We start from the raw sequence: 72,089 nt of genomic DNA on the forward strand, positions 1-72,089 counted from the left end.
TGTAGTGTCGAATGAGACTTTTTGTTCAAAACGGAGCGTTTTGTCAAACGCTAGAAGCTAGAAGTTCTCAAACGCTCCGTGCCGAACACGCCCATAAGCTGATGATAGTAAAATAAGAAACCACCAAATTTCTAATAAGTCTAAAAGTCAAGTTTAGGGATTCAAAACCACAAGATTCGTGTTGCCTCTAATGTACATTATCCTTTATTGTTTGATCATAGTAAAATAATAAACCAAATTTCTAATAACTCTAAAAGTCAAGTTTAGGGATTCAAAACCACAAGATTTGTGTTGCTTCTGATGTACATTTTTGTTTCTTGATTCAATGTGTGAGAAGGTTGCAATTTCAGTTAATTTAGGTTGAACTTTAAGAGTCGTTTAATTACAATAAAAAGATCTAGGACGGGTTTTCAAAAAAGTATGGCACAAGCACAAATATAATGAATATTGTATTATTTTCCTAAAGATAAAATAAAATAGTTATATATTACAATACCATAAGAGTATATCATATGTTTCCGGATAACCATTTCTAATAATCACTTAACAAAATGATCCCTATATCTAGGAACAATAATACATCACAGATCCGTGATAATACTTCTTCTAAAATAAAACCAAACTGACAACCGATTGCAATAACATCGTCATTTTTGAGTTTAATAAAGAATATATTTATGATAAAGACCCTCGCTAGCTCTTCTTCTTCTTATTTATTTATTTATTTATTTTTGTGGCTGCAAACGTTTTAACTTAAAATTCATGAAGTGATCGGTTATTGACATGAACCCACGAAGCATTCAAGCTATTTTTCAATAATAAAAAACTATAGCACAACCATTACAAACATTTTAAAGAAAAAAACAAATATTATAAATACACAATTTGAAAACCACAGCTACCATGACTAAAACAACTATAAGTAAGACAACATTTGTAAATTATTATTTTTCCTACTTCAAACTATTTTTTCTTCTTCGTTAACTCCAATTGCATATCCTTTGTCGTTAGGAAGTAAAACGGATGACAAACAAAACTATAAACACACAAAGACAAAATATTTATGTGGTTCGGTCAAGGTGACTTACGTCCACGAGCAGAAGGAGAGTATTCTTTATTTTAAAGTTCTCAAACAGAAATTACAAGTACAATTCACCAGAAATTTGCCTAATACTCTAGAATTCAAGATACAAGACACACCAAATGACTCTCTATGCATCCCTATTTATACTTGAGGTATTAGACCTAAAACCTAATCACAATCACAATCCACCATGCAACATCTTTTGGAACATTCATCCTTGCATGAGCACCAACAACACACATGATGAAGCATCATGATCCATAATGGTATATCATGATGCAAGAGTGGCATATCAGGATCACCATGACATATCAACCATCTTGGTGGCATATCAAGCAATAATCCTTGAGCATCGTCAAATTCCAAGCTTCATTGAACAATCTTGAACATCATAGGGACTTCATAGCATACATATCATCAAGGGATACATTGGCATATCAAGGAACCAAGTGGCGCATCCTTGCATCAAGATGGTACATCTTGATCAAGGGATGACATATCCTTTCCAAGGTTGGCATATATAGACATCCAATCCACAATGGTGTATCCACCTCATGAATGGCATATCCCATCACTTGGTAGTATATCATGTCACTTGATGGCATATCATGTCACTTGGTGGCATATCCTGTCACTTGATGGCATATCATGTCACTTGGTGGCATCTCAAGTCACTTTGTGGCATATCAAGTTACTTCGTGGCATATCAAGTTACTTCATGGCATATCAAGATCTAATACTGTCGCACCTTGACTTCTAAGTGGTGCATCTAAGCATATGATGCTCCATTCCACTTCCAAGTGCTCCAAAAGGAGTAGAAGATCCGTTCCTTTGTCACTTGATCCATTCCTTTGTTAGGAGATCCATCCATTTCATACGACATAGCTTATTTAACAGATTAGACTGAGGTTTCAGACAGCTCATAGTCGGCAAAACAGTTATGCCGACAGACTCCGATCAGAGTTGGATTTCCAGGTCGGCGATATGCAGATTCTAATCCAAAACTCTTAAGCTCTTAAGCTTTAAGTGCATATCAAAATATGAACTTAAAAAGAGTAAAAGAAACTAGTAATCTTCAAGTTTTTAACAAAAACTAGAGAGAATGCATACATATATGCATGTTATAGTTTTGTCTAGCAAAAGAAGAAAGAGATCCTAACCTTTACTTAAAGCTAGTTCTTTACACACAAGTCCTTAATACTTTAAGCACATCATGTTCCTAAAGTCTAATGTTGCCCATGCCTGCAAGTTGTAACACCCATAACCAGAAAGGACAAGAAAGAAAAGGAAAACCCTAAGTCAAAAGGGGGTCAACTCATCGAGTCCAAGGAATGACTCGGTGAGTCGAAGCGGACTCCGTGTCGCAGATTAAGTGACCGACTCGGCGAGTCGGCGAGTGGAATCGAAAGAGTCTGGTCTGGGTTGGGAAAACCCTGATTTCAGGACTTGGTACCCTATTTAAGCATCTTATTCTCTTCCCTAGGGTTCATTACAACCTATCTCGTCCAGAACCCCAAAACCCTAGACACCCAACTTCATTTTTTGAGCTTTTGGTGAAGATTGAGGTCCATTGGAGTGGATTTTGAACGCTTGGAAGAAAGGAGCAAGGAAGGAAATGTAGATCCAACCTTCATATCGTTTTGGCAACTGTTAAAAGGTAAAAAGTCTGGACCTTAAGCTTTCAATTGATAGATCCCCTTTCTAGTTTGCTTTTGGTCACATTTGGATCATTTCCAAGGTTAATCCGAGTATTAAACCCTTGAGGATGGATTTGGACAACAGATATGGACACTCTTGAGCTTTAAGAGCTCACAATTGCTGGCTTTATCTAGCTAAGATCCTATTTCATGACCTAGGATTTCTTTGAAGCTTGGATTAAGTGTTTTAGCCCCATAACACCTTGCATGCACATAAAGTTAGCAACTTTACGTGCAATGATAGCATAAGGAGTCCAGATCTATGAGTTGGAGGTGTTGGGATGGACTGTAATCGACAAAATAAAGATGTCACAAGATGGAATTGGCGAGTCAGTTCATGGACTCGACGAGTCGGGCCACAAACCCAAGCCCTTCTATTTATGAGTCAGATCCGTGAGTGGGGTTAGAGAAGGGCTCATCCAGTCTGTGTCCATATGGGCATGAAGATCATGGTACTCGATGAGTTCAAGGAGGAACTCAGCGAGTCCAAGGCAATCTCCTTAGCTTATGAAGATGGACTCAAGGAGTTGTTCTACAACTCGACGAGTCGGTTGAAGATGGTCCCGAATGTTAGTTGAAGGAAAACCCGTCGAGTTGTTTCTAGACTCGACGAGTAGAGTCGAGGTTGTTTTGGGATTTGAGGAGCATGGACTCGACGGGTAGGTAGAACAACTCGGTGAGTTGAGTCAACTGGAAGTTGTCTTTGACCGTTGACTTGGACCTTGAGAAGGACCTTGACCAGAGTTGACTTAGTTGGCTTCTCAAGGATAGTTAGGCTAAGTGTTGTTATTGGAATTAGTAGCTCGGGAAGCTAGAGTAATGATATGGGCATATTTAGTTATAAAATTCATGCATTATCTTAATACTTTATGTTGATTTTGTCTCATTTAATGAACAAAAGGTGCTTAATTAGATTAAATATTTCATTTTCAGCAACAAATACATGCTCGAAAGGAAAATGAAGCGGAACTAGCGATTGGACGCTTGGATCATGGATTTTGAAGAAAGAAGGACGTTGCTGGACAGTTTGACCCCTCGTCAGTGTTTTAGCCATATCTCATGAACCGTAACTCCGATTGATGAGATTAAAAATGTTCTGAAAACTAGACACAATTTCGGATGACTTTCGTGTTTTGAGAAAATGCTGATTCCAAACGTACTCGGCGAGTAGGGTCGATTACTAGCCGAGTTGGTCTGAAGTTTCGCGATTCTGGACGCGCAGACTTGCCGTACACGGGTTTTAAGTGACGTACTCGCCGAGTAGGTCACTGGACTCGCCGAGTAGCCCCTGTTTTGTGAAAATCTATATAAAGGGACTTTCAGATCGATACCCTAGGAGAGAGATGAACCCTTGGAGGCCAATTGTCGACTAAAGGTGCTGTTGGAGCATGGGAAGCAAGGGAATCAACCCTACATTCAATTTTAAGGAGAATCAAGTCAAAATCAAGTTTACTCTTACCTAATCTCTTGTTTGAACTATGTTTTTACCAATTGATTTCGTTTTTGTGCTTGTTTCTGCTGTAATCATGAGCTAAAAACTCATAACTTTTGTTTAGGTAGATGAATTTGTGAACATGGATTGATTATTTGATTAGGATTAATTTTAATTGGTGATTATGTTTTATTAAGCTTTTTAAAGAACCTTATGTGTTAACAATAACTATTCTTCTGTTAATAAATTAGTAATTAAGTTGTATCAACATCTCTTAGTTATTAATTTCATATGATTTATTGTGACCACATAGTTGTATGTCTAGGAATAACGAATGTGAAACTAGAATTAACTAGAAGATAGGTAAGTTAATGTGTGAGATTGTTTGATGAACATCAGCAAGAGGTTAATTGAAGGGCCAATTTAATTAACCATTACAAGTCTTATTTAACCCGAATCAATAACTAGGAAATTCGTTAATTTACACAACTGGCCACTGCTTGAGTTAATTTGTTTCCTAAGGATTAGTAATAGCAAACGTGAAACTAATCATCTTAGTCGGTAGCCAATGAAGAATTAATCCGATACATTGAAATCATCCATGGGAACAAATGAGTCGAACCTAAATAGAAGTCCTCTTTATTATTGAATTTGGTTGATTTTTATTTGCTTAGCTCTTAGTTTCTTAGTTTAAGTTTTAGTTAATTGTTTAAGTTTCTAGTCTTGCAAAACTAGAGAAAACCCCCTTTCTATTTTTTTATTTAGATAATATTAGCATTTATTTTAATTGTTTACCGTTCCCTGTGTTCGATACCCTACTTGCTTGAACTATATTACTAATCGATAGGTACACTGCCTTTCATGTGTTTATTTTGTGTCTAAGTTAGTAGGATTAAAACTAGTTCGTTTCACACACATCAAGTAACAACAGTTCGGGAGTTGTCGGATAGCAACCAGAGGGTTATCAGCAGAGTTCAGCAGAGTTCAGCAGTGCAGGTGAGTCTCCTCACTGTGTGCATGGGTCTACGGACACAATGCCGACCCATTATGTTCATGTTCATGTTTATGCTTATGTATAGAAGGAAGACCCGAGGGTTAGCCCTAGGCACTTATTGATATATGTTCCGGGTACGACCTGATGCCGAGCGAGGCTCGAGGAATGTTAGGATGCTAGAGGTCTTTGTGATTCTTGCATGTGTCGGTATGATAGGATCCGGACCGAGGGTCCAATGTCGGGGTAAGCCGAAGTACGTTAGATAATAGTATGCTTCCGGGCCGGGGGTCCGATGTCGGGGTATTCCCGAGGAAGATTCTTATGTAGTGCGTTAGACTATACTTGTTGTCTTCGGATACTTGTATGTGCCTGGTAAGGAGGTGAGTGTGGGGGAGGTCCCGTATCTCATCACTAGATGAGTATGGATAGGGTTCCATATCTCGATATTAGCAGAGAAGGGGCAAGGCCCGTGATGGGAAGGATGTGAGTGTGGGTGAGGGCCCGTATCTCACTACTAGTAGGAGTGAGGATGGGGCTCCACTACTTCAGTAGCAGACCAGGGGAGGGGCCCAAGTTAGTCGAGGCCTGAGAGCAGGGTATGGTTAGGGAATGTTTATGTATGTTTCAATATGTTATTTAATCGTATGAATGTGTATGACGGGCGAGGCCTAGAGTTAGTCGGGACCTAAAGGAAACAAATCTGTATACCGGGCGAGGATCGATACCAGGTGGGGCCTGATATTAGGCGGGGCCTGATGACGGACAGGGTCTGATGGCGGGCAAGGCCCAATGCAGCTGGCGGGGGCCCAGTTTGTGATTATGTGCTCACAGTTGTATATGGAATGTTTGGATCAGTAGATATGTATGGTATGTGGTAGGTTGGGGAACTCACTAAGCTTCGTGCTTATGGTTTTCAGTTTTGGTTTCAGGTATTTCCGATAGCGGAATGAAGAGCTTGGGATGATCGCATGACACACACCAAGAAGTTTAGCCTGCGATGTTTACTCTGATAAAATGAATAAGTGTTTTGGAAAAGATACTCTGATTTGTCATATAACCCCTTTTGTATGTTTGAATGATGCAATGGAATAGTAATGTTTTTAAATGAAATTCTTGGTCTTGATTTTTGGGATGTTACAAACGGGCTCGGGGTTGATACAGACTTGATGCAACTGATCTGGGCTCGGAGTCATTACAGACTCGGGCATGATACGGACCTCGAGGTTGTTACGGACCCGATACAACTACATGTTATATATGTTCTATGTGGTATTTTGAGGAAACTCACTAAGCTTCATGCTTATAGTTGTTGATTTATTGTGTTTCAGGTACTTCAGATGATCGCGATAAGGTGAATGTTTGATTGTACACATCCACATCTAGTTTCTGCGATTCTGCTTGATTTGATACTTTGATATTTTTGGGATAATTGTATTTGATACTCATGTTTTTCTAGACTTGATTTTTGGGAAACAATATTTATTCTTAATTAAAATGAAAAAATTATTTAAAAACAAAAATGGGACGTTACACTATTAGACATTGGAAACACTTGGAGAGCGGTTAGAACACATGTCTGTCCACCACCTACTTTTAATCAAATTGTTACATACATTTTAATAACCAAATACACTGATATAAGATATAAGTTGTGCCTTAATCAAATTGTTCTAAACACTATGGCATGTTGAAATCTATTCTAGTGTTACTGTGCTAGTTCCATAGTGATCATATTTGAAGAAGAAAATTCATATTCATTGAAGACTTTCTATAATTGTTCTTATGAGTCTCATGTAGTTCTTAGATGCTTATTCGATATGTAACTATAGAGACATTAATTCCTGCAAGATGGTTGCTTGCATTGTCATGTATCAATAAGAATCAATTAAGAGTTATTCACTCCAATGACTGTAATATAAATACATTATACATATTTTAATGTTGTTTGTTTATTTTCTTTAGAAGTTACTTAGATATAGTCGCTATCTTCGTATTCATAATCAACTTTTTCCAAAGAACATTGTTTTAGAAACAAATATAAACGAAACATTTTACATAATGATATTATCTTAAGAGTGTAATAACTAAATTGTGTTCCATGGATATACTATCTCACTTATTGGGAAATGTATCGTTCCGAATTTGTGAGTTTTGTTACACGATTATGATGGTTCTTTTTAGGGGTGTAATTGATCCGAGTCGAACCGAGCTTGAGCTTGGCCAGACTCAGCTCGAGCTTGTTTAAGTTATGAGGGGATCGAGCTCGATCTAGGCTTAATTCGAGCTTTATTGTATGAAGCTCGGCTCGTGCTTGTGAAGGATTAATTATACATGCTTAGCTTGGGCTCGAGATTGACTCGTTTTTTGTCTGATGAGCCTAAATAAGCTTAAGCTCGGTTCAAACTCGTTTACTAATACCATAAATCCCTAATTAAATATTTTTTTATTATCTAAAAATAATAATAATGTACATGCTTGTTTAGGCCCGCAAGCTCATTGATTGAAGCTTGGTTGTGACTCGTTTTATTTGATCTCGAGTCGAACTTCTAACGAGTTGGTTCCAAATAGCTCGACTCACTTACATCCTAGTTCTCTTGTACTAAGAATAAAAAAACCAAAAATAAAAGGAGGAATTTCATATATATCCTTCTTAAACATCGAAATATCGTATTTGCCCAACCTAATTTCAAAATATCATATTTAACCTTCATAAGATTTTAAAATATAAAATTTGCCCAAATCTTTAAATTTAATATTTTTAAAAGTTTTATAATCATTTTAAATTCTTATCTTTTTTAAGTGACCATTATACCATTTTATAAATATAACTAAGAACATATATCTATATCCTTTGTAAACTTCCAAGTTTCAACATATCATATTTACCGAGTTCTAAATTTATATATATTTTTTTCTAAAATTTGTCATTAAACAAAAACTAATGTATGAGTTTTACACCATCGATTGTGAATAAATATTGTTTTAAATGCTCTTCGTGCTTTCGATTTCAATATATAGTTTTTTTTATTTAGTTGAGAAGATTGAATATGATGCTTGCTTTTATGGATGCTAGAATTGGGACAATAATGTAAATCTAAAGGTTTTTGTATTCGTTTCTCACAACGGTAGACCCTATACTTCTTAGGCCGGATGGAGCGGGCGCGGGGAAAGGCAACAGGACTCTTCCCGCCCGGCGGAACACCGCACCGTCTGCGCGGGAAAGCATAGTGCGGGAAACGGAGAGGGGAGCCTCTTTTGTTCTCTCTCTCTCTCTCTCTCTCTCTTGTTGCGATTGGTTGAAGATTTTTTTTTTGAAAAAAAACCGTTAATCAACGGTAAAAAAGTAATTTTTTTTGCTGTAACGGCTCTTTTGTGTTTTTTTTTTTCTTAAATCATTTTTCCACTCCTATAAATACATACATGTAACATCAAACATCATACTACCCTCTATTCTCTCTACTTTATATCAACAACAAAAAAAAATGAATCCCGACAATCAAATCCCAACTTCCGATCGAAGGAAAAAAAGTCATGGTTCGAGTATAAACATCCATCCTCGCAACATTTTTGCTATCGATTCATCCCCGCAAGGAGTTTACCGCCTCCAACTCGATGCTCCCATTCAATCCTCACTACAATTTCAATACCAAAATGCTGGCCAATATTACCCGATGCAAGTTTCAAATGTTCTATCGCAAATGTTTTCAAACTTTGTTGTATTTCCGGATCAACAATCGCCAAATCAATCTCAACCCCAAACTCAAACTGAAACTTAAACCCAAACCCAACAACAACACCAACTTTTTGATGAATCGGATGACGCGGAAGAAGAAGATATGGTTCCCGAAACTCAATCAACACCACCACCACAAAGACGTAAAGAAAAAAAACAAGCGCGCGAGGGTGTCGCACAACTGGGAAGACAAAAGCCGGCAACATGAGTTCCACATGAAGAGCTAGTGTTGGTCAAAGCTTGGATTGATATTTCTGAAGATTCGATTAAGGGAAACGCACAACCGGGAGAACATTTTTGGTTTCGCATTTTAGAACGATTTTGAGAGGAGGTAGGAAAATGTGACAACTACCGTACGAAACATCAACTTAATTCGAATTTTCGAGAAATAGCAAAGGGGGTTTCAAAAATTAACGGGTTGTACAACAACCTAAAAACTCAACAAAAAAACGGTCAAGGCGGAAAAGAAATACTTCAAGAAGCGTTGCAGTTTTACCTTGAGGAAGTCGGAAAACCATTCAAGTGACACGATTGTTGGAAATTATTGGTTCGAAGTCGTAAGTGGAAAAAATACGAGCATGATTTTATTTTTGGAGTCCAACAATCAAAGTCAACTAAAACGGGCTCTAGTGGTTACACAACCTCCTCCGATGCTCAGGTCGGTCTAGATTTAAATCAGGACGACGAACTTAAGCTAGAAGAAATTGTCCGCATAATGGGTAGGGACAACGCGAAGAGAAAAGGAAAAGGGGGCTTCTTCAAGTGCATCTGATTTCAGCGTGGATATTGACGAAATGCAGAAGATAACATCGTCGTTTGATCAATATAATCTAAATTTCTTCGAACGTTTGATTTTCGAAAAAGAAAAAGAAGAAACAAGGAAAAATGAGCGGGCGGAGAGACAAGAAATGGAAGACATGAAGTTTTTGATGGAAAACGTCGATCATCTCTTGGGACTGGCTCGAGCTCGTGATGAAGAAGAGGGAAAAATTCTGAAAAAATATTTTCCGTTGGTCGTTGTTGGTTTGTTTGATTTTTAGTTTGTGTGTTGTGTGCGTGTGTTTTTTTAGTTTTCTACTTCTTTTAAATTTTAGGTTTAATGTAAGTTTTATTTCAATTAATGGAATGCTTTTTATTTTCAATTAAATTCTATGTTTAGTATTAATTTAAAAATTATAATGCATAACAAAAATATTAATTTTATTTAACTAAAAAAAAAAGTGAGGGAAGGGCTTCCCACCAATTTCTTGGGTTTTAGGTGAGGGAAAGAAAAGTGAGAGAAAATGAGGGTATGATCTTCAAAAAGTAAGGAAAGATTCCTCTCACTCCTTCCGGTCTTAGGTTTCATGGAAGCTTCTGTGATTGGCTCGCAGTCAAATTTCATTTCAAAATTAAACTTAGAACTTAAAAGCTTTAAAGAAGATTTTTTATTAGATTAATGTTATAAATGTATACTAACAACATAAAGCGTAGTAAAATTACGAATCGGATGTTGGTTGAAGATAATAAAATTATAATTAGTATAAGCATTATATAATGAATATTAATAAACTATTTGACTTTTGAACAATCTAAATATATCTATAAGCCACATGTTAACTTCTACAAATCCCTAAATGTAGTATGTGGCGTGATTGTAATATAGAAGACAATTCCAACAATATAAGATTAGGAACAATATTGGTATTTTAACTTTTTCTTTAAACATAGTCATTTTAAAATTTTAAAATTCATTATAAAATTTTAAAAATATATTAAAAATAAAGATTTGAGAAAATATGATATTTTGAAAGTTTATCAAGAATAAATATGATATTTCGAAATTAAACTGGATAAATGCGATGTTTTGATGTTTAAAAAATACATATACAAAATCTCCCTAATAAAAAAACAAAGTCCAAAAGAAAAAGTAATAAACTAAACGACAATAAGTCTTCGCATTTTATTGCATCTATAACTTTAATAAACACTTGAATTCAAGTTAAAAAAACAATTCTGCTATGTGTTCCCAACCCATTCCACTGGAGAGAAATTTCATTAAAAAATAGCATGTTTTTAGTAAAATAAAATAAAAAACATAACAAAACAAAACAGGTACAAAAAAAAAAAAACGAAATATTGAAACATCTTAAATGATTGGTCTACACTGTGATCCAAAATATTATTATCTTATAATAATTTCATTAATTTTAACATTTTATTAAATGACGTATCCCATCTTATTAAATGACGTATCCGATGGTTAAATGGTTAACGTCTTTCCTTATTTTGTTTTTAATTTAATTCCTTTATTTTCATTTTAGCAGAATGTTCTATAAAACTCTCTCGTTCAATTAGCCTATGTTTAAAACAAAAATCATATCAAGAAAATAGTTTTTTATTATATGTATGACAAACTATATTTTTGAACCTCAACTTTTTAACTAAGCAGACATCTCTTTGTCAATTTCTAATACTCCTAGACAAACATCTTCTTGTAACGATCAAACAAATAGTAATTTGCTTTTCCACAACTACTGATAAGTCTTTAAAACCAACATTTATGTATAATATATATTTTGTGACTATAAATAGGGATGACACTCCACTTTTATGAACAATTCAATACAAGTCCAGATTTTACTCTTTTCTTTGCGCCTAAGAAATCAAGTGTTTATTTTAAGAATTATCATGTGAAAATATGCATGGATTTTCACACAAAGATAACAAATAATTTTCAAGTAAAGTGTAACACGATCTTAGGACTATAAATATATTAAACATTACAAATTTGATTGGATTCAACTCAAAAATATTTACACATACATACATACATACATAATATCTAAAAACTCAACTCGTGCACTCAAAAACTGAATAAAATATAACTCACACGAGCTCAATAAAACTTGACTCGTATAGACTCTTTATCCAAGTGGTGTTTTAGATTTCTCTTTTCCTTTTTTGTTCTTTTGCGAAAACATAAAAACAAAAATTCTTTTTAAATCAAAGTCTATGCTTCTATGACTCGATATACACCATGGGAGAGAACTCTTCATCTCTCAAGATCTTCTGTTGTCTCGCGATAAAAGCCTCCACCGTTCGCCGGAAATCTTCGCAGCTCAATTCATCCTCCAAATAACTCTTCTCCCTCTCCGCCGCCCTATCCAAGTTCTTCGATCTGCTCATCTCCGTCGCCGACCGCCTCAGTTCCCGGTGAGTTTGATTCCCTTTGCATTCTACTCTTATCGGATTCTCCGATCGGCATCTCGAAATCTTCCTTCTGTTACTCGGAATAATGACAGCAGCCGCAGAAGTAGTAGTAGGAGTAGGAGAAGAAGGAGGAGGAGGAGGAACAGTTACAGTAGTACTATTTACTACGTTTATCTCGCAGCTGTTAACGTATTCGTAGCATAAATCCTCAATTTTGTCGCCATCGTTGTTTTCAGAGGCTCGAGATTTCAAAAACAGAATCAGTATTATCACGTTTCCGATTAAGAACACGAGTTTAGGGCTAAATGCCGAGAAAGTGATTCCTCTGAAATAATCTTCAAAAACTTTAACGGAAAAGGAAAACGGTAGTTGAGACGAAATCATGACGAGAAAAACAATCATCTCCATGAATCGGAACAGAGTCGTGATTGTGTGAAGCCTCTTGTACTTCAAAATGGCGTTGGTCTTTTCCAGTTTGATATCGAAAGATTTCATCTTCGATACTTGTTTTGAGTCCATGGATAGGATTCAGTGGTCGATTGTAGATTCGTTAATGGAGTTTTTAGTCGATGAAAGGCTTTGGTCGAGTAGTTGTTAGGGTAACAAGGAGAGTGATGGCCATTTTTGGTGGTGTTGTTTTCTTCTTGGGTTGGAATGGAAAGGTTTTGAGAATGGAGTGTGTATTTATAAACTTCAAAAGAATTTGAATTATTTGCATTTCTTTTCTACTTTTACTTTCCATTATTATTCTATTTTATATTTTTTGTATTTTTCAACAAACATTAATAACTCCATTCCAACGTATTTGTGATACTTTTGATCCATTATAACTGATTAAAATGTAATATCAACATAAAATAAAACTATCTAAAAAAAGAGATTTTAATATTATTTAGAACATAATTAAAGAGGATAATGTTCATGTTTTGGTAATGATTGCACAAGTCCATGGCATATCACTTAACATTGGACCTTTTACTTAATGATAATTACATAAAAGTTAACAAAGAAAAAAGGAGCTTATCTATCTTTTTTGAGTTATAAATTTATAATGTAATTTTTTGGTTTAGAAAATATGAATACGCCTACTTGTATTATTCTAATACCTCTATAAAGTTACTTAACAAGACCAATATAAAAGATCTTATAAATGATAGTCAAATATGCCAACTGTATTGAATATGCACGATGGATGCAAGAACTTATTCAAAGTAACAAACTAATTAAAAACAAACGTTATATATTTATTCTTATATATTGTAAAATATAATTTAGATTAACTGTTTACAAAAAATAATCCGACAATCTATAAAAATACAAAACTTTCTGCTTTAGTTGGATCAACTCAACAATAATGTAATCGTCGTATTTCTTGGTCCTCATGACACTTAAAAACTAAAGTAAACATCGTATCTTTTATAAATACATCAAAAGTACCGTAATTTAAAAAGGTTTAAGAAAACTATTTGATTATTTAAAAATATAATAGTAAATCCAAATAAATTAAAAAAAAATATATATATATAACAGACAAGTTGAGGGGATGAAGTGGATATAAGTACGTGGCAATAAAATGGTCACATTTGAAGAAACATAAATGGGCCATCATAGTCACTCTTCTTCCTTACTAACTAAGAAATTGCCACGTATCATAAAGTGGTAATTGTCCATTGTATCTGAATTTCTCTATACGTTATCTTGAGTGTTTTTTTAATGTATTGCCGCTTGTAATACTTTGTTATTGTACACTAAATGAAAATTCTAAATTTAACTTATCATAAATTGATTTCCACCCAACTTTCTTTATTATATTTCCTCCAATAGAAATACATTAGTAAATATATGGTAATTTTGTTGGTTCAAAATTAATTAACACGGGTATCCTTTCTACTTTGAGCAAAAGAAACACCAACTCTATATATACTTTGATTCTTGAGAATATTTATTTGAAGCCCGAAAGTCAAATAAAAACATATTGATAACCTAAGAATTCCCCTGATTTTATCCAACTAAGGAAGGTGGGTTGCACCTCATTCCACATCGGCTTGGAAAGATAACGAAACATTTTCTTACAAGGGGTGTGGATACTTTCCTTGTCACAATGCGTTTTAAAGTCGTGAGGGCAGTAGATCCCATAAAAACTCTGCAGTTAAGCGTGCTTGAGAAAAGTAGTACCGGGATGGGTGACCCCCTGGGAAGTCCTCGTGCCGAATGACCTAAAGCGGACAATATTGTGATACGTACCGGATGGAGATGTTAAAAATGGTTTAGAGATGGGGCACGGGTCGATGTGTTCGATGGGAATGTCGAAACCAATAATTAGGGGGGGGGGGGGGGGTTGAAGGCGGGCATGTTAGCTGCATCTGATCCCACATCGGCTGGGAATGAGAACTAAACATTCCTTATAAAAGGGTGTGTATACCTTCCCTATCACACCACGTTTTAACGTCGTGAGGGCATCAGATCTCATAAGAACTCTACAGTTAAGAGTGCCCGGGCGAGAGCAATTCAAGGATGGGTGACCCCCTGGGAGTTTTTCTTGTTGGAAGCCCAAAGCGGATAATATTGTGATACGTGCCATAATAGGATGTTACAAATGGTATCAGAGCTGGGGCACGAGTCGATGCGTTCGACGGGGACGTCGAACCCTATAATGGAGGTGAAAGTGTGCCCATAAGAACTCTGCAGTTAAGCATCCCCGGGTGAGAGCAATCCAGTGATGGGTGACCCACTGGGAAGTTTTCGTGCCGGGAGCCCAAAGCGGACATTATTGTGATACATGCCAGAGGAGGATACTACAAATTGTATAAGAGCTAGGGTAGAATTCGATTTGTTCGACGTGGACGTCGAACCCTAAAATTAGGGGGGGGGGTGAAGGTGGGTTGCACCTGATCCCACATCGGCTTGGAAGGAGAACGACACATTTTCTTATAAGGGGTGTGGATACCTTCATTGTCACAACACGTTTTAAAGTCGTGAGGGTAGCAGATTGATGGGTTTTATACAAACAATCCTATGTGTGCATGCAATCCTAATTGGTTCTATGTTCTCACTATTAGACATACAACTTTATGAACACAAAAAGAAACCTGGGATACTCCTATGATTTTCGAAATCCACAAAGGAGAATAGAATACATACCTTTTGTTGTTATATAGCAATAACAACCAGTTCCTTAAATTTCCTTAGCTCTTGAAAGCAAGTACCACAAGTGTAGTACCTCTAATAACTCACAAACACACTTTGATCAGGGCCGGTCCATACATATATGGGGCCCAGGGCGAAAAGAAAAAAAAGACCCCTCAAATACAAATATAATAAATATCATTACTCTTCAATATAGACGTTTTCAATTAGAAATAAAAAGCAAACTAAATTGTTTATATTTTGAGCTAAATTGAGTTTCAACCAACTTTTGGTCTTAAAAATCATTTAGGCAATAATTTTTTTTATATATATAAACTACATAGCCCATAAATTTTGGGCCCCCTGGAGTCGTGGGCCCTGGGCGGTCGCCTGGGTTGCCCACCGTCTGGACCGGCCCTGACTTTGAGTGAGAGGATGAAGGTACTAAGCTCCAAAATTCGGCCCTAGTAGGGTTTTTCCAAGAAGTGGTCGAATTCTAGTGCCTTAGGGTGCTATTTATACTTGAGGCTAGCTAGGGTTTCAAGGTGAAAACCCTAATCCCTTAGCTTAGGGCCTAAGCAAGTCCATGGACTCCTTTCCTTAAGCCCTTAGACGAAAACTCCTAGATCCTTCTAGGATTTTCGTTCAAGCCTTAAGAAAGGTGATCCAATAGCCCAAAGTCTCAACTATCAAATAATTACATTACATCCCCTGTACTTTTAATTAATTCCTTTAATCCCGAAATTAATTCCTAATTAATTTCTGATTAAATACTAATTAATAATATGATTCCAAATTAATATATTATTCATATAATATATTAACAAATCATATTTATACCCTAATTTATTATTCTTAACAATAAACCAACCTCTCTCCTCAACAGTCATCATGTCTAGTCACCAGTGTGAAGGCAACCCAAAATAACCATGCTCACAATCGGGTCAAGTACATATCAAAATAGTTATGGACTTAGTCACTAATCCAACAGTCTCCCACATAGATAAGTCTAATAACTATTCTGCGTATGTCTTCAAAACCTGATTAGCAATCGTAGCTTTCAAAAGCCGCTGTCAACTCTGATCTTATCAGAAGCGTGTCCTTTAGATAAAGGATCATATATTCTTCCATTCTAGATATTGTATGAACTGAGACATGTATTTTAATCATACTCTCTGTTCACGTGTTGTTTCCTAATTTCTGATTTCTGACGACTGACAACAGACTATAATTGAACATATCAACTTAGTCCCGGCTTGGCCAAGTGCTTAGGGTGTCATCACTAAATCATCGAGGGGACCACATATATCGCTTTTATCCTAATTTGGGTAAAAGTAATGGATAAACTTCGACTCAATGCTCGCTTGCACTCACTTACCGAATCACACACAACAATACGTTTTATAACACCAAGTTACTGGTGCGTTTACATATTATCAATGTGTAACCGACTCGCAAGATACAACTCACACATCTTGGTTTCAAGAATATAAGATATCATTGTCTCACCAATCACTCGTGATAAAATCCATGAAGCGATCCAAGTGAACGTAGGTTTAATCCAATACTCTAATCTTATAGCAACACTCATGAACCCTGCAACAATTTTTTGCTATATCTAAAACACTTTAGACAATCTACAGTCAAATTCATGACAGTCTTCTTTCATTCCTACTTCCAAAGAATGAGCAACTGTGGAGGGTTTGAATAATCTTATTATTCGGGAAGTCAAAACATGCAAAGTGAAACACAAGAATAATACTAATCATATATGGCCCCAAACCTTTGAGTATAAATAAAACACCTTTTATTTAATCACCATATTGATTACTCATTATTTGTTGTTTCGGGTAATCAACTCCTTACTTGAATTATAACAACAGTTGTCCTATGCTCTTAGTATGCACACTATGTTTACCTATGGTCCTTACTTTGTGAAATAGTATAGTTGAATAACATTTTCAATCAACCTCATTTCACAATTCCTAATCCATTAGTGTAAGAATACAAAACTCTCATCACTACTAGAATATGTTAGATTCTAACATTTTATGCAACGATCATTTCGTAATGTCATGGCACAAAAGTCACTAAGACCCGGCCAATGAAATTAAAAAATGCTCTATTGGAGATTGTTACAATACAATTCCATAGTCATGAAGTCTCATATTCAAAGTAAATTCCTTTGAACATCCTTCTTGCATAAAAGTTTCTAATCTAGACATTGATTCTTGATATCAAACTACCAATATGGAAACATTTCCATACAACTCATTCTAAATAGAATCTTATCTATAATGTCAATATGTTCCATCCGTGACTATACTTTCAACTGTCCACAAGCGACCAATCCTTGGCGAACCTTAGATTGTCCTTGGCAGTTGTTTAATTCTTTTAGTTAAAAGCGGTTCTATTTCCTTTTTCCCTCAAAATGCCCTAAGCATTTGGAAAATTTTAGAACGGTCGAATATTATAGCATATGCAATCGATCCTATACCCGAAGCGTATCAGATACAATTCATAATGAAAAACATGATACTTTACAAGTTTCTTACTATAGTATCGTCATAATATATTTCTATTTGCCGTGTTCTCAAAATTCGAACTATGAAGAGGGATACCGTAATCATAATCGAACTTTGAGAATGCAAATAATAAATATACCCTTCATTGAATTCAATTAAAATTTCTCAATCTAAACTTTTAGATTGGAAACTAAGTATAACATTCTCTCCCTTAATTATAGCAAAAACAACATTTCAACCCCTGCAACATTGCAAAATGAAACTTTTGTTTTTCTATAATTAATATTGCCAACTTGAAATACTTAAATAATAATCATGCTCCCACTAACATGATGATTATATCCATTTCTGCATAACATTTATGCTCCCACTAGATTTTACACGTATTCAGAAACCAGCTAAACTTCTAGAAAACAATACTTATTGACTTCCAAAGTTCATCTTTTCTAATACGATGTGCTTCGATAAGTCTTTATCTAAGCTTTTCAAACTTATACACATTCCCTTAGATAACTCACATGTATGCATAAACAGTTTTAGAACTTGTATTACAAAGTCCCAAATGTTCGGACTAATTGCCAAATCTCACAATTCGAACTATGAAGAGGGATGCCGTAATCATAATCGAATTTGAGAATGAAATCTACATAGTTGCTATCTTCTTAAAATCTTTCTTAGTGAAAGCGTTTCCTCACAATCATTTTCATGAAGGAGAGAAACCTTATGACACTTAGATTTTATGGTGTATGTGTTCCTGTCCATGTGAATTTGCCATAAGCATAATTGAAATATAATGTTGGTGACAAATTCAAACTCTTATGGACAGAACTTGTTCATTCTTACTTTCTTGACGTCAAGGGTCCCACCATTTCTTCCAAGTTATTTAGTAGATCACCTATTCCAGTCAATGTACTTTCATTGAATAAGGTGCTTTGCCTTATGCAATCTATTGAGAACTCGTAGATCTCATATGCATAGTTGACCAAACTAGAATGGCAAAGAAACAAGAGTATGTCAACACGATAGGCTATAATCCTCAAGTCGTGTGCTAGTGTATAATTATAGGTTTAATCTTTATTAGTTCTTGAATCTTTTCTAGTTTTTAAACTCCCACTGACCTCTTGACATATTAGATTCTCTTATCAAGAAATATTTATTGACAAAGCAAATATCCAAGAGTTAGTGTGTCTATATCAAGACAAAAACCTACACGCAATTTGGTACAAGTTGGTCTTTGTCTTATTCAAGACATCACAACTTACTAATATGTGCAAGTGTAAGAACATTCCTACTTAAGATCGTGTCACTCAAGTCACAATCTTGGAGTATGACTCTAAGACTTGATTTTGGTATGAAGTATGACTCATCCTTTTGATTCAACCATTTCAACAATTTCCGATTAGCCATACTAGTGCATTAAGATGTACTTAGAGGATCAGTTGTGATATGGTTCTTAATTATTAATACGATCATAAAAACCGATACAAAAGTACTCTCCATTCTTCTTATATTGGAGAAACTTTTATCTTTCTGCCTAATTGATTCTTCTTATTCGTTCTACCATTTATTGAAGCCTTTCAATGATTCAAAATTACACTTAATCTTGTAAGTATAACCACATTCACTAGACTTTTAGTAATTATGACGAATAGTCTTATTGTTATTTGTGGTGGACTTGACTAGTGCACAACATTGTGTTCTAGTCCTTTAGTCCTTCACTTGACTCAAATACTTGTGTGATCAAGGAATTAGTCTTAATTTCCTAAGTACCAAGATTTCCATACATCACGCAATACAAGTTGTATGATTCCAAGTTTCTGTCCAATTGAAACTTAGGCGATGGGAATCTTTCATTACTTAGAGGAATTTGACACTTCCATAAACAACATAACTAAAAATCACATCCATTTATAGAAATACACAAACATTAATTTTTCACAATGATTTCATTGCAAGGATATATATAAATAAGATAATCAAAATTTTATTTTATTCATAATAGCAGCGGAAAACATGTCCTTACAATGCAAAATCAACTGAAAAACTATGTAATCAAATATTCCTAACAACTCTATCATAACTTTCTAAGCTCAAAATCTGATCTTCGAATCCATGCGATCATGATCCATTTCTTCGTGATCAGACTCATCTTGCTCTTCCATCAAGATTCCTCTATTTTCTCTGATCCTACAAAACATTAAAATGTAATCTTATCACATTATGTATTATGAATCAATGAATAGGAACTTAATGGAGTTAGACAATGGATTTTACCTGAAGTAGGGCCATACTTTTTGACTCTCCCATCTCTTAGATTCTTCAGTTCCTCTGGGTAGCTTTGTATCCAACGCCCCCTTCTTTTGGCAGCAGAAACAGGTGGCTTTTCCTGGAGCGACCACAAAAGCATGTTTGGTTGAATTACCAGACAAATATGCTCCATTACTTTGTCAAATCATTTCTGATTCAGCAGCAATAAGCATGTAAGTTAGGTCAACGGGGGTCGCGTCAAGATCCATCATATAATACTCTCTTATGAACTTATCATATGATTTAAGGAGTGACTGAAGAACGCAGTCTACAACCAAATTCTTTGGAAAATATGCACACAACATTGTCAACCTATCGATGTGTGATTTCATTCCTAGGACGTGAGCGCACACAGATTTTCCATCTTCATGTTTCATCGCCAACAGAGATTGAGTGAGCTTGAACTTTTCAAGCCTTTGAACTTGTGGGTTAGGGAGAACAATAGGTGGAGTTCGAGCATGATCTCTTGTTCCTCGATCGAATCGTGGAATATCATCTTCATGTTGAAAGTATGTTCCAAGGGATTTGGGAAGACCATAATTGTCATACTTTGACATCTACAAAACGGGAGAAAATTCAAGTTAGTTGATTGATTGAGTCCTTAATAAAACACCCAAATGAGATATTAAGGTTAGGACCCAACACTATCTCTACAACTTGGGAGAGGGATGCCGTAACCCAAATTGCAGAACATTTGAAGGTAAGTGAATGACGATTCACTAATTTTCTACCATGAAAAACGAAAAGGATATTAGGTTTTAAATGTATTGAAAACTCCTAGATCTTTTGAGATTCATCGAACTTTTCAATGGAATATTTAAATCTCGGTATGCCCCTCGATTTGTGACTAGGATGCCGAGGATCACAAAACAGAGTGTGAATAACCATGCAAATATACATGGTGCCCTCAGTGTTATAGTCATCAATTTCATGGAATTGCATCAAATTCACTTTTGCCTAAAGTAACTAAATTTGGGAATTTTGTAAAAAAAACATTTAGTTACTTTATACTTCATAACACTTGTAACAGCCGGATTTTATCAGGTATCTTGTTTGTTGTATTTTGTTGTTTTGTGAGGGGGACTCGGCGAGTAGGGACGCGGATTTGGATGGAGGATCGCACCTGGACTCGACGAGTCCAGGATATGGACTCGGCGAGTCAGCGCTGTGTAATGAAACCCTAATTTCTCGGGTTTGAGACTTATTTAAAGGGCCTAATGGCCGTCATTTGTGCTCACCAGCCCCTTGAGTGAAACCCTAATCGAGTGTGAGCATTGGAGCTAAGTAAGAGGCCATTATTGACCTTGGAGGTGCCATTGTTGCAAGGAAAGGAGAAGAGCTAGCCAAGGGAAAGCAAGAAGGAGCCACTTCTGTGGGTTTGGAGTCCAGAGCATCACTTTTGTGGTAATAAATCCGAGTTACCTTCTTGTTGTTGTTGCTATGGGTTTTGAGCATTCTAACACTTCCTAAGTGTACATGCAACCCTAATAACCTTGGATCTATGTTTGTCTAATTTTCATGCAAAGTTGAATTCCAAGGTTATATTCCTATCTAGCATACATGGGGAACAATTTTAACATAAAGTATAGATAGAATAACTTACCTTGTTGTTGCTTGTGTTCCTTGAATCCTTGTGAGCCTAGCACCCCAAGTTTGATGCCTCAAATGCTTCACACAACACCAAATGCTCTTGGAAGAACTTATGAGAGAATACTCACTTCTTCAAAATCGGCCAAGCCCTCTTATTTCTTAGTGTAGCCGATTTTGGGTGGAGAATATGTTACTTATATAGTGTTGACACATCTAGGGTTAAACCCTAATGTGTCATGACTCTTTATTTCCATGACCCATGGGTTTGTAACTCCCATGGAGCATCCATGGAGCATCCTATGGGTGGAACCCAACTTGATAGTCCATGGAGCCTTTTAGCCCACTATACAAGATATGGATGATTTACATAATCAACCCATATATTTAATTAGTTATCTTTTGATCACTTAATTAATTCTTGATCAAACTAATCAAATAATATTATTAATATATTAGAACTTATAATATATTAATAATCTCCAAGTGTTATTTCTCTCATTTAGTCTATCCAATTGCATGGTGCCATGCAACCCAAATGGACCATGCCGGGTCGGGTCAAGTACATACCAGAAATAGTTATGGACTTAGACACCTTATCCAACAGTCTCCCACTTGGATAAGTCTAATAACTATTACCGCAAGTATGACTTCAGGAACCGATCGGCAATCGTAGCTCTTTTCAAGGTTTCTCGAAACTGAGAAGATGATGGTACGCCATTTAAGATAAGTGATCATATAATCCTCTGTTGTAGATATCAGTCGGACAAATACATGGAACAATGTCTTACTTATTGTCCAACAATTTGTTTCCCGATTTCCGATTTGTTTGACAAAGAACTTCATTGAACACATCAATTTAGTTCTGACCGGGCCCGGTACATAGGTCAAAACAAAATCATCGAGGGGCCCAGATATCAGCTTCTAATCCAAGAAGGAACAGATAAACTTCGACTCATATGTTTGTTCTACTACTCATTGAATTACACATAAGAGCGCGATTTTATAACATCGAGTTACCAATGCGTTTTTCGTACAATCAATGCATAACCAACTTGTAAGTAATAAATCATATCTCTAGGTTTAAAGATTTATATGATATTACCGTCTCACGATCACTCGAGATAGAATTCCATGAAGTGATTCCAGTGAGCGTGGGTTGAGTCCAATGCTCAGAACTTATGAGCACTCATGATTGTTGTAGCCTTGTCCCAGACCTCTACAACCAAACATGACAGTCTTGATTCATACCTACTTCCGACATATGACCGACTGTGGAGGTTTGAATAATATGTTATACCAAACAAAATTATTCTGGAAGTCAAAACATGCAAAAGAAATATAGTAAACGATTGACAAGAGATAGCAACACTTTACTCATAAATAAAACACTTTTATTCATCATCAAATGTCAATTACACTTTACAAATTTCGAGGTTATCTAACTACTAAATCTAATATCATCCTTCAGCCCTATGCTCCGAGCATGCTGGAGATGCTTAACCCGAATCAGTCCCTTCGTGAGGGGATCTGCCGGATTCTCATCTGATGATACCCTCTTTGCCACGAGGAGTCCTTCTTCGATCCTATGTCTGATGAAATGGTATTTTCTGTTGATGTGTCTGGATCTCCCGTGATCCCTTGGTTCCTTGGCTAAGGCAACAACACTTTCACTATCACAGAAAATTTCCATTGGCTCTTTAATAGCTGGTACAACTCCAAGGTCTCCAATGAAGTTCCTCAGCCATAAAGCCTCCTTTGCCGCCTCGCTAGCTGCAATATACTCTGATTCACAAGTAGAATCTGCCACTGTCTCTTGCTTGGAACTCTTCCAAGAGATTGCTCCTCCATTTAGGGTAAAGACCCAGCCCGACTGAGAGCGGAAGTTATCCCTATCAGTCTGGAAGCTAGCATCACTATACCATACAACTCTCAAGTCATTACTCCCACCGAGGGTAAGGACCCAGTCCTTAGTCCTTCGTAGGTACTTGAGAATATTCTTTACCGCAATCCAGTGTGCCTTGCCAGGGTTCCCCTGAAACCTGCTAACCATGCTCAAGGAAAAGGCTACATCAGGTCGAGTACACGTCATAGCATACATGATCAAACCTACAGCCGAAGCATAAGGTACTCGACTCATTTCTGCTATCTCAGCCTCAGTGCTAGGGCTTTGTGTCTTACTCAGTTTGGCGCTACTCTGGATGGGCAACTCTCCTTTCTTGGAGTCTTGCATTCTGAATCTCTTCAGAACCTTCTCCAAGTAGGTACTTTGACTAAGTCCAATTAGTCTTTTACTCCGATCTCTCAAGATCCTTATCCCCAAAATATAGGCAGCTTCACCAAGGTCCTTCATAGCGAAACACTTTCCAAGCCAGGACTTTACTTCCTGCCGGGTTGGAATGTCGTTTCCTATGAGTAGTATGTCATCCACATACAATACCAAAAAGCTAACTATACTCCCACTAGCCTTGACATATACACAAGATTCATCTTCACTCCTAGAAAAGCCAAATTCCTTGACCTTTTCATGAAAGCAAAGATTCCATCTGCGAGGTGCTTGCTTTAATCCATAAATGGATTTCTCAAGCTTACACACTCTATTAGGGTACTCGTTACTGACAAAACCCTCTGGCTGACTCATGTAAACATCTTCAGCCAACTTCCCATTAAGGAAAGCGGTTTTGACATCCATTTGCCAAATTTCATAGTCATGAAATGCGGCTATGGCTAACAGAACCCGAATAGACTTAATCTTGGCTACCGGAGAAAAGGTCTCATCATAATCCACTCCAGGAATTTGAGAGAAGCCCTTTGCAACCAGTCTAGCCTTATAAGTGTGTACTTTACCATCCATGTCGGTCTTCTTCTTGAAGACCCATTTGCACCCTACAGTCTTTCGACCTGGTACATTCTCAACCAAGTTCCAAACTTGATTGTCATACATGGATTGTATCTCGCTATCCATAGCCTCTTTCCATTTAGCAGACTCGGGGCCTGCCATGGCTTCCTCGTAGCTGTTAGGGTCATCTTGACTTACTAGTGTCTCTTCACTAATAAGTGTCTCACCTTCTGCAGTAATATGGAATCCATAGTAATGCTCAGGTGCACTCCTAACTCTTGTGGAACGCCTCAGAGGTACAGATTCATCAATTGGCTCAACAGGAGTTTCCTCCTCAAGTTGAGGGCTAGAGTTTGAAGTTCCTTCACCACTTGACTCTTGAATTTCTTCAAGATCAACTTGCCTCCCACTGTCTCCTTGGTTTATAAACTCTCTTTCTCGAAAGACTCATCTTCTTGCTACAAAAACCACATTGTCACTAGGTCTGTAGAAGAGGTAACCAAAGGATTGTTGTGGGTAGCCGATGAAAATACACCTCTCGCTTCGGGGTTCGAGCTTATCATGAGTCTCACGTCTCACGAAAGCCTCGCATCCCCAAATCTTGATGTGGTTTAGTTTAGGTACTTTACCAGTCCACATCTCGTGAGGAGTTTTGGTAACTTTCTTTGTAGGGACTAGATTAAGGATATGGGCGACAGTCTCTAAGGCATACCCCCAGAATGAGATTGGTAGCGAAGCTCGACTCATCATGGAACGAACCATGTCCAACAAGGTTCGATTACGCCTCTCAGCCACACCATTCAACTGCGGTGTCCTGGGAGGTGTCAATTGTGAGACAATCCCACATTCCTTTAGATAGTCAAGGAACTCTGAACTAAGATACTCACCACCTCGGTCGGATCGAAGCATCTTAATGTTCCTGCCCAATTGATTCTCGACTTCCTGTTTAAATTCCTTAAACTTCTCGAAAGTCTCTGACTTATGCTTGATTAAGTAGACATATCCATATCTACTGTAATCATCAGTAAAAGTCAAATAATAACGATTAGCATCTCTTGTGGCATGTTTGAATGGTCCACACACATCCGTGTGTATAAGGTCCAACAAACCTTCACCCCTTTCACACGAGCCTGTGAAGGGTGACTTTGTCATTTTTCCAAGTAAGCATGATTCGCAACTATCATTTGACTTTAGGTCAAACGACTCCAAGACTCCATCCTTTTGGAGTTGGCCTATGCGTTTCTTGCTTATATGTCCAAGACGACAATGCCATAATGATGCTTTATCCAAGTTATTATTATTAGTAGAATCAATACACAAAACATTATTTCCTAAGTTATCTACAATAGATACAGCTTCATACACACCATCACAAGGTAATGCTTTAAAATAAAGTACATTATTAAAGAAAGCATTAATCGAACCAACTTCATTATCAAACGAAAAGGTGAAACCTTGTTTGTACAATGCATGAAAGGAAATAATATTTCTTGCCATTTCTGGCGAATAAGAACATTTATTCAAATCTAAATTTGACCCACTACTTAGCGATAAAGTATAAACTCCAATCTTGGTGACAGGTGTAACTTTCCTATTTCCCATGATTAAGTTTATTCTTCCTTGCTCCACATTCTCACTTCTTCCTAGTCCCTGCAAATCACAACAAATATTAATACCGCAACCGGTATCAAGGACCCAAGATTTCGAATGGGGTGAGTTATTAGAAATGATAGTGTAAATACCTGCATGGTGGGGTTTGACTTTCCCATCCTTCACCTCCTGCTGGTACTTTGGGCAGTTTCGCTTCCAATGAGCTTTTTCATGGCAATAGAAGCATTCAGCCTCTTTTGGGTCAGAAGAAGGAGTAATGAAACCTTTCTTGGTTCCACTTGAAGAAGAGCCATCAAGGGTCCGAGCCTTGGTACCCTTCGATGATCTCTTTCTCTTCCTCCCTCGACTTTGCCCAATTGCCAAGATCGGAGTTGAGTTTGGAGTAGGAGTGATAGCAACCGACTTCCTTTAAGACCTGTTTCTGCGGTCTTGAGAAGTCCCTGAAGTTTGCTGAGGGTGACCTCTTCCTTGTTCATGTGATATGTCATGCGGAATTGATCATAGCACGATGGTAAGGAGTGAAAAATGATATCTATTGCAAGCTCCTCAGGGAAGTTCACATTGAGCTTCAGCAAACGATCCACATACCTTTGCATTTTCTGCATGTGGCTCGTGACGGACTCTCCGTCCTTCATCATGGTTGTTATCATGGAGCAGATGACTTCGTACCTCTCTTGTCGTGCACTTTGATGGTATCTTTCCATCAAATCTTGGTGCATTTCATAAGGGTAGTAATCCTCATAAGACTTTTGGAGTTCAGCTGTCATGGTGGCCAACATGATGCAAGCCACCTTGGTTGCATCTCTTTCATGAGTATGAAAGTCAGCGATCTCCTGGGGAGTTGCAGTGGACTCGTCAATTTCCTTAAGCTCCTTGTCAAGGACATATTCTTTGTCCTCGTAGCGGGTAATCATCCTGATGTTTCTGATCCATTTATTGAAGTTGGATCCATCAAAGGTGACTTTCCCACACAAACTCATAAGAGTAAAGGAGCCATTAGGATTCGAGCCAGAAGCATTATTTGAAGACATCTGAAAGAGAAGAACGAGTTTAGTTTAGATTTAAGAGAGTCCTTAATAAAACACCCAAATGTAATATTAAGGCTAGGATCCAATCACAATATAATATAACTTAGAAGAGGTATGCCGTAATCTAAGCTATACCATATTTGAAAGGTAGGTGAATGACGATTCACCAATTTCCACCACGAAAACCGAAATATTAGATATTTAGTTTTTTATTGGTTTTAGAAATTCCTAGATTCTTTGAGATCCAATGAACTTTTCAAAGGCATGTTTCAATCTCGAGAGTGCCCTCCAGGTTTTGTGACTGGGATGCCGAGGATCACAAAACGAGGTGTGAAGTAACCATGCAAATGACTTGGTACCCTTAAAGTTTATCACTCAATCGATGTGCCGGTAAACCACACACGCTCCACCGATACTATAATAAACCTTAAGTCACCCTTTACCTACCTTGTTAAGTCCAAGTTAGTGTGCCGGTTAACCACACACGCTCCACCAACGACTTAGACAAAGTGTAAAGTGTAATTTCATGGATTAGCACCTTATTCACATTTTACCTAAAGTAACTAAGATTGGGAATTTAATAAACATTTAGTTACTTCATTATATTCATCATACTTTGAATGAGAATTTATAAGTCCTTGTCTTACCCGTTCGGCTAACGACCCTCCACCAGTCAAGCAAGCGGTGGGTGAGAATATTCACCCATTAAGTCACCATTTTATAGGCAACAACCTTATACCCACCTTATAGACCGGCTTCGTGAATGAGGCGTACTAGTGGTAAGACGACTTTATTCTTATACATATATATATATATATATATATATATATATATATATATATATATATATATATATATATATATATATATATATATATAATTATTAAATCATCATAATATAAGTATAAGGGTTGAATTTTAACTTTTAAAATTCTAGGGGTTGGAACTTAAAGTTTTAACTTAACTTTACTTGTTCCAAAACTTGAGGGCAAGTTTTGTAACTTTCAAAACTTTTCATTTCTTGTAACTTATGAGTTTAATAGAGTAATAAAATGAAGACTCTTCATTTTTCTAACTCTTGTGTTTTCTTAATGGTTTTAACTCAAGTGTGACTCTTGGTTTTCCATAACTTAAGGATAAGTTATGGACTCCATTAAAACACATTATGATCAAGAATTAAACTACCAAATAGGTTACAAATAATTCCTATGATCATCTAAAAGATCATAAGAACAAGAACATGAATATGAACACAATCAAAAATTACATAAAACTTTGTAATTTTGATAACTAGTTGTTGTAAATGAATTAGCAAAGACATTACACCACCAAAAACAAGTTTTCAATTACCAAAACAGTTTAGGGTAATGTTTCTAATGCATTTTCCAGCAACTGAATCGAAATTCTGCACTCATTCGACCCTACTCGCCGAGTGCATAAACTGACTCGCCGAGTTGGTTGAAGATACTCATGGACTTGACGAGTCCCCCCTATAGACTCGACGAGTCCATTCGCAGACAGCAAAATTTCCGATTCTGTTTTCAACTTTTAAGCACAAATAAGAGCAAACAAGCCTAGGCTCTGATACCACTGATGGGTTTTGAGCATTCTAACACTTCCTAAGTGTACATGCAACCCTAATAACCTTGGATCTATGTTTGTCTAATTGTCATGCAAAGTTGAATTCCAAGGTTATATTCCTATCTAGCATACATGGGGAACAATTTTAACATAAAGTATAGATAGAATAACTTACCTTGTTGTTGCTTGTGTTCCTTGAATCCTTGTGAGCCTAGCACCCCAAGTGTGATGCCTCAAATGCTTCACACAACACCAAATGCTCTTGGAAGAACTTATGAGAGAATACTCACTTCTTCAAAATCGGTCAAGCCCTCTTATTTCTTAGTGTAGCCGATTTTGGGTGGAGAATATGTTACTTATATAGTGTTGACACATCTAGGGTTAAACCCTAATGTGTCATGGCTCTTCATTTCCATGACCCATGGGTTTGTAACTCCCATGGAGCATCCATGGAGCATCCTATGGGTGGAACCCAACTTGATAGTCCATGGAGCCTTTTAGCCCACTATACAAGATATGGATGATTTACATAATCAACCCATATATTTAATTAGTTATCTTTTGATCACTTAATTAATTCTAAATTAATTCTTGATCAAACTAATCAAATAATATTATTAATATATTAGAACTTATAATATATTAATAATCTCCAAGTGTTATTTCTCTCATTTAGTCTATCCAATTGCATGGTGCCATGCAACCCAAATGGACCATGCCGGGTCGGGTCAAGTACATACTAGAAATAGTTATGGACTTAGAACCTTATCCAACAGATTTAGGGTTTGTTGAACCCTTTTATGGAAAGATTTGGTGTTCTTTTGGTCCCTTATGAGGTTGGAACCATAGATCTGGACCCTTAGAGGTCCAGAGTGTCCCTTTACCCAAGCTTTTTGGGGATCAATGGAGGCTTTGGATTGGAATCCTCATGCCTTAGGTCAAAAACGCCATTATTGAGTTATAGGGTGTGTTATGAGCACCAATATAGGAGCTTTACGTGATGAATCAGTCGAGGGAGGCCAGATCTATAGTTTTTGGAAGCAGATCTGACCTTAGAAGCGAGTTGGAGTGGTTGCATGGCATGGACTCGCCGAGTCTGTTCATCCGACTCGGCGAGTAGCTTGAAGATTGCCTTGGGATTGCTCAGCAAGTGGTCCAATCGAGTCATGGGTAGACTCAATGAGTCAGGGTGAGTTGGAGAGGGATGACGAGTGGACTGAGTCAAACCTGGACTCGCTGAGTTGTCCTTGAAACTCAGCGAGTTGAGTCGGGGTGGCCCCGCGATTCATTCAGGTGAAACTCGTCGAGTAAAGGGGGGGGGGATACTCAACGTGTAGTAAGAGGATTTCAGAGGGTTGATAAAAACGTCTAGACTCGCCGAGTCGCCTTGGTACTCGCCGAGTCCGGTCAGAGTTGACCGTTGACCGTTGACCAGAGTTGACCTGTGTTGACTCCTTAGATAGTCAACCTTAGAGATATAAAGTGTTAATTAGAAGCATATAATGTTATAGGAGGATTAGAGCTCGGAGGATCGAGCACGAGGGATTTCCAGGATTCGTGAGATACCGAGATACGCGAGGTGAGTCTTCTCACTATACTATATTACCTTGAGTAGGTAACCTGAGTTATGTGATAGAGTATTGTATGCTATGCATGTTATGTGTTGTACTGCATTATTTCTATGTGATTTATGTAGTGCATGTTTATCAGAGCTAGAACCTGAGGGTTCACAGAGTTTGGGTGCACGGAGCCACAGAGTTATAGCCTCGAGTGGCTAATATGTGTTATATGTGGTATTTTGGGAAACTCACTAAGCCTTGTGCTTACAGTGTTTGATGTTATTGTTTCAGGTACTAGTGACGATCGCGGGAAGGCACCGGCTTGATCCGTACACACACACACACACTCGGAGTTTTGACATTGTGATCTTGGGATTTTGTATTGACCTATTTTGGATAATTAATATGGTTGTTTGATGAATATTAATGGAATTATGTTTTATAAGAAAATTGAAAATTTTGTTTTGAAATTTACGGTGTTACAAATTGGTATCAGAGTCTTGGTTTGAGGGATTCGGGTACACCTTCGGGAGTATTTGAACTCAAACTGAGGAATTGGAAAGATATTTTCAAAAGAAAACCAAAATTTTCTAAGAGTAAAAGACTTTCTTGAAAAAGAAACAAACTCCAGGAAGAAACGTGTGTACGATCAGTCAGCGCCCGAACGGTGAATTCCCAAAATACCTTTATATTACGTGATATTAATATTAATATGATGTATCTGCATGCTAGAGTAGGCCAGATCTTGCTAATAGGACTAGAGTGGCCTGATTTGTGATGCCTTAGCCTAGGGAGGGGTGAGCTGCTATGAGATGCTGAGAGTGAGTAGGTAGCAGCAAGGGGTTTATGAGAGATCTATTAGAAAGTGGTTTACGCATGATAGAGTACTTGGGAATTGGGATCCGAAGAGGAAGGTTTGGGGTGGGTACTGAGACGGTGTGGACAATAGTATTGGGCCCGTACTACTGAAAGCACCGGGGCAGTACACAGTCCAAATAAGAATCTTGGGATACCAAGAATCAAGGAGGGGTGGATTGTCGGGTGTAAGAGTGTTCGAGTGAATTCTAATTTATCACATGTTGTATTTCAGAGGTTGATCATGGTGAGGACACGTCATATGCCGGAGGATGCCGGAGCTAGTGATGAGGAGATTCGACAGATCATTCATGAGGAGGTGGCTGCGGTCATCAGAGCTGAGAACCAGAGATGTTCGGGTCTATTAAGACCGCGCTGATTGAGACATTTGACGAGCGTTATGCCGCTCTTTCTGAGGCTGCTGTTGCAGCGGCTACCGCAGCGATCGCTGCAGCGAGACCCCAGGGAGGTGATGCGTCACTGTTTCGGGAGTTCAGCAACACCAAACCACCAGAGTTTGATGGTACACAGGATCCGGTGGCAGCTATGAGGTGGATATCTGATATGGAGGGGTGCTTCTTCACTTTCTCATCCCCTGAGCATTTGAAGGTTCGGTTCGCGCTGAACCAGCTTTGCTTGGGAGCGAAGGACTGGTGGAAGTTTGTGACGGCGCATTTCACGCCTACTGAGCTTTCGGTAGTGACCTGGGAGAGGTTCACTACCATGTTCCGAGATGAGTACGTTCCCCAGGTGGAGAGGGAGCATCTGGCACAGGAGTTTCTGACCCTCAAGCAGGGTACTGATTCAGTTACAGCGATCACGGGGATGTTTCATGAGAGGGCGATGTTCTGCCCTGAGCACGTGTCCACTGAGCAGGCATGTATGAGCCGCTACCTGAGCATTTTGAGACGGGATATTCAGGAGTTCGCTACGAACTCCTCGTATCGGACATTTGCTGAGCTTCAGGCAAATTCCCGGAAGAGGGAGATCGAGCTTGAGACTCAGGCCAGGGAGGAGGCGGAGTCTCTAGGGAGGGATCGGCGGCCGGCACAGCTTCAGCCGGCAGCCAAGCGGGCCAAGCCCGCTGATCCCAAACCCGGGAGCCAGAAGGGCCGCACTTGCGGGAAGTGCGGCAAGGGTCACGATGGAGTCTGTCGAGTAGGGTCTTGCTACAAATGTGGCAAGGAGGGGCATATGGCCAAGGACTGCCCCAAGGGGTTTGCAGTGTGTTTTCACTGCAACCAGACCGGACACCGGAAGGCGGAGTGTCCGCTGCTGCGTGGAGCGTCTCAGGGATCTGCTCCCGCCGCCATCAGAGCTACAGAGAGTCGGCCCGTGAAGGCCGAGGCACCGAGAGCTCGAGGGAGAGCCTTTCAGCTGACTGCGGAAGAGGTCCGCGCTACACCCGACGTTGTGGCTGGTACGTTTCCTTTTATATATTTATTTTTGGTATTGAGATATTATGCTTATATTATGCTATGCATAGGTACCTTCCTTGTGAACTCTGTGCCTGCTTTAGTGTTATTTGACTCGGGTGCGAGTCGGTCTTTTGTATCTTTGGCCTTTAGTCAGCATATCAGTGTTAGTCGTGAGGCATTGAGTCAGCCTCTGCGGGTTTCCATAGCCGCCGACAGAGTGATTTGTGCCACGGAGGTCCTCCGGGGATGTGTGTTAGAGATTTTTGGGGTTGAGTTTCCGATCGATCTGGTTCCTATTGCGATGGGTGATGTCTGTGTCATAGTGGGCATGGACTAGTTGAGCCGATTCGGCGCGGTTATCGACTGCGAGCGTCAGCTGGTGACCATATGAGATCCTAGTGGGGGAGTTCTTTTGGTATACGGCGAGGGTACACGTTCTGGATCAGCCTTTTGTTCGGCCGCTAGAGCGAGGCAGTGTTTACAGCAGGGGTGTAAGGGTTTCGTGGCGTATGTGATGGATACGCGAGTGATCTCCGAGAGACCAAGTTCAGTGGATGAAGTTCCGGTGGTGCGTGAGTTTCCAGATGTTTTTCCCGAAGAGTTACCAGGTGTGCCTCCCGTGAGGCAAGTGGAGTTCGGTATCGATTTGGTTCCGGGAGCCGCGCCTATCACTAAGGTGCCTTATCGCCTTGCACCTCCAGAGATGCAAGAGTTATCCTCGCAGCTTCAGGAGCTGCTGGGGAAGGGGTTTATTCGGCCGAGTAGCTCGCCATGGGGAGAACCCATTCTGTTTGTGAAGAAGAAGGACGACTCGCTTCGAATGTGTATTGATTACCGAGAATTGAATAAGGTGACGGTCAAGAACCGTTACCCGTTGCCGAGGATCGACGATTTATTCGATCAGTTGCAGGGAGCATCTTGGTTCTCCAAGATCGATTTGAGGTCGGGCTATCATCAGGTGAGAGTGCGGGACGAGGACGTCCAGAAGACGGCATTCAGGATGCGTTATGGGCATTATGAGTTTGTGGTGATGCCTTTTGGGCTCACCAATGCCCCGGCTGTGTTCATGGACCTCATGAACAGGGTATGCAGACCGATGTTGGATCGGTCGGTGATTGTATTTATCGATGATATTCTGGTATATTCGAGATCTAGAGAGCAACATGAGGAGCATTTGAGGGAGGTTCTTGGAGTTTTGAGATCGGAGAAACTTTATGCAAAGTTTTCCAAGTGCGATTTCTGGTTGCGGGAGGTCCAGTTTCTGGGGCACCTCGTTAATTAAAAAGGGATATTGGTCGATCCGGCCAAGGTTGACGCGGTGATGAGGTGGGAGGTGCCAAAGTCACCGTCTGAGATCAGGAGCTTCCTTGGGCTGGCAGGGTACTATCGGAGGTTTATCAAGGATTTCTCCAAGATTGCAGTGCCACTCACCAGATTGACCCGGAAGGGTGTTACATTTTTATGGGGTCTCGAGCAGCAGATCTCCTTTGAGACGCTTCGCCAAAGTTTCGCGAAGCTCCGGTATTAGCTCTTCCGAAAGGGATGGAAGATTTTGTGGTATTCTGTGATGCATCGATTTTAGGGCTGGGAGCGGTGCTGATGCAGAAGGGGCATGTGATAGCATATGCATCGAGGCAGTTAAAGCCTCATGAGACGAGATATCCCACACATGATTTAGAGTTGGGGGCAGTGGTGTTCGCCCTCAAGATTTGGCGGCACTACTTGTATGGGGTTCGTTGTACGATATACACAGACCATAAGAGCTTGAAGTACTTGATGGATCAGCCTAACCTAAATATGCGACAGAGGAGGTGGTTAGATGTAGTCAAGGATTATGATTGCGAGATCTTGTATCACCCGGGCAAGGCTAATGTGGTAGCCGACGCATTGAGTCGCAGGGCGGAGAGTACTCCACTGCGAAATGTATGTTTGAGATTGACCGTGATAGCTCCAGTTCTGGACGCCATTCGTGGGGCACAGGCCGAGGCTGTGCATCCGGAAATGCAGAAGATAGAACGGGTCGTTGGGTTGGTTTCTGAGTTCGTGTCGGATAGTCGAGGGCTTATGACTTTTCAGGGCCGGATTTGGGTACCGTTTATGGGCGGTACGCGTTCTACATTGATGGAGGAAGCTCACAGATCGAAATTTTCGATCCATCCCGGGGCTACAAAAATGTATTTGGATTTGAGGAAAGAGTATTGGTGGCCTTGTAGGAAGAGGGACGTCGCATGGTTTGTCGAGAGGTGTTTGACCTGTCGAAGGGTGAAGGCCGAGCACCAGAGACCGAATGGCAAGTTGCAGCCATTGGAGGTTCCCGAGTGGAAGTGGGAACAGATCACTATGGATTTCATCACCAAATTGCCGAGGACTGCCAGAGGATTCGATGCAATTTGGGTGATTGTGGATAGGTTGACGAAGAGCGCTCACTTTCTTGCCATCAGTGAGAGTTCTTCGGCGGAGAAGTTGGCGGAGATTTATGTGAGGGAAGTAGTATCTCGGCATGGGGTGCCGATCTCGATTGTTTCGGACCGTGATGTGCGCTTCACTTCCTGATTCTGGAAGAAATTTCATGAGGAGTTGGGTACTAAGCTGCATTTTAGTACCGCATACCACCCCCAGACAGACGGCCAAAGTGAGCGGACGATTCAGACGCTTGAGGACATGCTTCGAGCATGTGTATTGGATTTTGGGGGTAGCTGGGATACGTATTTACCCTTGGCAGAGTTTTCCTACAATAACAACCATCATTCGAGCATCGGTATGCCGCCCTTTGAGCTGTTGTATGGTAGGAGGTGTCGGACTCCCATTTGTTGGGGAGAGGTTGGGCAGAGAGTGATGGGCAGTACAGAGATCGTGATTCAGATGACATAGCAGATACAGCAGGTCAGACAGAGGTTATTGACCGCCCAGAGCCGACAAAAGAGTTATGCGGACAGACGCCGGTCCGAGCTTGAATTTCAGGTCGGCGACTTCGTTCTCCTGAAGGTTTCTCCTTGGAAAGGGGTGATCCGGTTCAGGAAGAGGGGCAAGTTGGGGCCCCGGTTTATAGGTCCATTTCGTGTGATTGCAAGGGTAGGCCGGGTAGCCTATCGGTTGGAGTTGCCAGCAGAGTTGGGACAGATTCACAACACTTTTCATGTATCGCAGTTAAGGAAGTGTATAGCCGATGAATCGGCAGTGGTTCCGTTAGAGGATATTCAGGTTGATGCAAGCCTGAATTATGCCGAGAGACCAGTGGCCATCAGGGATCAGAAGATCAAGGTTTTGAGAAACAAGGAGGTACCTCTGGTGTTGGTTCAGTGGCAACATCGGAGGGGATCAGAGATGACCTGGGAGCCAGAGCGTATGATGCAGGAGCAGCACCCGGAGCTGTTTTTAGAGCGAGACTTCGGGGCGAAGTCTAGTCCAAGTGGGGGAGAGTTGTAACAGCCGAATTTTATCAGGTATCTTGTTTGTTGTATTTTGTTGTTTTGTGAGGGGGGCTCGACGAGTTGGAGCTCAGACTCGCCGAGTAGGGACGCGGATTTGGATGCAGGATCGCGCCTGGACTCGACGAGTCCAGGATATGGACTCGACGAGTCCAGGATATGGACTCGGCGAGTCAGCGCTGTGTAATGAAACCCTAATTTCTCGGGTTTGAGACTTATTTAAAGGGCCTAATGGCCGTCATTTGTGCTCACCAGCCCCTTGAGTGAAACCCTAATCGAGTGTGAGCATTGGAGCTAAGTAGGAGGCCATTATTGACCTTGGAGGTGCCATTGTTGCAAGGAAAGGAGAAGAGCTAGCCAAGGGAAAGCAAGAAGGAGCCACTTCTGTGGGTTTGGAGTCCAGAGCATCACTTTTGTGGTAATAAATCCGAGTTACCTTCTTGTTGTTGTTGCTTATCTAGATTTAGGGTTTGTTGAACCCTTTTATGGCAAGATTTGGTGTTCTTTTGGTCCCTTATGAGGTTGGAACCATAGATCTGGACCCTTAGAGGTCCAGAGTATCCCTTTACCCAAGCTTTTTGGGGATCAATGGAGGCTTTGGATTGGAATCCTCATGCCTTAGGTCAAAAACACCATTATTGAGTTATAGGGTGTGTTATGAGCACCAAGATAGGAGCTTTACGTGATGAATCAGTCGAGGGAGGCCAGATCTATAGTTTTTGGAAGCAGATCTGACCTTAGAAGCGAGTTGGAGTGGTTGCATGGCATGGACTCGCCGAGTCTGTTCATCCGACTCGGCGAGTAGCTTGAAGATTGCCTTGGGACTGCTCGGCGAGTGGTCCAATCGAGTCATGGGTAGACTCAATAAGTCAGGGTGAGTTGGAGAGGGATGACGAGTGGACTGAGTTAAACCTGGACTCGCCGAGTTGTCCTTGAAACTCGGCGAGTTGAGTCGGGGTGGCCCCACGATTCATTCAGGTGAAACTCGTTGAGTAAAGGGGGGATACTCGACGTGTAGTAAGAGGATTTCAGAGGGTTGATAAAAACGTCTAGACTCGCCGAGTCGCCTTGGTACTCACCGAGTCCGGTTAGAGTTGACCGTTGACCAGAGTTGACCTGTGTTGACTCCTTAGATAGTCAACCTTAGAGATATAAAGTGTTAATTAGAAGCATATAATGTTATAGGAGGATTAGAGCTCGGAGGATCGAGCACGAGGGATTTCCAGGACTCGTGAGATACCGAGATATGCGAGGTGAGTCTTCTCACTATACTATATTACCTTGAGTAGGTAACCTGAGTTATGTGATAGAGTATTGTATGATATGCATGTTATGTGTTGTACTACATTATTTTTTTGTGATTTATGTAGTGCATGTTTATCAGAGTTAGAACCTGAGGGTTCACAGAGTTTGGGTGCACAGACCCACAGAGTTATAGCCTCGAGTGGCTAATATGTGTTATATGTGGTATTTTAGGAAACTCACTAAGCCTGTTATTGTTTCAGGTACTAGTGACGATCGCGGGAAGGCGCCGGCTTGATCCGTACACACACACACTCGGAGTTTTGACATTGTGATCTTGGGATTTTGTATTGACCTATTTTGGATAATTAATATGGTTGTTTGATGAATATTAATGGAATTATGTTTTATAAGAAAATTGAAAATTTTGTTTTGAAATTTACGGTGTTACAACACTTTTAATGGAAAGGCTTTGCCCTATCCTACCCGTTCGGCTAACGACCCTCCACCAATCAAGGAAGCGGTGGGTGAGAGTGGACACCCATTAAACGACCATTTTATAGGCCATAACCTTATACCCCCTTTATAGATCGGCTTCGCGAATGAGGCCTACTAACGGTAAGACTAGAAGTTTAAGTTATACATATATAATATTAGATTTCTAATGTTATATATAGTATAAGGGTGTATTTTACACTTTTAAATTCTAGGTGGTCTAATTTAAGAAATTACACTTCTAATTTAATTAAATGTAAACCATATCACTATGGATTTATTAACTCTCTTTTAATTATACACTTAATTAATTGAATAAAACCATAAGGGTGCAATTTGAACTTTTCACAACTAGGGGTTTTAGAATTTAGACTTTCAAAATTAAACCTTTTAATCAAACAATTTAAATTCCAAAACTTGAGGGCAAGTTTTGAAACTTTTCAAAACAATTAGGTTTTAATTTTATTCAAAATTTTCGAAAAATCAAACCCTTAAATTTTAAATTTTTAAATATTAAAACATTGATTTAATAATTATCCAAAATTAAACAATTAATTTGAATTATTAAATCTTGTAGGATTATCTATTAAATTAAACAGTTAATTTAATCTAATCTCATATCCCCTAAGATTTGAAAATTTGTGGAATGGGATAATTCATAAGATCTTTAGTTATCTATTTAAGGAATCAAGGATAATTACAAGATACAACATTATCCAAATTCCTAAAATTTGGGAATCCTATCTAAGGGATAAGGGAAATTTCTAAATTCTAGGGTTAGAAAACCCTAAAATCTAAATCTTGGGGCCAAAGGAAAAGGTTTAGGAAACCCTACCAAAAAATTTCGAAATCTAGGGTTAGGAAACCTAATTTCGAAAATCAAGTCGCCAGGGTTTATTAGCCATAAACCCTAATTGTCATATTCATACATTTGAATCAAATCTAATTGAAAACAAAAACCAATGATTCTGAAACCACTAATGGGTTTTATACAAACAATCCTATGTGTGCATGCAACCCTAATTGGATCTGTGTTCTCACTATTAGACATACAACTTTATGAACACAAAAAGAAACCTGGGATACTCCTATGATTTTCGAAATCCACAAGAAGAATAGAATACATACCTTTTGTTGTTATATAGCAATAACAACTACTTCCTTGAATTTTCTTAGCTCTTGAAAGCAAGTATCACAAGTGTAGTACCTCTAATGGCTCACAAACACACTTTGAGTGAGAGGATGAATATGAGAGAGAGGAGGAAGGTACTAAGCTCCAAAATTCGGCCCTAGTAGGGTTTTTCCAAGAAGTGGTCGAATTCTAGTGCCTTAGGGTTCTATTTATACTTGAGGCTAGCTAAGGTTTCAAGGTGAAAACCCTAATCCCTTAGCTTAGGGCCTAAGCAAGTCCATGGACTCCTTTCCTTAAGACCTTGGACGAAAACTCCTAGATCCTTCTAGGATTTTCGTTCAAGCCTTAATAAAGGTGATCCAATAGCCCAAAGTCTCAACTATCAAATAATTACAAAACATCTCCTGTACTTTTAATTAATTCCTTTAATCCCGAAATTAATTCATAATTAATTTCTGATTAAATACTAATTAATAATATGATTCCAAATTAATATATTATTCATATAATATATTAACAAATCATATTTATACCCCAATTTGTTATTCTTAACAATAAACCAACCTCTCTCCTCAACAGTCATCATGTCTAGTCACCAGTGTGAAGGCAATCCAAAAGGACCATGCTCACAATCGGGTCAAGTACATATCAAAATAGTTATGGACTTAGACACTAATCCAACACAGATCACATAAGAACTCTGCAGTTAAGCGTGCTCGGGCGAGACTAGTACTGGGATGGGTGACCCCCTGGGAAGTCCTTGCGCTGTGTGGCCCAAAGCAGATAATATTGTGATACGTATCGGAGGGGGATGTTGCACCCTTTTAGTTTCCAAAAAGATTAATTATCAAAGTCTAGGATCCAAGTTGCAAAACAAATAAATGGTTAGGTATCATTTATTCCATTCACTTGAATTCAACCCGGAAGATATCGATTATCAATTATATCTTACTATATAATTCCTAGATTTATGGGATCGCTAATAAAAAATTTAAATTGACATGTTTGATCCCATCTATGTTTCAAAACTCTCTTTCTTACGTATCCTTTATCACAAAAGATTTCCGATCAAATCGTTCAATTTGAAAAACATGTGTAATCGGCCTATAACTTGGTTTTAGAAATTGCAAAGACACCCCAACCATCAAAAGATAACACTAAGTGGTTAGATATTCTTTATCCCACTTCTGTATACAAGAGATGTGCGACTGTTCTTCAAAACGATTGCATAGATTTGAGGTTCGTAAAAAAAGGAATTTTATATGTTTTATAATTTAAGTTTTTAAAAACATATGATATCATGGTTATTACATGCATATAATAAACCATGATACCGATTTTCAAAAGAAAATCACTTTTAGAGGTTCTACATAAAAAGAAGGTTTTTATATAATTTGACGTGATTCAAATTTAATAATCGGTATTAAGTTTGAATGCATTTGAACCTTTTATATCTTTAATAAAACTTCCTTTAATTACTTATATATATATATATATATATATATATATATATATATATATATATATATATATATATATATATATATATATATATATATATATAAGTTATAAAAAGAGTAAATTACACGAATGGTCCTTATGGTTTGGGGTAATTTGCACATTTGGTCCCTAATTTATTTTTTTAACTCGGAAGGTCCCTACTGTTTGTTTTTGTTACGCGTTTGGTCCTTTCTATTTTTTTTGTTATGCGCTTGGTCCCTATCTTACCTAAAAAAACTATTATTTGAATATGGAAAAATGATGGGATAGGTAGGATAAAGTGAGGGGAGTGGGGTCGAGAGTGTGCTTATTTAAATAAATTAAAAAATCAGAGGCAAACTAGTCTTTTTAGGTAAGACAGGGATCAAGCGTGTAACAAAAACAAACAATAGGGACCTTCCGAGTTAAAAAAATAAATTAGGGACCAAACGTGCAAATTACCCTAAACCATAGGGACCATTCATGCAATTTACTCTTATAAAAATCATCATTTTAGACCTTATATTTAAATATTTCGTTATTAACATTTTTATAAAACCAAATTTTATTTTAAACCAATAACTTGTTACATCTTATGTCTACATGATAAATGTTGAAAACCAAACTCCATGTAATGTTTATTTTCTCCAAAACTATTTTAGTATGTGAAAAAACTAATTTATCAACAACATATAATCATTGCATAAAATAAACAACACAAACATTCATAAAACTATTTGTGCGTAAACATAGCTAACTAATGACATTATTTGTGAGCCAACAAAAAATGCCAAGTCCATTCCTAAATGGACATTTTAAGGGACCAAAAATTTTCTTGTAATGTTGTTGGAGAAGCTCCCACTTGAGTAAACATCATTTGCTTGCAAAAGATTTGAAGAGCTTCTTGAAAGAGAAAATTAATCGACTGTCGCTAAAAGTCCAACAACCCTTAAGAAACCACATTAGTGACACTTCTCAGAAACTGTCACTAACTTTCAACATGTTTCTTAATCACGAAAATTGCTCTTTGCTCTTCGAAAATGGCTCCAACTTAATTTCTTGTTATATTTTTGTACAAACAACTTATTTATATTAACTAATCTATTAATTACAAAAATAAATCAAGAAAACTAACATATTTAATGTACTACGTACCATATGAATAAATAATTTATTACAACCATATTTATAAAACAACCAACACAAAAACAAAACAAATACAATGGTTATTGGCTAGTTTATGCACATCATACATATCAACATACATATAAGACAACCTTTGTTTTTCTAAGACAACTTTAAATGAGAAAATACGCAGGAAACTTTTGTCACATAAAATAACAATTAAAAAAGTTTACATGTATGAACTTGTTTTTATACAAAATCAAGTTATCCATATTCTCCAAAAACTAAGATTTCCAAAAATTGAAAATTTAACTAAACTTGCAAGGTGGATCTGATACCAATTGTTGGATTTTTTGTATTCAAAACTTAGTTTCAAAAACATAAAATTTAGCAATGGAAGACTTGAAAATTAGAATAAACATAAACAAAGTTTATACCCACCAATGATCTTCTTGCAAAGTTTGGAAACAAAACAAGCACCAAAGTGGAAGAAGTGTTTAAAAACCTTTGTAGATTTTGAATCCTCAAGGGGAGGCTTAGAAGTTGATGGAGAATGTGGAACATTTGAGACACCAACAATAAGCCAACTTAATGTAGATGCTAGTCTAAAACTCTTAACTCTTAAGCTTGAAGTTCATAACCAAAGTAGAACTTCAAGAGAGTATAAAAGCAAGTGATATCTTCATAAGATGATCAAAAGTAAGAGAGAAACCTATGCATCATGCATGTTACGATTTTGAGGGGAGAAGAGAAGCATACCTAAGTGAAAGCCTTTCTCATATATATATATATATATATATATATATATATATATATATATATATATATATATAGCATGCACAATACTCATGCTTCTTATTACTCTTGATTAAATAAGTCAAAACCCCATGCTTCTTAAGATAAACCATACTCTTATTTAAATATTCGAAAATTCATACTCTTATTTAAATAATTAAAGAGTAATTCTCTCATTTAAATATTCAAAAAGGCATACTCTTTTTTAAATAATCAAAAAGTCATTCTCTCATTTAAGTAATTAAAAAGCCATACTCTTCCTTTATTATTCTTATTTTTATAAAATAATAAAAGGAAGAAGGCAAATGAAAGGACCCCTTTCATAATTTAACATTATTACTTTAAGTTACTCCAAAACATGTACATGCATATTTATAAACATATTTTATAGATATATGATCTTATTACAAACCAACGAACAAGGTTTTTACAAAGTTTATATATATATATATATATATATATATATATATATATATATATTACATAATTTCCTAGGAATTTATACACTAAATACAAAAGTTATAATATTATCTATTCTATATCTTCTAATAGTATTTAACTATACTAGATGCTTATCACCTGCAATAATTTCAACACTAAGAAGGTAAGCGGTGATGCTTAGTAAGCTCAATAATAGATACAATATTACATTATGCTATATATATATATATGTATATATATACACACACACACACACACATCAATGTGGCAGAAGCAACGAGGAAAAATGAACAACAAAGGCATATATGAATCATGTGAAAAACTTTCCATATCAATCGATGATTTGATTTAAAGATATACAATCAAAGAGACATAACAATTTCAATACTTGATATAATTCAATAAAGCTTCGTTCCAAATGGCACAGAAGACATGTAACACCCCAAGTTCAGAAGCAAGAGTTCAAGGGCTTAAAGTGTAAATTGAGGAAGCTACTCGATGAGTAGGTGCGATTACTCATCAAGTCGGAGTGGGTTCTGGTCGCGAGTTAAGTGACCAACTCGCCGAGTCGGCAGCTGGACTCGACGAGTTGGTGTTGGGAAGAGAAAACCCTAATCTTAGGGTTTGCACCCTATTTAAAGGACCTTAAGTCCTCACCTCAGCCTCCTTGTTACCCCTTGAGAGTCAGCAAACCCTAAAATCGTGTGTGAGCCTTTGGGGTGAGCTTTGAAGCTTTGGAAGGAGATTCTAGCAAAGGAGGCTTGTAGATCAAGTGCATAGCATCAAGGGACTCATATAGATCCAGAATCTATTTCAGTTTGGGCACATTTTTGAGGTAACAAGTTTTTACCTTGATCCTTTCCTTTCTAGATCAACTTGTGGATGGATTTGGAGCCATTTTAGTATGTTTAAGATCCTTTTTTGTTCATGAGTCTGTATCTGAGGTTGCAACTTCAGATCTAGACTTGTCTTGGTTCAGGAAATCATAAAGCATCAGCCCTTGGTTTGGTTGTGAAGCATTGTTACCTTAAACCCTAGCCCTAGCTTGTTTTGGTCCAATAGCACCTTGTACTCACGTAAAGTTGGCAGCTTTACGTGAGAGTCATGCCCTAGGAGGACGGATCTACAGTATGGAGCCTCTGCATGGCTCAAAACGTGACTGTATGGATGAAGGACTGAAGAGACTCGGTGAGTCTCATGGGTTGACTCAGTAAGTCATATGATGATGGGCATGGACTCGACGAGTTGGATGAACAACTCAACGAGTATGTTGAAGATTTTTGTGGACTCGACGAGTCTGTTCTTGGACTCGACGAGTCATAGCGCAGACCCCTAACTCTTCTGGTTAAGACTCAGATCAGTGAGTTGAGTGGTGACTCAGTGAGTTGGTTAGGATAGGACGCGGAGATTGATGGACTCGACGAGTCATGGGGTAACTCGGTGAGTCGAGTCGAGTCATGATATGAGAGTTTTCTGAAGTTAAGAGCTCGGCGAGTCAATTGGTTGACTCGACGAGTAGGGTCAATCAGGAAGGCTGACTTTGGGCCAAGACTTTGACTTTCACCCGTTTGACCTTCAAGGGTATTATGGTAATTTGGATATTTATGTCAATGGATCCTTGATGGCTTTAGGTGTTGGAGTCTGGGGCAGTGCTTTGGGATTGTGCTTTAGTGGTTCGGTTCGTGTTACATCCCCATTTTCACGGCCTGAAACGATCGATTTTGTTTATGCTTTATAAAAATCAGAGTACCTCTTTTAATAAAAATGTTGCGGCATTTGTTCCCAGAAAACATGATAAATACGTTATTAAATCATTTCCGAAGAAACGTATTTTTTCATTTTCAAAACATTTGGGATGTCATAGTCAATAAAAAAACATAAGCATAAACAGAACTTACAATCATTATCACTAGTGATTTATATCTCCTTAATCTCTTAGTGTAATGTAACTTCATATCGACACCTGTGATACAAATAAACTGAGTGGGTCAGGTTGGGAAACCTGGTGAGTACATAGGGTTTTCAACCCACAATAATATAATTATTATGTTTAAACAATCAAACAATCAACCCAATTACCCATCCCCATTATCTTCTTTACTCTTAAGGATCTACCCTAAGAATCAACTATTCCTCGTTCATTCATTCCTAAGGATCATCCTAAGGAATTGGCACGATGTCCATTGTTGCCACGGTTTACACAACAGGCACTAAGTCTGCATAGTCGCTAGGGCTTAGGCACTAAGTCTGCATAGTCGCCAAGGTTTAGGCATCAAGTCTGCATGATCACCAAGGTTTAAGTATCAAGTCTGCATGATCACCAAGGTTTAGGCATCAAGTCTGCATGATCACCAAGGTTTAGGCACCAAGTCTGCATGGACACTAGGGTTTAGAGTACACCGGGTGAACACATCGTTCACAATACCTACAGGTTGCGAGCCTACTAGTGTTCCACTGGACTGTCTAGAATAGTCCGTGTTTGTCATCCATACTCTACTGAATGACGGGGTCATCATTTGGGAAAGGCTTCTCACATCGTCCACCTCTCACTCTCACCTCGTGGTCTATAACACCTCTCAACTCATCATCCAACTCATATTCTATCTATTACATCTACCCATGTTTTACCCCAGCATTATCTAAGATGTAAAATACATATACAATTTAAATCATTTAAAACATGTATAAAACCGTTCATCCAGCATAGATAGCAAGTACTCATATAATATGCACACATAGCACGTAATTTATATTAAATACTTCATATCTATGTGTAAGATGAAATTAACTATGCACTCACCTGAGAAGGTGGTGTTTCGGCCCTCGGACAACACTTCGTTATCTTAAAACAATTTCCATCGGACAAAACCTAGTATCATTACCACTAGAGTTTAGTCTAATATTCACCGAGACTAATTAATAGTCTAGCTATTATTACTACTATATAAGCGTTAAAGAACACTCTTATATAACCCATAATTATATCCCAAGTACTTATTATAAGGTCCTAATAACATTACTATACTGAAACATAAGATATACTAATGATAGGGTAGGCGTAGCTCACTTACAGCGGGTTTTCTCGATAACCGGGCTTCGCTGGAGCAGCATTCCCGAGCTGAAAGTCTCTTTCTCAGGACTCCAGGAGCCTTGGGGCTTACTTCAGGTGCTTGGGAGGTTCCTTGGGCTTTTTGGGGGGGTTAGAGAGAGAGAGAGAGAGAGAGAGAGAGAGAGAGAGAGAGTTTAGAAAGAGAAAGTGAAGTTGGGAAGGTGTGAAGAATGAGGGAGCCCGAAACCTTTTATTATAGGATGGAAAATAGATCTACTCATCAAGTAGGTCCTCATACTCGTCGAGTCCATTCCAGGTGTCACTCTCTGGTGGCTTGCCTTGGGGAGAAAGCCTTGGCCCTTATTCAGCCACGTCACCCGATTTCCTACATCACCCTGACAACTTCTAAACCCCGTAACTTTCGCATACGAGCTCCATTTTCGATGTTATTTATATCCACGAGTAGGTAAAAACAAGATCTACAACTTAAATTTAGTCTCCATCGCCTAATTCTCGACGGATCTTAAATTTAATAATAGGAGGAGATTAGGATGATAAATGACCGCGAAGAATTCGTAACTCCTTTATACGGACTTCGTTCTCATCTGTCTTTTTACCGTTGACTTCTTATTAATGAGATATTAAACTCTCATTTAGGTTGTGTAAGCCAAAAACCGCTCAAACTAAAATTCGAGTTTCGGGTTGTACACTGTTAAGACGAAACTTAGAAAAACCATAACTTCCTCATACAAAGTCAGATTTGGGCGTTCTTTTTATGGATGTTCTCGGTTTAACATATAATACAACCTTTTTTTAGATCACTAAGGCTAAAAAGTACTCTATCTTAAATTCACTATTTACGTCTCCCGGTGCCGTGCCGGTTTTGCCGAAAAACTTTGACGGGTCATAAATTCTTCGTTTTAACTCGGATTTCGGCGTTCTTTATATGTACGGAACCCTTGAGACATATTATACAACTTGGTTAATATTATTTATTCTAAATAATATTTTGTAAAAAAGTCATTTTCAACCCCTATTATTTCTAAATTGATTAGCCCAGATCTACGAGCGTTACAGTTCGGCAGTTGCAAGGTGAGTTATCCTCACTATACTCAAGGGTCTAAGGCACCAAGGCTGACCCTTTGATTTGTATTTGAGATAGTTACACTATGATCTGATTGCTCTGTATCCTAGTAGAAAGGATGGTTGTTATGCTGGTATGATTGGTTAGATCAGTATCTGGTAGAGTGGAAGCGGTTATGCTTCATAACCTATAGTTAGTTCTGACTGTCTGTATGCTGGTAGGAGATTACCTATTATATGTGCACATGAATGTTTGCTAGTTGTGGGGTACTCCATCCTGAGGATAATAGGACCCTAGTATGTCGGTTTAGACTGTTATATGGTTATCTGATATTGGTGCACATGTCTGATTGCTAGTATGTGGGAAATCGAACCCGACGGTTGTGGGCCAGGAGTATTCCATCGTGGTTGGATGAGTGGACTCATAGTATGTTGGTATTCCAACTTGATGGTTTAGGGCCTGGGGTATTCCATCCAGAAGGATGATTGGACCCATAATAGCTATTGTAGGTATAGGGACGTGGGCATTCCAACCCGATGGTTGTGGGCTGGGAGTATTCCATCCGGTAGGATGATTGGACTCATAGAATGTTGGAATTCCAACCCAATGGTTGAGGGCCAGGGGCATTCCAACCCGATGGTTGAGGGCCAGGGGTATTCCAACCTGATGGTTGATTGGACCCATAGTATGATGTTTTGTTACTGTATGTGTATGGTTATGTGTGTATGGGTATTATGGGGGATCTCACTAAGCTTTCAGGCTTACAGTTTTAGTTTAATTTTTCAGGTACATCATGAGATCGTCGTAAGGCAAAGGCACGATCGTACCGCTCTTCATATTTCATGATTTGGTTATGGGGATACTCTAATTTTTAAACTGTTTTGAAAACAAGTTTTAATAACTTAATGGTTTTTAAATGGATTAAAATGTTTTAAATTGGCACAAAATTTTGTAGGTGTTACAAGTTGGTATAAGAGCCTTGGTTTGAGTGAATTGGAGGAACATTCGCGTGAATCCAGTCTCAAATCAAGGAAAGATTTTCAAATGGTTTTCAAAATAAATAAAGGAGGATGCAGAGGGTACGATCAGTCAGAGCCAGTAACTAGACCCCAAAATACCATACAAGTTATTTGATTATGTGATATGTTAGAGCAGCATGCTAGTACTAGGCTAGGGATCTTCATGAATTGTATGATAGGATTGCCTGATTATATGATGCCTGCTAGCCTAGGTTTTCCTTTATATGAAATTGACATCATTAATGTAGTTATTTAGTGTATGCATCACGGTTATACAATTAAGATCTTATAGCCTGAGAATGTTTGATTTGGCCTTATGTTCTGTTCTTGTATGATTGGGAGCTTAGGGTAGGATTGGATATTCGAAAGTGTATAGGGTCCCGCATTATGTATGACTAGCATACACTAGTGCTACAGCGTTGGTGGAAGTTTCATGGATGGGTGGGTAGTGAGAGGCCAGGAGGCCATTTATGAGATATTCGGTATTCCTCTAGGAGTAAGGATTGAGTGTTCGTTATGTCTATATATGGTTAGGGTGTTGTGATGATACTTGGGAAAAATATGAGTAGGTGTGGAAGGTAGTATGGGTCCGTACTACTAAAAGCACAGGACCCATACACATATCAAGGAAGTCACAACCCTTAGGGTTTTGGTTGGGAGTTAGTGTTGGATTAGTGTCTAAGTCCATAACTATTTTGGCATGTACTTGACCCGATTATGAGTATGATCCTTTTGGGTTGCCTTCACCATAGCAATATGTAGGATGAATTAAGGAGAGAAAGGTTTAATTGTGATTTATTAATATATTATAGGAGAAATCATATTGTTTAATTAATATTAGTCAAGAATTAATTGATAATTAATTTTGTGGCTAAAAGAGATTAATTAAATATAGGGGACTAGACTGCAATTATTGGATAATTGAGTTATTGGGCTAAGGAATGATAAAGGATCAAGGGGTGAAAGAAATTATGATGGGAGCCCATCATATTTTCGTCCATGGCCTTATCCAGAATGTTCCATGGGCTGCTTAGAGTTTAAGCTGTCCATTAGGGTTTTGAATGAAACCCTAGCAACCCACACAAGTATATAAAGGACCCATTAGGCTCCAAAAATGTGGGTAACCGAATCCTTAGGGTTTCTAGACGTTTTGGGTAGCCTCCTCTCTTCTCCTTCTTCATCTAGTTGCTAAGTGGTGTTTGTGACTCCATTAGAGGTGTAGCACTTGAGCCACTAAGCTTTCTGAAGCCAATCAAAGCAAGGAATTGATTGTTATTACAATATAAAAATCAAAGGTAATTACTAAACCCTTATTTCAGTTCTTATATGATAGATCTAGGGTTTATATCTTGGGATATTCAATTGCATGTTCATTAGACAAACTAGATCCAAAAGCTATAAGACTTTGCATGTACACCATAGGATGGATGTATTGCTTAAAACCCATCAGCGGTTTCAGAGCCTAGGGCTGTTTGTTTGATGTATTTGATGCTTTGGTTGATTACTCATGCTTAAAATCGATTTTTTTTGGTTTTGGTGGCTTGACTCGCCTAGTCTATGGCTGAACTCGCTGAGTCCATAGTGAACTTGACGAGTCCATGCTTGACTCGACGAGTCGGAGTCGCAGATGGAGTAGATTTTGACCTGTTTTGGCTGTAGATAATTACCTAAAACGTTTTATATTAATAAAATCCGATTTTCATTAATATTTAGAGTTTATCCTTGCCAAAATTGAAGATAACTGCCAAATTTAGATAATATTTTGTTTTATTAGATAAATATTGATTATTTGTAATTTAGATTTGAATTATCCTGTGAAAAAATTTCAATTCCCCCCTTTAAGTTTTATAGTTTAAATTTGAACTTAAAAGTTTTGTATTTGAAATTTAAATAGTTAAACCTCAATGTTTTGAAAAGTTTCAAAACTTGCCCTTTGGAATTTAAATTTTTGATTAAAAGTTTAATTTTGAAATGTTTAAATTCTAAACCCTAATATTTTGAAATGCTTCAAAACTTGCCCTCAAGTTTTGGAATTTAAAAGTTGATTAAAAGTTTAATTTTGAAGTGTTCAATTCTAAAACCCTAGTAATTTGAAAAGTTCAAATCACACCCTTATGGTTTTATTAATTAATTAAAGTGTATAATTAAAAGAGATTTAATAAACCCATAAAGTTTTGGTTTACATTTAATTAAATTAAAAATATAATTTATTAAATTAAACCACCTAGCATTTTAAAAGTGTAAAATACACCATATACTATACATAACATTAAAAGTCTAATATTATATATATATATATATATATATATATATATATATATATATATATATATATATATATATATATATGTATGAGTAAACAATCAGTCTTACCGTTTGTAGGCCTCATTCACGAAGCTGGTCTATAAGGGTGTTTAAGGAAATTGCCTATAAAATGGCGATTAAATGGGTATCCACTCTTACCCGCCGCACTCTTGACTAGTGGAGGATCGTTAGCCGAACGGGTAGGATAGGACAGAAACCTTCCATTATAAGTATAACGAAGTACAAAGTAACTAAATGCTTTTACAAATTCCCAAATCATAGTTACTTTAGGAAAAATGTGAAATTGTATGCTAATCCATGGAATTACACTTCGTACCCTTGTCAAACGTTAGTGGAGCGTGTGTGGTTATCATTGGTAGCGAAGGGTGGCTCGATGCTTATCATAGATCATTGGAGCGGGTGTGGCTAACCGGCACATTGATTAGGTGATAGTAGCATTGGGTGCACCACGTGATTCGTATGGTTATTCACACCTTATTTATGATCCTCGGCATCCCAGTCACAAATAGTAGGGCATAATCAAGATTAAACATGCCATTGAAAAGTTAAATGAATCTCAAAAGATCTAGGAGTTTCAATTCATTTAAAACTTAAACTTCCTTTTCGTTTTTTACTTGGTGGAAATTGGTAAATCGTCATTTACCTACCTTCAAATATTATGCGACTAGATTACGACATCCCTCTTCTAGGTTGTAGATTATTGTGTTGGATCCTAACCTCGATATTTCATTTGGGTGTTACATCAAGGAGTCTAATCAACTTAACTTGAATTTAATCTTGTTTTGTAGATGTCTAAATCTTACAATGGTCTTCCCAAATCCTTTGGAACAAGCTTTCCAAATGAAGATGATGTTCCGAGATACGATCAAGGAAATGAGAGTCATGCTTCACTTCCTCCACCTCCTCCAATTGTTCTCCCTAACCCTACAAGTTCTAAGGATTGAAAAGTTCAAGCTCACTCAAGCCCTTTTGGCAAGTAAACACGTAGATGGGAAACCTGTGTGTGCACACGTCTTAGAGATGAAGTCACATTGATAGGTTAAGCATGTTGGGTGTCGAGATTTCAAGTGAGTGGGCTGTTGACTGGGTTCTTCTGTCACTTCCTGAATCATATAGAGAGTACTACATGATGGATCACGATGCGATCCTCATTGATCTCACCTATTTGCTTATAGCTGCTAAATCAACAATGATTTGGCGTGCTGGTCAAGCAAATTTGTCTGGTGAATCAAACTCCCAAACTTCAATGGACACTGGCAACATTGGAAGCCTAGAAAGAACTAAGTTTGTGATTGTACGATGTGCTGTGCCAAAGGAGTCCATTTGCTTTTATTGCCAAGAGATGGGGCATTGGAGATGAAGTTGCCCTATTTACCTGAGAGATCTAAGAGATGGGAGAGTCAAGACGTATGACTCTACTTCAGGTAAAATCCATTATCTAACTCTTTTAAGTTCCCATTCTAGATTCTTAATACATGATGTGATAAGATTACATTTTGATGTATTGTAGGATCAAAGAAAAAAGAGGAAGCTTAAGGGAAGAAGTGAGCTGAATCTAATCATGAAGAAATTGATTTCGATCGAATTGTTTGAAGATTAGATTCTTGAGCTACCACTTGGAGTTAGAATAGATTGCTAAGAAATATGTAATAACATAGTTTTTCAGTTGAATTGCATTGTAAGGACAAATTTTTCCACAATAAAATGAATTTTGATTTTATCTTATTTATTTATACTTGCAATGACGTGTATGAAAAATTGATGTTTGAAGATTTCTATTGTTAGTAATAATGGATTTGATTCTTAATTATGTTATTTGTGGAAATGTCAATAGTTTACCAAATAGGGAGAGTTTCTCATCGCCCAAGTTTCAATTGGATAGAAACTTGGAATCATACAATTTGGTTGTGTGATGAATGAGAAACTTCATATTTGGAAATTAGACTAATTCTTTGACAAAGTGTCAAGTGAAGAACTAGGAGATCAAGTACACTAGGTTGTGCACTAATCAAGTCCACCACAAGATAGATAAGATATTCGTCATGACTTACAAAAGGTTAGTAAATATGATTATACTTATAAGATTAAGTGTAACTCTGAGTTGATTGAAAGAGTTTCAATGAATAGCAGAACGAATAAAGAAGAATCAAGTAGGTAGAAAGATAAAAGTTTCTCTATTCTAAGAAGAAGGGAGAGTACCTTTTATTGTGTTTTTATGATAAGTCTTAATGATTAAGAACCATATCTCAATTGATCCTCTAAGTGAGTCTTAGTGCATTTGTATGTTTAAGAAGAGGAATCGAGAATTATGTAAATGGTTAAATCAAGAAGTCAATCATACTTCGTTCCAATATCGAATCTTAGAGTCATACTCTAAGATTGCGAATTGAGTGACAAGTCTTAAGTAGGTTTCAAATATTCATCAAATGTGGAATTTGGAAAAGGTTTTCTTATTCTTGCACATTTGAAATTGGTAAGTTGAGATGTCTTGGATAAGACAAAGACCAACTAGGACCAATTTGTGAAAAGCTACACTAACTCTTGAATATTTGTTTGTCAAGAAATGTTTCTTGATAAGAGAACCTTATATGTCAAGGAGTCAGTGGGAGTTTTAATGTTTTTGAAAATTTTTCAAGAACAAATCAAGAATAAACCTTATCGATCATCACTAGCACACGACTTGAGGTTTGTAACGTATCGTGTTGACATTATTTTGTTTTCAGTGCCATTCCAATTAAGTTAATTATGCATGTGAGTTCTATGAGTTCTCATTTGAATGCATAAAGACAAAGTACCTTGATTGATGGAAAGTACATTGATATGTAAGGATAAGTTGCTAAACTACTTGAAAGACATGGTGGGCACTTGTGTTACCATAAGGCAAGAAATCAAGATAAAGAAAATTCAGTCCATATGAGTTCGGATTTATCGCAAACTTTGGTTTTGGCAAATTCACATGGATAGGAACTCATACACCATAAAATCTAAGTGTCATAAGATTCCCTCCTTCATGAAAATGACTGTGAGGAAATGCTTTCACTAAGAGAGATTTTAAGAAGATGACAATTGTGAAAATTGTATTCTTAAATTCGATTATGGTTACGGTATCCCTTTCCACAGTTCGAATTGTGAGATTTGGCAATGAGTCTGAACATTTGGGACTTAGTAAGATAAGTTTTGAATTTGTCTAGACACACATGTGAGCTCTAAGGCAAAGGTGTATGAGGTTAAAAAAAGGTTAGATAAAGGCTTATCAAAGCATCAAGTATTTAGAAATATGAACTTATGGAATTCAATTAACATTGTTTTCAGAAAGTTCAGATGTTTTCTGAATATATGTCAAAGCTAGTGGGAGCATAAGTGATATGCTTATATAATAATGATCATCGTGATAGTGGAAGCATAAGTGTTATTCTTGTATGATTATTATGGAAAGTATTGCAAGTTAGCAATATTAATTATAGAAAAACAAAGACTCAATTTGCAAAGTTGCATGGGTTGAAAAGTTGTTTTGCTATAATTAAGGGAGAGAATATTATATTTCGTTCAAAAATCTAAAGCTTAGATTGAGATTTTTTTTAATAAATATAGTCAAAGGATACATAGTGTGTTCTCAAATTTCAATTATGATTACGACATCCCTTTTCTTAGTTCAAATTGTGAGAACGTGACACATAAAATATTATGGCAGAAGATTGATAAAGTATCATATCTTTATGTAAGACATTATGCATCGTGTCCCATATGCTTCGGGTATAAGATCGATTGCAAGTGTTATAATATTTGACCATTTTAAAATTTTCCAAATGTCTAGCACATTAAGAGGGTAAAAGGACTAGAATCGGTTTTGACTAAAATAGTTAAACAACTATCAAAGGACGATCCAAAGTTCACTGAGGATTGGTCGCTTGTGAGTAGTTGGAAGTATGGTATCAAATGAGCCATATTGACATTATTATGAATAGATAAGATTATATTAAGAATGAGTTGTCATATGGAAAATGTGAAAATGTTTTCGTATTGGGAGTTGGGTATTGAGAATCTATGTCTAGATTAGAAACTTTTATGCAAGAAGGATGTTCAAAGGAATGTACTTTAAATGTGAGACTTCACGTCTATGGAATTGTCTTGTTACAGTTACTGATAGGGTACTTTGTAATTTCATTGGCCAAGTCTTGGTGACTTTTGTGCTATGGCTTTGCGAAAGGATTGTTGCATAAAATGTTAGAATCTAGCATATTCTAGTAGTGGCAAGAACCTTGTGTTCTAACACTAATGATAAGGATTTGGAATTATGAAATGAGCATGATCGAAAAAGTTTTCAATTGATCTATTTCACAAAGTAAGGACCATAGGAAACATAGTGTGCATGCTTTGTGCATGTGACAACTATTGTTGTAATTCAAGTAATGAGTTGATTTTCTGAAAGAGTAAACGATAAATAATGAGTAATCAATATGGTGGTTAAATAGAAGTGTTTTATTTACTCTCACAAGTTTGGGGCCATATAGGATTAAGTATTATTGTTGTGTTTTAGTTTGCATGTTTTGACTTCCAGGATAACTGGGTTATTCGAATCTCCACAATCGATCATATGTTGGAAGTAGGTATGGAAGAAGACTGTCATGAATATGTCTGTAGATTGTCTAAAGTGTTTAGACATAGCACATGCTTGATGCAGGGTTCATGAGTGATTTGATCAGATTAGAGTCTTGGATTAAACCCATGCTCACGTGGATCACTTCGTGGATTTATCACGGGTGATTAGTGAGACGATAATGTTGTATATTCTTGAAAGCGAGATGTGTGAGTTGTTATTTGTTGGTCGGTTGCACATTGATAATAAGTAAACGCACCAGTAACTTGGTGTTATAAAACTTATTGTTGTGTGTGATTCGATCAGTGAATGCAAGCGAGCATTTGAGTCGAAGTTTATCCGTTCATTTTACCCAAAGTGTGATAAAAGTGATATCTATGGGCCCCTTGATGATTTAGTGATGACACCTAAGCGCTTGGCCAAGCCGGAACTAAGTTGATGTGTTCAAATGTAGTCTGTTGTTAGTCATCATAAATTGGAAGTCGGGAAACAGTATAGAGAGAATGATCAAAATTCATGTGTTGTGTCTATACGATATCTTGAGAATGGAGGTATATATAATCCTTTATCTAAAGGACACGCTGTCTGATAAGATCAGAGTTGACAGTGGATTTTGAAAGCTATGATTGCTAATCAGGTTCTAAAGTCATACGGAAAATATATTTATTAGACTTATCCAAGTGGGAGATTGTTGGACTAGTCTGTAGGTTCATAACTATTTTGGTATGTACTTGACCCGATTATGAACATGGTCCTTTTGGGTTGCCTTCACCATAACAATATGTAGGATGAATTAAGGAAAGAAAGGTTTAATTATGATTTATTAATATATTATAAGAATAATATATTAAAGGAGAAATCATATTGTTTAATAAATATTAGTCAAGAATTAATTGATAATTAATTTTGTGGCTAAAAGAGATTAATTAAATATAGCGGACTAGACTGCAATTATTGGATAATTGAGTTATTGGGCTAAGGAATGCTAAAGGATCATGTCACACCCCCGAACTAGACGGCGGAAACGTCCGGGGGCTGTCGTGACTCAATTGAATACCATCACAATGAATATACATGAAACATAACATTATACATCACCAACAATTGGAAAGATACAACTGGTAGCGTTTACATCCATTACATTGTTCCAAAACATTACATTCTCAAAAGTAACTGTTCGATACTAAATTAAACCACAACAAAACGTCATAGAGTACAATTCATCCTTCACTTTATCTGTTACCTGAGAATACAAGTATTTTGAAAAAAACGTCAACATATGAAATGTTGGTGAGTTCATAAGTAATGTTTGAAATCCAATGTTTGTAATGTTTTGAAAAAAAATCACCAGAAAATCCGATATTTTCTGAAAATAGAATAATGTAAGAATATGTGAAGATCCGTGAGTATGCTTGTTTGAATTCTATAGATGTAAGCGTAAGAGTTGTGAAATTCGACATGTAGTTCGTAAGTGTACTTGTTGAAAACCCTAGGAAAACCCGACGTTTTCCTATCACTTTGCTTTAGTTATTTTGGGTACTGTTATTTCGTTACGTTAGAGGTATTCGTTGAGCTCCGGAGGCATTGAGTATACAGAGGGTAGTGAATTGTTGTATCGTACGTTAATGAAAACGTCCAATTGGCAACCGTGCTAGTGATCCCTTAGGCGTCACTCGCACTTATTCAGACAAGTCAATCCTCCCGGACTTGTGTAGTCCCACGACCGGAGAGAAAAAGTGAAGGTGCGAAACCCTCGGTATTTCCCTGCGTCGTTCAAGACCATTGCAATTGCGAAGGGCCCGAAGCCCAACCCGGAATTGTGAGTTACCGACTTTACTAGCAGCACTGAAGGACCCTTGGGGACCAGCAGCATGTTTGCCATTGAAAGTCCTTTTACACGCGGTCGAGTCGCATTAGACCCAACTACATGTAAGCAAGTGTCCTTTGGGCCTAAAGATCATGTCATCGGGCTAGCTAGGCTCAACAAGCATGATTTGCAACTTTTGGGCCTAAGGAGTGTACGTCGACGTATTGAGTTTCATATGTGTATTGAGCGTTATAGTGTTAGTAGTTTTGGATTTGTTATTGATTCGAGACCGAATCAATTCGTTTGATAACGATTGTTGGTGATATTGTGTATTGTAATTTATCGAGAGTCGTAGTGTCAATCTTTGTTCACAACGAGTGTATTGAATTACCCTTGAAAATTTTCTGTTTACAACCCCTCTTAATTTTGTAAATTTACTTTTTCACCCCTTTAGGTAAAATAATTTCTGGTTTAGTCCTTAAACCATTTTTCTTGACATTTTAACACCAAAAATTATTGAAATTAATATTTTTCAGCATATTTTTCATTTAAAACAGTTTAAGTCCCTGAAATTTCAGTTTTCTCGGTTATAACCCCTCTTTTTCGCAATTTTTACATTTTTGGCCCAATTTGGAAAATTTTTGCAACTTTGGTCCTTTTTAAATTTGAAAAGCGTTTTAAACCTTTGAAAAGTACATGTAACACTAATAGTCCACTGTTTTACAGGAAAACACAGTTTTGGCCCTCCAAAACAGAAAATTTCGCATAATGGGCCCTATTGGGCCGAAATTGTCATTTTTAGCCCATTAAGCTTGAAATTTATGTTTTTGATCTTCCAAAAGAGTATATTTTCAGAAAATACATTATGGAATCTGTTTTGACTCATCTCACCCATCAGATTTCGAAATATTTCATTTTGGGCCCTTTAACTTTGTATTTTTAACATTTATGTCAAAAAAAATGAGTTTTTAGCCCAAAGTATGTATTGTTAAGCCACTTAGCTATTTTTCTTGGTATACTTTGTATGTAGTAGTATATTTCATGCTAGTATAAGATATATCTCGGTTTTTAGCAATTCATAACTAGATCTAGCATCAAAATCATACAAAACATACATATAAGCATAGAAACCAACCAAAACATACACATAATGATGGATCTACACCTTTACTTGTATTCTCCCCCACAAAAACTTATAAAAAACCAAAAATAAGGGGGTATGAAGCTCACCTTGAGTTGTAGTTTCGGTTTTGAAGAGAGAAAAGAAGAAAATTTCGATCCTAGCAAGTCTCCTTGGTAGATCTCGAGTTTAGTGACTTCTAAGGTGCATGATCACAAGTTGGAATAGATTTAGAAGAGATTTTTGATGAAATGAAGTAACTAGATCATGGATTAGTTATCAACTTACCTTAGATGATGTGTTTGTGGGAAAAACCTCCTTGAAAAGCTCTTGATTCTCGAAATTTTTGAAGAAGGAGGAAGGAGATGTCCTTCAAGACTTAGAGAGAATGAAATGAATTTTTGTGAGTGTGTGTGTGTTGTGTTCGGCCGAGAGCAAGAAGAGAGAGGAGAGGAGTGTGGTTCTTGAATTGATTTGCATGAAAACATGAGATGGTGCATGGGAGTCCTATGGATAATTATGAGGTGGCATAGGAAAGTCAACTCTCTTTCTTTGGTTGGGCTTGGGCCGAGATTTGGAGAGAAAAAGATGAGTATTGGGCCTTGTATGCTTAAGCCCATTTCATGGTTATGTTAAGTGATGTTTGGCCCCAATTAATTATAAATGTGATTTTTATGAGCTATTAAGGCTAAATTAGGTTAATTATGGTCCAAAATAGTTCATAATATTTGATTTATTTCATTCTAGGCCCAATATGGCCCAATATGTTGAAATAAATGAAAGTGGGTCCAATTGAGCCCATTTAAGAGTTCTAAACCCAAGATAGTCAAATTGGAAGTTTATTGGTCCATTAGGCCCAATAAGGAAGTTCTAGTCCAAAATGGACCTAAATAAGAACTTCTAGGGTTTCCAATTGCTTGTTGACTATTTGTAATGCTTGTATGGTGTATTTGATTGCAATTTTGTTGTCACAGAGTAAGCATCATACATGCCCTTATGTTTTTGGATTCATAATCCGACTTAAGTGTTGTAGTTACAAGGCACAAAATTTCTAGTTGTGACATCATCCCCCCGTTAGAGGGAATTTCGTCCCGAAATTCTGTTTGAAAGCTAGATTTGAGAATGCTAGAATAGGTGAGGGTACTTTTGCTTCATTTGATCTTCGCGTTCCCAAGTGAATTCTGGCCCACGCTTTGCGTTCCACCGTACCTTCACGATCGGGATGCGGCTCTGTTTAGTACGCTTTACCTCCCTGTCCATGATTTCGATTGGTTCTTCGACGAACAGGAGATTCTCATTGATTTCGATTTCATCAAGAGGAATGACAAGGGTTTCGTCTGATAGGCACTTCTTTAGGTTAGAGACATGAAACACGGGGTGTACACCGTTTAGCTCTGCGGGTAGTTGCAGTCTGTATGCTACTGGACCAATTCGGGCGACGATTTCGAAAGGTCCAATGTATCGTGGATTTAGTTTTTCCCCGCTTCCCAAAACGAATGACTTCTTTCCAGGGCGAGACTTTTAACAGTACTCGATCACTGACCTGAAATTCTAAGGGCTTTCGGCGTTTATCAGCGTAGCTCTTTTGTCGGTCACGCGATGCTTGCAATCAAGCTCTGATTTGAACGATCTTTTCCGTGGTTTCACGGATGATCTACGGTCCCGTTAGTTCTTTGTCCGACGTGTGTGTTTTTGCTAGCTGGGTGTCACCTACTTCAGCCCAACATAACGGTGATCTACATTTACACCCGTACAGTGCTTCGAAAGGAGCCACCTTGATGCTCGAATGGTAACTATTGTTGTATGAGAACTCGATTAAGGGTAGGTGGGTATCCCAAGACCTTCCAAAGTCTATCACGCATGCGCGGAGCATATCTTCGAGCGTTTGGATGGTTCGCTCGCTTTGAATATTGGTTTGAAGGTGGTAAGCAACACTTATGGCTAGTGATGTTCCCATAGCCCTCTGAAGTGATTGCCATAATCTTAAAGGAAATCTGTTATCTCGATCTGAGATAGTAGATACCGATATTTCATGGAGTCTCACGATCTCCTGGTTATAGATCCAAGCTAATCCTTCCATCTTGTTTGATTTTTGTATTGGCAGGAAATGGGCAGATTGGGTTAACCTATCGACGATCACCCAAATAACGCCCAGCTCAATTCTTATAACAAAAAGCTTCGTCTTTCGACTTCGAGAGTTTTATCCATCCATGCAGTGCTTTCATCGCGACATTCCCAGTTTTGATGCTTTCAAGTCCGGTCTTAGATGATGATAGTGTGTCGCTCTCGCTTTGTGAGCAGATGAGTATGTTATCGATGAAAATAGTAAAAGGGCTAGCTAGGAATGGTTGGGAAACTTGGTTCGTAAGGTTCATGAATACCGTGGGAGCCTTCATTAGACCGAAGGGTATCACAATGAATTTGAAATGGTCGTGACGAGTTCGGAAGGCAGTTTTTGGAATGTCCTCTTCTCGGGCTCGAAGTTGATGATAACCGGTTCTTAAATCTATTTTTAGAGAAGTAACTAGCTCCTTGGAGCTTGCCAAATAGATCGTCAGTCCGAGGAAGTGGGTATCGATTTTCTATAGGGGGCTTATTCAATTTCCTAAAATCGATGTACCTTCCGAAGGATCCGTCTTCTTGAAGAACAAGACCGGAGCTCTCCAAGGTGAGAAGCTTGGTCTGATGAATCCTTCGCTTGGAAACTTTCTTGATTGTCTGGATAACTTTTGAATTTCAGCGGAAGCTAACCTATAGGGTGAATTGGCGATTGATGTGGTTCCCTGTACGAGGTTGATTCGAAATTCGACCTGTCTCTCTGGGATATTCACGAAAGTTCCTTGGGGAACACATTTGGAAAAATCACATGTTACTGGAATACCTTGTATGCCTACCCCTTCTTTGGTCTTGTCCACAGCATGAGTAAGGAAAACGTAGTTCTTCTGGTGCAGGAACTTCTGTGCCTTGATGCACGAGGTAGGAAAAGGATTGGCGCCAGGTTTATCACCATGGATTATTAGAGTTTTCGTGATTAGGAAGGTGAAGGCAAACGGCCTTCTCGCGACACATAGTATCAGCACGGTGGGGGCTTAACCCAACCATGACGATTATCACATTAAAGCTCCTAATATTTATTGGCATGAAACCTACTTGTAATGAATGGTTGTCTAGTGTTAAGGTGTACTTCACATAAATACCCTAAGTTAAATCGGTTTTCCTCATTGGCCATGTCCATTGAAAAGGCTTAGCTTAGCTTTGGGGATGTTGTTTTAGTAAGTGCTTGAATTTGATACTAATCGGAACTTCGCTCGGATTTACCATTGAATGAGAGGTAAGCGAAAGAGTTGTCAAGTGGGAACGTACCAGTAACAACCGTTGGGTTTTGGGTTGCTTCGCCTTGACCCAAGGTCAGGACCATTTCTGATCCTTCTGCTCCTCGTTTGTTATCCCTGGGGCAATTGCGCCTGATGTGACCAGTTCTTCCACACCTATAGCAGGTGCGACTGGTCTCATCATTGGTGTTGTTGTTAGGGTTGTTGCGTTTGTTGTCGTTTTCATTTGGCTGACGATTCTGGTATGGATAAGTTCTACAGAATTTGGCGGTGTGATTCTTTCGGTTGCATTTGTTACAATACATCTCCCGGCAGACTCCATTATGATGGAATTTGCACTGATTGCATTTTGGAAGGATTCCAACGTATGGTCTCCTGGTTGTTGGTGTAATAGGAGTCATGGTCGCATGAACAACAACAACATGTTGCTCCCTTGAGAACCCTTGAGTGAGTTGTCCCATTCTCTTACCTCCAGACCTCAACTTCCTGCTCTTAAGTTTGGGGTTTGGGGTTCCTTGACAGGTTGTCACTTGTTGGTTTCCATGTTCGTTCCTTTGGCTGGAGTTGTCAATGCTATTCCTGCCTCCATTAGGGTTGTTTGCCTTGATCTGTGCCATAGCAGCGGCTACTGCTGACATTACAGCAGCTTGAAATGTAGCAGAGTCCATTTGCAGGAGTGGTGTCTCGCGGGTGCGCTTGTTATTTTTGCGGGATGGCATTTTTCCTGATGCACGTTGATAATCCAGATCGTAAGTAATGATTGTCATTCCTGGTTGTACTCTATAAGTTTTTCATCTTGTTGTATAATTCTTACTGCCTCCATCTACATCCCTATGATGTATCTGCGGTAGTAGGTAATCACATATTTGGCACGATTGTTACATCTATCCTTAGATTATATGGGTTGTTTTAGTTTCGAGATCCTTAAGTATCTAGTGGTTTCGAGGGTTCTCTTGTGCATATAATTGAGTCTTTGCAGTAATATGAAATCAATATAGCACATAATTATTTCAGGGGTAAGTACCATCTCAGTACACGAAAGGGAGTCATGTCGGATAGTAGGGGAAAAAGAAAAGGCTGATCCTAATCGTGGCATGAAGTGTCTGGTGGTGGTGCTGATGAAGTGGATGCACCTCGGAGACGAGCTACTCATTGTTCGGTAGCTTGTAATTGTACTTCCAAACTAACAGTCTCGCTCGAGAGTCTCCATTCACCTCCTATGTTTGCCTCTCATCTTTCTCAATAGCAAACCACATTTGTTTTGTTCGGTTAGGGGTGTCCTGAGCTTGGCTATCCCCACCTCAGGTGCCCTGGACCACTACTGGGAGGGCCCGGTCAGCTGGTCCTCTATGGCTAATGGTCAGAGAGACCTCGGTTCCTACCCTGGTGTGGTCGTACCCCCTGCTGGCGACTCTATCTCCAATTATCGTGTGCCTAAGGGGGCATGGGGCCACCGGGGCCCACACGATATGTCGGTACTCTGGCTTTACATGAAGGATTGAGGTCATCGGATTCTACATCCGAGTCATCATCATCATTGCCCTCTGGCTCTTCCTCTTCGAGATCCACTTACTGACTCGGCGGATTCGCCTGCGAGTTCTACTTCGTGTTCCTCCTGGGGTTCTTCCTCTGGGTTGAGCCACCCGACTATTCCTTGACTAGGGAGATAGGGTTTCTTGGCTAATGATACTCGTCTACAGCATATTGCACGAAGGACTATGAATACTAAAATCAAATAGCATACCTATTACTCCTATAATTCTACAACTATTGCATAGATTTAGTTGAGGTTCCTTTCTTGGAGATTAAGGGGTATGTTTTTAGATTCCCTAGCTATCACGATTTCTTCAAGACATGTGATGGTTGTACCTTGGAGGGAATGTAGTTGATCAGGCTACATCCGCTCCTTGATACAACTAAGAACAGTCCTGGATTAACCGAGATACTAGCATTATCTTGTTTGGTTCAGTGTTAGGTTCTCATTCCTAATACAAGCAAGGGTGTTTTATTGTTATGTTTTACTTGTTTTGTTCAGAGTTATGTTAGTCCCTCTTTTGGTTTATAGTTGCATATCAATGTATGGTTAGATATGCTAGTTCACTATAAACAGAGCTCTGATACCAACCTGTCACACCCCCGAACCAGACGGCGGAAACGTCCGGGGGCTGTCGTGACTCAATTGAATACCATCACAATGAATATACATGAAACATAACATTATACATCACCAACATTTGGAATGATACAACTGGTAGCGTTTACATCCATTACATTGTTCCAAAACATTACATTCTCAAAAGTAACTGTTCGATACTAAATTAAACCACAGCAAAACCTCATAGAGTACAATTCATCCTTCACTTTATCTGTTACCTGAGAATACAAGTATTTTGAAAAAAAACGTCAACATATGAAATGTTGATGAGTTCATAAGTAATGTTTGAAATCCAATGTTTGTAATGTTTAGAAAAAAATCACCAGAAAATCCGATATTTTCTGAAAATAGAATAACGTAAGAATATGTGAAGATCCGTGAGTATGCTTGTTTGAATTCTATAGATGTAAGCGTAAGAGTTGTGAAATTCGACATGTAGTTCATAAGTGTACTTGTTGAAAACCCTAGGAAAACCCGACGTTTTCCTATCACTTTGCTTTAGTTATTTTGGGTACTGTTATTTCGTTACGTTAGAGGTATTCGTTGAGCTCCGGAGGCATTGAGTATACAAAGGGTGGTGAATTGTTGTATCGTACGTTAATGAAAACGTCCAATTGGAAACCGTGCTAGTGATCCCTTAGGCGTCACTCGCACTTATTCACACAAATCAATCCTCTCGGACTTGTGTAGTCCCACGACCGGAGAGAAAAAGTGAAGGTGCGAAACCCTCGGTATTTCCCTGCGTCGTTCAAGACCATTGCAATTGCGAAGGGCCCGAAGCCCAACCCGCAATCGTGAGTTACCGACTTTACTAGCAGCACTGAAGGACCCTTGGGGACCAGCAGCATGTTTGCCATTGAAAGTCCTTTTACACGCGGTCGAGTCGCATTAGACCCAACTACATGTAAGCAAGTGTCCTTTGGGCCTAAAGATCATGTCATCGGGCTAGCTAGGCTCAACAAGCATGATTTGCAACTTTTGGGCCTAAGGAGTGTACGTCGACGTATTGAGTAATTCCACGAGAGTAAAGAGTTCCAAGAGTTTCATATGTGTATTGAGCGTTATAGTGTTAGTAGTTTTGGATTTGTTATTGATTCGAGACCGAATCAATTCGTTTGATAACGATTGTTGGTGATATTGTGTATTGTAATTTATCGAGAGTCGTAGTGTCAATCTTTGTTCACAACGAGTGTATTGAATTACCCTTGAAAATTTTCTGTTTACAACCCCTCTTAATTTTGTAAATTTACTTTTTCACCCCTTTAGGTAAAATAATTTCCGGTTTAGTCCTTAAACCATTTTTCTTGACATTTTAACACCAAAAATTATTGAAATTAATATTTTTCAGCATATTTTTCATTTAAAACAGTTTAAGTCCCTGAAATTGCAGTTTTATCGGTTATAACCCCTCTTTTTTGCAATTTTTACATTTTTGGCCCAATTTGGAAAATTTTTGCAACTTTGGTCCTTTTTAAATTTGAAAAGCGTTTTAAACCTTTGAAAAGTACATGTAACACTAATAGTCCACTGTTTTACAGGAAAACACAGTTTTGGCCCTCCAAAACAGAAAATTTCGCATAATGGGCCCTATTGGGCCGAAATTGTCATTTTTAGCCCATTAAGCTTGAAATTTATGTTTTTGATCTTCCAAAAGAGTATATTTTCAGAAAATACATTATGGAATCTGTTTTGACTCATCTCACCCATTAAATTTCGAAATATTTCATTTTGGGCCCTTTAACTTTGTATTTTTAACATTTATGTCAAAAAAAATGAGTTTTTAGCCCAAAGTATGTATTGTTAAGCCACTTAGCTATTTTTCTTGGTATACTTTGTATGTAGTAGTATACTTCATGCTAGTATAAGATATATCTCGGTTTTTAGCAATTCATAACTAGATCTAGCATCAAAATCATACAAAACATACATATAAGCATAGAAACCAACCAAAACATACACATAATGATGGATCTACACCTTTACTTGTATTCTCCCCCACAAAAACTTATAAAAAACAAAAAATAAGGGGGTATGAAGCTCACCTTGAGTTGTAGTTTCGGTTTTGAAGAGAGAAAAGAAGAAAATTTCGATCCTAGCAAGTCTCCTTGGTAGATCTCGAGTTTAGTGACTTCTAAGGTGCATGGGCCCGTACTACTGAAAGCACAGGACCCATACGCATATCAAGGATGTCACAACCCCTAGGGTTTTGGTTGGGAGTTGGTGTTGGATTAGTGTCTAAGTCCATAACTATTTTGGCATGTACTTGACCCGATTATGAGTATGGTCCTTTTGAGTTGCCTTCACCATAGTAATATGTAGGATGAATTAAGGAGAGAAAGGTTTAATTGTGATTTATTAATATATTATAGGAGAAATCATATTGTTTAATTAATATTAGTCAAGAATTAATTGATAATTAATTTTGTGGCTAAAAGAGATTAACTAAATATAGGGGACTAGATTGCAATTATTGGATAATTGAGTTATTGGGCTAAGGAATGATAAAGGATCAAGGGGTGAACGAAATTATGATGGGAGCCCATCATATTTTCGTCCATGGCCTTATCTAGAAGGTTCCATGGGCTGCTTAGAGTTTAAGCTGTCCATTAGGGTTTTGATTGAAACCCTAGCAGCCCACACAAATATATAAAGGACCCGTTAGGCTCCAAAAATATGGGTAACTGAATCCTTAGGGTTTCTAGACGTTTTGGGTAGCCTCCTCTCTTCTCCTTCTTCATCTAGTTGCTTAGTGGTGTTTGTGACTCCATTAGAGGTGTAGCACTTGAGGCACTAAGGTTTCTGAAGCCAATCAAAGCAAGGAATTGATTGTTATTACAATATAACAATCAAAGGTAATTACTAAACCCTTATTTCAGTTCTTATATGATAGATCTAGGGTTTATAGCTTTGGATATTCAATTGCATGTTCATTAGACAAACTAGATCCAAAAGCTTTTAGGGTTTGCATGTACACCGTAGGATTGATGTATTGCTTAAAACCCATCAGTTGGTTCCCAAGTTGTTATGAGGAGCACCTGATATTCTTGCGATGTATATTCAGTATGGTGGTTACGAGGTGTTTCGGGGCAGGATCCGGTTCAGGACCAGGATAGGGAGAGGGTGGTCAGGATAGGACAGTACCACCCGAGGCCATTGGTCAGATGAGTACGGATGAGTTGGATGCCAGGATTCGTGGGATCCTGCATGATGAGGTTGTTGCTATGTTCTGGGCTGAGTTGCCGGAGATGTTTGGGTCGATCAAGACCGCCATGGCTGAGTACTTTGATGAGCGTTATGCAGCTCTTGTAGAGACTGCTGCCGCGACAGCTGCAGCGGCAGGAGGAGGAGCCGGTCGGGGCTTTCAGTATCAGGACTTCGATAATACGAAGCCCCCTAATTTCGATGGAGTTCAGGATCCGATCATTTCTATGAGATGGTTGTTGGATGTGGAGGGTTGTTTCTTCACGTGTTCGTGCCCTGCGGATCTGAGGGTGAGGTGTGCTCTGAACCTTTTGAGGCTCGGGGTGAAGGATTGGTGGAGGTTGACCACGGGATCTTATTCTGATGCGCAGCGGGCTGTGGTTACTTGGGATCAGTTCCGAGAGATGTTTAGTACTCGTTATGTTCCACGGGTTCAGAGAGAGAGGTTGACTCAGGAGTTCTTGGAGCTGAAGCATGATTCAGATTCGGTGACGGAGATCACCAGGATGTTCATGGAGAGGGCGTTGTTTTGCCCTGAGTTTGCTTCAAATCATCCTCAGATGTCCCGGTATCTTAGTATTCTTAAGACGGATATCATACAGTTCGTGTCTACGTAGAGATGTAGTACCTTGTTGGATTTGCAAGAGGCCGCCAGGCGACGTGAGTTAGAGATTGAGCTCTAGCTGAGGGAGTAGAGGTAGGCCCCGGTGCAGTCGCAGCCTGCGCCGAAACGAATGAGGGCCACTAATTATCGACAGGGGAGTCAGAGGAGTTGAACTTGTGTGAAGTGCGGTAAGGTACACGATGGAGTTTGTCGGTCTTCTTCTGGGTGCTACAAGCGTGGCAAGGAGGGCTATATAGCCAGGGACTACAGGCAACAAGATCCAGCTGTTGGAATCCGACTTTGTTATCATTGTGATCAGGTGGGCCATATGAAGGCTTAATGTCCCCTATTGGCTGCCACTCTAGTGCAGGGCAGAGCCTTCGAAGGCTCCAGGGCGTGTTTATCAGCTTATGATCGGGGAGGCCAGATCAGTGCCATAGGTATCCGCCGGTATGCATTTTCCCTATCTTTTGTTTACGATTGCATTGTTGGTTTCTTTTCTTTATGCATGAGTTATTAGGGAATAAGAAATGCTTGTGGGAAATTCTTGGTTAAGGAGTCATAGGTGGTAGGATCCTGTGGTGCTTTCAAGAGAAAGATATAGGATAGAAAACCGCCAGATCAGGATGGCCAGCTATGATTCAAGGATTCTGAAGTCATCAGTGGTTAATGTTTTAAGTGGGGGAGAATTGGAATTTCTCAAATGAGGTATTGTATTGATAAGATGTTGCCTTATGTAGTTGGATGTCAGTTTCTAGAGGGACGTGTTGTAGCGACCAGTTGCTGAAGACCCGGTATGGAAGGTAGATCTATGTGCGGGCATGGAGTATTCTGGCGTGCCAAAAAGTGATCAGTGGGTCTGTCTTCAAGTGATGAATGTGTTAAGCAAGTGAAATGAGGACGATTTATAGGTTATTCAGTTGCGTGTTCTAGACCTGAATATATGTGTTCCAGAATAGTAGCATGTTTCTTCAGTGATTAGTATGGAGAGAAGTCTTGATGTCGTGGCAATGTTTGATGTTGCAAGGTTGTGGTCAATCCTCCTTGGAGGTGGCAGAGATGAGTATCTCCAGGATGGAGTTTTGATCAGTGGAAGTGGAAGCAGCAGGGTCGACAAACTTAGAAGCAACCCAGATCTATGCTGAGAACCATGTGAGGGTATTCCAGCCATAGGTCGTGGACATAAGGATTATGATAGTTATGTTCCCTACTATAACATGTTTGGGATAGATGTAATGTTGAGGTTTGGATGAGTTGTTCTTGGTTGTGCCGAATTAGAGGAGTTTGAGGGGGGGGGGGGATGCAAGGATAGTTCCTTGGTTTTCAACTATAGTTGAAAGATATGGGTTATGTTGTAGTGGTATTCCAATCTAGGGTATTCCATCATGAGGATGACTGGACCTTATGATTGATTGGACCGGATAATTTTGGTATTCCAACCCGAGGGTTGATTGGGCCAAACATGTGTGATGATACGGGGGTATACCATCCAAAGGATGATTGGACCCGACGTAGATGTACCTGGAATTCTAGCCCACGGCTGATTGGGCCAGGTATGAGTGTTATGCGATTTAGCTGGTTGTCCATGAGGGTTGTTTGGACGCTGAAGGATGTGTTATCTTAAGCACAGAAAAGGGATTAGATTCATCTGGAGAACTGGACGAGTTTCCAATATTGTGAGTACCCGGGTTGTTGTCAGTTTTGGCAAGAGAATATCGCTTAGTGTTATGGTAGGGTCCAGTGGTTTATTATGGTATCCAGTTTCGTAAGCTGCGGAAGCAGGTACAAGACGGGAATATGGTAGTATCATCCGATGATACTTATTTGATATGTGTAGTTATTGGGGGAAAGAAGTCGGTGGCCGGCTTGGATCAGCTGACAAGGTTTGGCATGGGAAGAAGTTGTTTCATAAGAGATGCGCTAAGTAATGTCGGTAGAGACTGGGGGTCGGCTCAATGCGGGAGATTGCATTGTAGCAATGATTTTTGGAATCATGTGCTGCATCTGGCTTCGAGGACAAAGCCTAATTTAAGTGGGGGAGAATTGTAACACCCCAAGTTAAGAAGCAAGAGTTCAGTGGCTTAAAGTGTAAATTGAGGAAGCTACTCGATGAGTAGGTGCGATTACTCGTCGAGTCGGAGCGGGTTCTCTTAGCGAGTTAAATGACCAACTCTCCGAGTCGGCGGTTGGACTCGACGAGTTGGTGCTGGGAAGAGAAAAGCCTAATATTAGGGTTTGCACCCTATTTAAAGGACCTTAAGTCCTCACCTCAGCTTCCTTGTTACCCCTTGAGAGTCAGAAACCCTAAAATCATGTATGAGCCTTTGGAGTGAGCTTGGAAGCTTTGGAAGGAGATTCTAGAAAAAGAGGCTTGTAGATCAAGCGCATAGCATCAAGGGACTCGTATAGATCCATAATCTATTTCAGTTTGGGCACATTTTGAGGCAACAAGTTGTTACCTTGATCATTTCCTTTCTAGATCAACTTATGGATGGATTTGGGGCCATTTTAGTACGTTTAAGATCCATTTTGGGTCATGGGTCTTGATCTGAGATTGCAACTTCAGATCTAGACTTGTCTTGGTTCAGGAAATCATAAAGAATCAACCCTTGGTTTGGTTGTGAAGCATTCTTGCCTTAAACCCTAGCCTTAGCTTGTTTTCGGCCAATAGCACCTTGTACTCACGTAAAGTTGGCAGCTTTACGTGAGAGTCATGCCCTAGGAGGATGGATCTGCAGTATGGAGCCTCTGCATGGCTCAAAAAGTGACTGCATGGATGAAGGACTAAAGAGACTTGGCGAGTCTCATGGGTTGACTCGGTGAGTCATATGATGATGTGTTGGAATAGTGTCTAAGGCTATAACTATATTCAGTTGTGCATGGTCCTTTTGGGTTGCCTTCACCATAGCAACTTGAAGGATGATTTATTAAGAGAGAGTAAATATTATAAGGAATAATATTTAGCTATTTGATTAATATAAGTCATAAATTAATTGGTATTAATTTGGTGACTTAAAGAGATTAATTAAATAAGAGGGTATAAACTGTCAATTGTTTGATAGTTAGACTTTAGACTATAAATCCATTAGGATATACCTTGGACGGATTCTAAGAGCTTTAGGATAGCTCAAATCGTCCATAGGGTTATCTACGGAATGGATTTGGATAGCCTTAAGAGAAGATTATCCAATTAGGGTTTAGGGTGAAACCCTTAAGGAGTCTAATAGTATAAATAGACCCTATGGGTGAGGGAATTCGACACACAACCTTAAGCAAGGAACCTCTGGCCGAATTCCTCCCCTCTCCTCTCTCCTAAATCATCTTGCTTGCTATTGGTGTTTGTAAGCCATTAGAGGAGTGACAATTGTGACTCTAGAAGCTCCAAGACAAACAAGATCAACAAGGAATTCAAAGGTATGATTCTAGATCTGTTTCAATATTGTTGTTTAACCTAATTAGCCATTAGAAGTCTTGGATTCAAAAGCATGTTTATTAGAAAGCCTAGATCCAAGCATTAGGGTTTTGCATGCGCACATAGGAAAGTTCTTATGGCTAAAACCCATCAGTGGTATCAGAGCCTAGCTTGGTTTTCTTTAAATTGTTGCTTGATTAACTGAAACAAACCTGCAAAATTCGATTTTTTGGGTTTTGAGTCACTGACTCGTCGAGTTCCAAGGTGGACTCGTCGAGTAGGCCTGACTCGGCGAGTCCCCTTGTGACTCGGCGAGTCCAGGCGTCAGGAATGGCCAGATTCGGGATTTTTTCATAATTATGTTATGGAAACTTACCTTAATCATATTAGATCAATATAAATCCGATTTTTTGATAAATATGACTATTATCTTGATCTAATTAAAGATATTTATCATCTAATAAAATATTTAATTTCCTTATATGATAATGATTAATTATTTTGGTAATTATCTTCAAAGAAATCAAGATAAATCAAATAAAGATAATTAGAATATTAATTGTTAATTGGAATTATTTGTTATTTGATCCTCTATGTTTTTAAATGTTTAAAACCTACCCTAAAGTTTTGAAATTTATATTTGTGATTAAAAGTTTTAATTTAGACAACTTAAATTTCAAACCCTAGATTTTGAAAAGTTTAAAATGCAACCCTATACTTATATGATATTACTAGAATAATATATATATGTATAACTAAATGCTAGTCTTACCGCTAGTAGGCCTCATTCACGAAGCCGATCTATAAGGTGGGTATAAGGTTGCGGCCTATAAAATGGCGCTTAATGGGTGTACACTCACACCTACCGCTTGCTTGATTGGTGGAGGGTCGTTAGCCGAACGGGTAGGATAGGGCAACCTCATCCTCTCATTAAAAGTGTAATAAGAAATATGAAGTAACTAATTTTTTTTTAAATTTCCCAATCTTAGTTACTTTAGGAAAAGTGAATTGATGCAATCCCATGAAATTACACTTTGCACCTTGCTAAGATGTTAGTGGAGCGTGTGTGGTTTACCGGCACACTAATTGGTTCTAAGCGAAGGTGGCAAAGGGTGATTCATTGTTCATCATAGTTCGATGGAGCGTGTGTGGTTTACCGGCACATTGAATAGGTGATCGTTACAATGAAGGCACCATGTGAATTTGCATGGTAATTCACACCCGTTTTGTGATCCTCGGCATCCCAGTCACAAACAAGAGGGGCATATCGAGATTTAAACATGCCATTGAATAGTTCAATGAATCTCATCCGAATCTAGGAATTCTCAAAAACACTTAGGACTAATAGTTTAAGTTTTGTAATGGATAATTAGTGAATTGTCATTCACTTACCTTCAATTTATTTGCATATTGGATTACGGCATCCCTTTTCTAGTATGTAAATGTTATTGTTGGATCCTAGCCCTAATTTTTCTTATTGGGTGATAATTAGGGATTCTTGTTCTAATCTATCTTTGTCCTTTCTATAGATGTCAAACGCAAACAACGCTGCTGCTAGTTCTTTCACGTTGATGAGCCTTTGCCAAAAGGTCACCTTCGATGGAACGAACTTTAGCGAATGGATAAGATACATTCGCACCATTGCTCGCTATGAGGATAAAGAGTATGTCCTCGACGAG

General features: G+C 38.4%; 1 protein-coding gene across 1 annotated transcript; it reads right to left on the bottom strand.

Annotated features, from left to right (window-relative positions):
- Nucleotides 1-11,940: 11,940 nt before the first annotated feature.
- On the bottom strand, nucleotides 11,941-12,627 carry LOC145016956 (uncharacterized). Its single transcript, XM_078975099.1, has one exon. The coding sequence runs from the start codon at nucleotides 12,625-12,627 to the stop codon at nucleotides 11,941-11,943; it is 687 nt and encodes a 228-aa protein (XP_078831225.1).
- Between the last annotated feature and the right edge of the window lie 59,462 nt (nucleotides 12,628-72,089).

Source organism: Lactuca saligna, chromosome 9, assembly GCF_052625555.1.
Source record: "Lactuca saligna cultivar CGN05327 chromosome 9, ASM5262555v1, whole genome shotgun sequence".
NCBI lineage: Eukaryota > Viridiplantae > Streptophyta > Magnoliopsida > Asterales > Asteraceae > Lactuca > Lactuca saligna.

What these genes read in the sequence shown, in the direction of transcription:
- LOC145016956 (XM_078975099.1), bottom strand. Translation starts at nt 12,627, where the DNA reads ATGAAATCTTTCGATATCAAACTGGAAAAGACCAACGCCATTTTGAAG.